General features: G+C 34.8%; 4 protein-coding genes and 1 non-coding gene across 5 annotated transcripts; 2 read left to right on the top strand and 3 right to left on the bottom strand.

Annotated features, from left to right (window-relative positions):
- The first annotated feature begins 13,472 nt into the window (after window positions 1-13,472).
- LOC145036464 (uncharacterized) lies at window positions 13,473-15,522 on the top strand. The gene is made up of 4 exons (XM_078984913.1): window positions 13,473-13,685; window positions 13,785-13,857; window positions 14,741-14,883; window positions 15,011-15,522. Exons 3-4 carry the CDS (start codon window positions 14,746-14,748, stop codon window positions 15,365-15,367), a joined length of 495 nt encoding a protein of 164 aa, XP_078841039.1. The 5' UTR covers window positions 13,473-13,685; window positions 13,785-13,857; window positions 14,741-14,745; the 3' UTR covers window positions 15,368-15,522.
- Window positions 15,523-42,666: 27,144 nt separating this feature from the next.
- LOC145036462 (putative protein S-acyltransferase 22) lies at window positions 42,667-46,165 on the top strand. The gene is made up of 9 exons (XM_078984911.1): window positions 42,667-43,025; window positions 43,787-43,900; window positions 43,991-44,296; window positions 44,533-44,601; window positions 44,668-44,739; window positions 44,845-44,973; window positions 45,063-45,143; window positions 45,282-45,464; window positions 45,536-46,165. Exons 1-9 carry the CDS (start codon window positions 42,984-42,986, stop codon window positions 46,106-46,108), a joined length of 1,569 nt encoding a protein of 522 aa, XP_078841037.1. The 5' UTR covers window positions 42,667-42,983; the 3' UTR covers window positions 46,109-46,165.
- Window positions 46,166-50,127: 3,962 nt separating this feature from the next.
- Window positions 50,128-51,464, bottom strand: LOC145036463 (uncharacterized). The gene has a single exon (XM_078984912.1). It carries the CDS (start codon window positions 51,375-51,377, stop codon window positions 50,397-50,399), a length of 981 nt encoding a protein of 326 aa, XP_078841038.1. The 5' UTR covers window positions 51,378-51,464; the 3' UTR covers window positions 50,128-50,396.
- A 10,366-nt stretch (window positions 51,465-61,830) lies between these two features.
- On the bottom strand, window positions 61,831-63,442 carry LOC145035468 (uncharacterized). The gene is made up of 4 exons (XM_078984009.1): window positions 62,953-63,442; window positions 62,698-62,872; window positions 62,431-62,592; window positions 61,831-62,008 (listed from the first exon to the last, which is right to left on the bottom strand). Exons 1-4 carry the CDS (start codon window positions 63,440-63,442, stop codon window positions 61,831-61,833), a joined length of 1,005 nt encoding a protein of 334 aa, XP_078840135.1.
- A 4,139-nt stretch (window positions 63,443-67,581) lies between these two features.
- On the bottom strand, window positions 67,582-67,653 carry TRNAD-GUC (transfer RNA aspartic acid (anticodon GUC)). The gene has a single exon. It is a non-coding gene; the product is annotated as a tRNA-Asp (tRNA).
- Window positions 67,654-72,089: the final 4,436 nt, after the last annotated feature.

Raw genomic sequence — 72,089 nt, 5'->3', positions numbered from 1 at the left:
TGAAAGGGGTCCTTTAACAAGTATAAGTGTCCCAAAGAACAAATTAATATACAGATTCATGAAATTTAAAAGTACATATAAGCTTTTCACCAAATTCATGAAGTATATTTCATTAACTTTTCAAATAACTATTTTGTTCAGATTTATTTTGAGCATATTTGTGTACAATTTCCCCATTCTCACCCAATTCCTTCACAATCTCATGCCTTTATATAGACAAAACATAATCCTAAACCTAATCAGTACTCCATCAACATAGTTTGTCTATTATATCACATTATGTACAAATAATAGCTTTTCAATATGAAAACAGTAACTAGCTAACTAAAAACCTCAATCAATGCAAACATATTCATAAAAAAGAAACAAAAATTATCAACGATCTAAGCATAGTAAGTTATTTAATGGAAGAATAACCTAAAAAAGAATACAAAACTGAGACAAAGATTGGGCAGATTGACCATGGTCGATCTGGTAACCACCAGCAAGGCGGTTCTAAGTTTGCTTCTCGATCGCGACCATAACAATTTAGTACCCACCATTTCTTCCATATTACAGGTTGCGGGAGGTTCATCATAGAGGGCATGAAGAATGGGAGAAGGGGTTGTGGTCGAAGGTGGGTGGTGTGAGGGTCTACTTAGCAGTGGATGGCCTTGCTCGGTCCACCAACAGTGTCTCAATCTCCGGTCGTCGAACAAGAACCGGACGTATAGAGAAAGCTGAGCAGAAGTTGGAGAGCAGGTGTGGAGAAGTTATAGGAACAGGCGACGGAGATGCGAAGCTATGGGAGGATCACAATGGAGATGTAAAGTTGGAGAGCAGATTTGGAGAAGTGAGGTGGTGGAGGTTTGAGAATCAAGAGAGAAGAAAGAAAGAAAGAAAGAAAGAAAGGGGGTATTCGGCGGGGATGAGCTAGGGTTTTCAGCCGGTGGAAACAAAGAGGGGTTTTTAATTTTTGGGATTTCATTTCCCCCCTTGGGATGGAACGCACGTTTGATTAAAATTTATAAAACGACATGGTTAGATGACACACATTTTATTTAAGGTGCCCTCCGTGTTTTTTTTATTAGACACTAACTTTAGGGCACACAAAAATGCGTGTCCTAAATCCTTTAAATTTTAGAAGAGATGACATTATTTTTATGTCACACACTTTGTGTATCGTAAATTCGTGCGTATCGTAAATTGTGTGTCGTTAAAGGCCTGTTTTCTAGTAGTGATCCTTCCATAACACCAATTTGCATAACCCACTTTTTGATTTTCAATCGAAATTCAAGATAGGTAAGATTTCAATCGAATCGTTTGTAGTACACTCTGCTCCTTTCTTCCGATCACAGGAGACTAGTAGTGTTATTTTTCAAACCTTTTGCAGAAATCTAAACAATCTATGATGATTTTGTTTAAATCTGTTTTACGTGTTCATATTAACTGTTATTCTTCCGAGCAGTAAAAAATCGTTAATATGGAGTGATATATGTCTTACTATGTCATCTGAATTTAGGGAAACTTAAACTAATTCCTTTTGGTTTATAAATCGATCAACCGACATCAACAAAGTTCAAATCCTGTATAGATGATCTTTCATCACCGAATAAATACACCATTTGGGAAGCTTACATGAGCACTTTTGTTCTTCCCTTTTCATCGTCAATTTCAACCCAAATTCATTAACAGGTGAAAATTCTTAATTGCTATGACCCAATTTGTTACACAAAATTTGCTCCAAGACTGAAAATCTCATGTTTTTTCTATGGTTTTTAATAAAAAGCAACATGATGAGTTTTATGTAAGTTTTTTTTTATTGAATCTTTCTTTCTTTATATTAGCGCTCTCTATCTCTCATTCAAAAAATCCCTAACATCTCATATCTTGGTCTTATTCTATTGATGCACATAAACACACTAACTACCTCATACATTCTTTGTCGCCACATTTTTCCATATCTTGTTCTCACTCACCACAGGTTTGATGAAATGTCATAGAAGATTCGAGAACAATTGCAACCAACTCATGACCTTGGAACGCATCTGGTAAGTTGTTTTTTTCTATCTAATTTTTTTCTTCTTTGATGTTGGAGTACCAAATCATGGTCATTGCTTTTTATATGCATCTCTCTATATAGACATCTTCTTCCCTTGAACTCATTGGAGGGTATTGTGAAAGAAATAAATTATGTTGCAAATAACAATAAAATTACCAAGAATATACAAGGTAAATTCCTTGGTATTTTGTATTCTTTCATATAACTTATAAATTATAATAGATCTACCTTATATCATTCTAATCCTTCCATTCCCTCATGTAACAGGTTTAGGGGAATCGATTCAAGAAAAACACATCTTTTAAAAAAGTACCAAAAAACAAATTGAACTCTTAATCATTCATTACCTTCTTGCTTCCTTTTTGGGTAATATAGGATGTTTATTATTTTAGAATCTCTCCTTTATAAATTAAACTCAACTATAATTCTTTCTTTCTCAACTTTTTGATGTGTATTCTTGCAAATGTGAAATTAATATGAATATTTATTTATGGTGGATTCTTTGTACCCATAAGAGTCGTGGAAAATTGTTTCTCCTATATGCTATGAATTTCTAATCATTCTATTTGATATAGTTAGCTCAGTTCGTATGTAAATAAAGTTTGGATAACTAAATTACCTAAATTACCTCCATTTTAGTATTATTCGCAGTAAAGGCCGAACCAAGAACAAATGACCAAGGTCCTTCATGAAGTTGAGTGGAAGTGTAGACACATTTATTGATGTGATTTTGATCGGTTTACATAAAATATTCCATGAATCCATTTAATTAACACATTAATTTCTAAATTTAAGAATTTTATTTTGTTTTTTGGGTTAAAATCAAGATTTAGTCTTTTCGAACAAATGTAGCATAAATATTCGATCATTTATGACCGTTTTACCGCACACAATCCCTCATTTAGAGGGTTAACGAAGTAGAACTTTTTTTTTTCTTTTCTAGAACATGTGATTGTTGAAAAAACATGTATTGTATATGAGAAGGCTGAAGCACCAAATTAAACAAAAAAAAAAAACTCTATGTTCATGTGAAAGAAGATGTAACAGAAAGTTCATAGAAGTTAGGGGAAGCCATTGGAGAAGATTCAGGTGTTGTCGTATGTGCTACTGGTTTTCAATATTCATGGGACTTATTCGGTCCATAGAAGGCCAGTTCTTTGTCAATGTTTTCTCTATTTGTTAGGGGGGTGGGGGGTGTTAGGTTATTTTTATTGCATTTTCATTTTCTCAATTAGTCATATGATGATATTGGTTTTCTATATATGTGGAGACATGGAGGCAAATCCAATACTTTTGGTATTCATTCTCTTAGCTTTCGTGTGTGTGTGGTTTGGTGGATTTTGATGGAAACCTACGGAATTGGAATTCAGGATTCCATCTCATCACACTTTTTGTTATTGGAATGAGTTGAATTAAATTCCGTTGAACTCCTTCACCTTCCATGTTTCATGGGTATTCACTTTTCACCATTTGTAGAGATTATGGAAGAAATTCGATCTAATTCTTTTATTCTTTTTTTTTTTTTTTCTTTTTTGATTTTGAAAATACCAAAATACCCCTTAGGGAAAATCACAACAATGACCTAGATGGTCAGGTTCATTAAAAGAATGACTCCAATTATTACCGTTAAACCAAATGACCACCAATGAACCCATTGACAACTGTGAATTGTGAAATTAATTTTTTGTTACTAAAATAGATTATGTGGATCGAAATTAAATCATATATTATATAACTTTTTTCCTAATTTTTTTCAGGCTTTTAGTGGGTAACATTTAGAAAGCACTTTCACAATTTGCAACGAAACCCATTTTATATAAAAGATCAATACTTGGTCAATTTCTTATATGGACCATATCCCTAAATTAAATGTCCAACTATATTCACTTGCAATAAACAAAAATATATAAGTGTACATAAAAATCAATAAGTATATAAACATTTTCATTAGCCACTGATGTAAGATATAGTAATAAAATTAAATTTAAATTGAGTTCTAATTCTTGCTTTAGTGTTGAAAAACATGCTTTCAAAGTTCACCATTTTTCTGGAGAATTATTGTTATTATTATTAGTTATTACTATAACAATAAATATATTTTTCATATATAATTCCATATGTTTTCTGTCATGTTCAGGTCAAATATGATGCTACACAAAACTGTTATCTATTCATATATATGATGCACATCATAACCATGATTGTAGAACTGCTACTCGGCACCTGTTCATCTGACTACCGAGTATCGAGTACTCGGGAGTACTCGAATTCGGTAATTCATGTAAAAATATTTTTAGGAAAATTATATATGTCAAAATCATAAGTTGATTGAAATATATAATAAAATTAGATACATGTGAATACACAAAAAATGAAAAACATACAATGGTCTTACTTCATGAATAATTACTGAAAATTTAAGATATATATGTAGTAATAATCACATGTGTGTGCGTGTTAAATAATAAATCATTAGGTATATTATACATATTAATCAACAAATTGGTCGAGTTTTAAGACACTGCCCGCTTCAACAAGGAGTCGATCAGGGAGTACTCGGATTTTGTAACTCGCCTCGGTAAGGGATCGACTAGGGAGTAATCGGATAAGTAATCAGCCTACTCGGCGAGTTTTACAACACTGATCGTAACACAAAAGAATATAAGGAAGTTGCAATAATTACACAAATTCGTATTAGTGAATGTGAATTTGGGTTTACTGCTTCATCAATCACTCATCATGTACACAATCTTTGATTTATATATAAAATACCGAAACTACTCTTATTCAATAAATGTCTAAGTGTTTTTTATATAGAGTGATTAAGTGGATCAGGAGCTATATACAATGTATGTTCCAACAAAGCATCTTTAATCTTTATTGCCAACTTACTTTACATGAGATCTGCTTTTGATGAAGTCATTTTCTCCAATTATGGTGAAAATTTGTTATATTTTCTAATTTACCCCTATGTATGTCTTTACTAACTGGACCTTTGTTTTTTATTTTCACATTATGTTTACTCATACCAGAATTTATTGGCTATTTTTTTGCTTATTGTAAATTTTTCTCTTGTGTTTTTCTCCTGTTGTCTGAATGTGATTTTTGGTTTTTTAAAAAAATGGCATTGATGGAGAAATTTCATATTTCCCAAAGCAATGGAAGGTGCAACTAGCCATTGAAGGTGAATGTTTATATTCAGCTTATCCATTTTTTTGGTGATTCGAACTCCACAAAGCAGGAATTTTTCCCTAGTTATATTAGTTTAAAATTAAAGTATATATATGTATAATATTATATTAGAATAATATTCTATGTTTTTTTATTATAATAATTAGATGTATAATATTCTAGTAGACAAATGTTATGGGTTGTCTGTATGAAGTTGGTAATTTAATAGAATAATGTTCATGGTTTTTCGTTAAATAAATTGATTTATTAATTGAAAATAATATGTACATGTAGAATTTATTAATAAAACAAAGCCTAATTAAAAATAGGTTTTTTAATAATCGTTGATGTGTTATTCTTCTAGTTATTCTAAATGTTCAATTGTAACATCCTCATTTTCACGACCAACTGAAAACTTTTTATTTATGCTTATTTAATTCAGAGTAGGGGTGAGCATTTGTACCGGACCGGACCGGACTGGACCGGACCGGCTCTTGGACCGGACCGGTTAGGGAGAAAATCGTGGACCATGGACCGGACCGGATGCATCGTGTCCGTGTCCATGTCCATGTCCGTGTCCGGGTCCGGGTTTTCCGGTTTTTGGACACGTTTGGACCGGTACCACTTTAGTTGCATAAAGTATAAGTAATCTACATTGATGTAAAATATTATAACTTGCAAACTTAATTTTCCAAATAAAAACAACTAACATATATTTCAATTTCACCAACAAAAGTTAACAATTTAAACACAAACATACAAAAATAATACCATAGCAACAAAAAACATAGTTTAAAGTTTAAACTTTAAAAGCAATCAAAACAACAAACTTCATAAACTCATAATCTAATCTTTCATTGGCTTCTTCCCCTTATCATTGTCATCAATATGTAATATATTTAAAGCTTGTGCAATCTCTACATAAACACAAATGAAAATGTTGTTAGTATTTAATAAAAAGTAATATTGTATAAAAAAAGAACAAAGCTTGTAATTTTTTTTTACCCAAAGCTATATCATCATCGTTCAAGATGTCATCAACGTTGTCAATTATCGGATTTGTAGACTTTCTCATCCAATCTTGGGTGCATAACAAAGCTTCAACTATCAACGTCGATAAACTAGTCCGATACTCACTTACAACTCTACCACATGTGCTAAACGCGGACTCGGACGCTACACTTGAGATTTGTATCGCCAATATATCTAACAACAAAGAATTAAATTGTAATAACATTAATTTATAAATAAATTATGAAAGTCTAAAAAAAAGTAATCACCTTTCACCATCCGAGCAATTATTGGGAACCTAATTGCGTTTACTCTCCACCACCCGAGAATTGAGAAATCTTTTTTATAATTAACTATATTCCCTTTCAAATAAGTTCGTAACTCGTTATCCGTTGGATCCGAGTTGCTACCTCCCGTACAAAGAAAATCACCGAAAAAATCATTATCATCATCAACATCAATGGCTATTTGACTCGCTTCTTGTTAAGATGATCCACCGTTGTCAAATCGTTCCAAGTAGGTCATAAATAAATTTTCCATCCTATTCTCAACCTCTCGGACCATTTGACGTGCTTTTATGTCCATGCTCGCGGGGGTCAATGATGGTTCCATGTACCCGATCATTTTTTAAAAGCATGTAACAAAAAAGGTGATTTGGTGGTAGGATCAAGTAAAACCGCAAAGTACATAAAATCATTCATCTTGTTGTATGCACCCCAATACTTTTCGTATTTCGTCCTCATATCTTTTACCATATCGAGAAACATTGGTTTGGTTGACCACTTTCTTAGATGTATGTCCACATCTAAGACTTCCCTGATAAAAAGATTTACCAAAGGTTTTGATGTAGCCGAAACAAGCTCTGTTTTTGTTTTGAATTTTTCAAAGAATTTCACCATTTCGGTTACAACTTCAAAGTCATAATTTTCCGGTACTCTACCGAGATCCCTTTCATATGATTTATCTGTCAAAGATACATAAACAAACAAAATTATAGTCTAAACAAAATCTTAATAATTTTGCTGAAAAGATGATATATAACTTAAAAATAAATATTACCTCTTATGCCAAATTCCGTAAATGCCTCTCGTAACTCATATGCGGACTTCAATAACTCGAAAGTCGAGTTCCATCGGGTAGGAGTGTCACCACATAGAAACTTCTTCGTTTGTAAGCCACAATCTTTCATCGCCTTCTTGAACTTGTTTATTCTTTGTGGTGACAATCTAATGTACCGTACCACCTTTTGGATACACTCAACATGATAGTTTTGGTATTTTAGTCCATCCTTTACGATAAGGTTTAAAATGTGAGCCAAACACCTAACTTGGAAATGCTTTCCACCCTCGTAAAGATTGGGCAACTTTTTAACCAAAAAGTCCATTGCCTTGTCGTTTGTAGCGGCGTTGTCCAAGGTAATGGTCATGACATTTTTCATTCCCCATCCACGAATACAATCGAGTAATTCTCGGCCCATATCCTCTCCCTTATGGCTATCTATCTCCCTAAAGTTTATAATTCTCTTGTGCATCATCCAATTCTCATCTATGAAGTGAGCCGTGACCACCATGTAAGTAGTCCTTTGACAAGAAGACGTCCAAGTGTCCGTTGTCAAATGTATAGCGGTCTTTGGGTTACTTAAAAATTGAAGCATTTTGGTTCTTTCTTCTATGTAAAATTTGGAAACATTTCGGGATATTGTATGTCTAGATGGCAACACAACCTTAGCATTAAGTGCATTGGTGTATTCCACAAAAGCCTCGTTTTCAACGAACTTGAAAGGTAATTCGCCTACCACAAAAAGGTTAAGTAATGCTTTTTTGATCCTTGCATCATCGTGTTTCCATGTTTTAACACTAGTGTCTCCATTTGACTCCTTTTTTAGATTCAATTTGGTTTGAGTTGGATCTTGTAGCTTATTCGGGTTTTTTTGACACCGATCTACGTGTTTGAGTAAACTAGAAGTCCCGTTCCTTTCCATATCCGCCTTTAGTATCCTTTCACACCATTGACATTTTCCATATCTTCTTTCCATACCATCATCCTCTTTTATCATAACTTTATCAAATGAGTCCCAACAAGAGGATGTTTCTTTGCCACTTGTTTGTTTTTTTTTTGTGACTTGTTTTCGTTTTGCTATTTGTTCTTTTTCGTTTGTTAACATTTGATTGATCATCTTTTGCCGAATCATCAACTAAATTGATTTGTGGTGTATCCTCAATAAATTCCTCTTCATCAACATTCGTATCCTACATTACATATAGTCGCAACAAAAATGTTTTCACAATTAATCAACAAAATATAACGACATACTTTATGACTTTCAACAAAAATTAACAAAAGTCAACAACAAAAACATAACCTTAGTTTACATACAATCACAATAATTTTTTTTTACCAACAAATAACCTAAATATAACAACATACTTTATGACATTCAATAAATTTTAACAAAAATCAACAAAAAATCATAACCCTAGTTTACATGCAATCAAAACACAAACTTTTTCACAATTAATCAACAAAATATAACAACATACTTTATGACTTTCAACAAAAATTAACAAAAGTCAACAACAAAAACATAACCTTAGTTTACATACAATCACAATAAATTTTTTTTACCAACAAATAACCTAAATATAACAACATACTTTATGACATTCAATAAAAATTAACAAAATTCAACAAAAAATCATAACCCTAGTTTACATGCAATCAAAACAAAAATGTTTTCACAATTAATCAACAAAATATAACGACATACTTTATAACTTTCAACAAATATTAACAAAATTCAACCAAAAAACATACCCTTACTTTACATACAATCACAATAAATTTTTTTTACCAACAAATAACCTAAATATAACAACATACTTTATGACATTCAATAAAAATTAACAAAATTCAACAAAAAATCATAACCCTAGTTTACATGCAATCAAAACAAAAATGTTTTCACAATTAATCAACAAAATATAACGACATACTTTATGACTTTCAACAAAAATTAACAAAAGTCAACAACAAAAACATAACCTTAGTTTACATACAATCACAATAATTTTTTTTTACCAACAAATAACCTAAATATAACAACATACTTTATGACATTCAATAAAATTTAACAAAAATCAACAAAAAATCATAACCCTAGTTTACATGCAATCAAAACACAAACTTTTTCACAATTAATCAACAAAATATAACGACATACTTTATGACTTTCAACAAAAATTAACAAAAGTCAACAACAAAAACATAACCTTAGTTTACATACAATCACAATAAATTTTTTTTACCAACAAATAACCTAAATATAACAACATACTTTATGACATTCAATAAAAATTAACAAAATTCAACAAAAAATCATAACCCTAGTTTACATGCAATCAAAACACAAACTTTTTCACAATTAATCAACAAAATATAGCAACATACTTTATAACTTTCAACAAATATTAACAAAATTCAACCAAAAAACATACCCTTACTTTACATACAATCACAATAAATTTTTTTTACCAACAAATAACCTAAATATAACAACATACTTTATGACATTCAATAAAAATTAACAAAAATTCATAACCCTAGTTTACATGCAATCAAAACACAAACTTTTTCACAATTAATCAACAAAATGTAGCAACATTCTTTATAATTTTCAACAAATATTAACAAAATTCAACCAAAAAACATAACCTTAGTTTACATATAATAACAATAATTTTGTTTTGACAAGTATTCAACTAAATATAACAATATTGTTTGTTATTTCAACAAAATTTAACAAAAAAAGAACCAAAAATCGTAACCCTTACTTGAATTTCATCGTCATCAAGTGCAATCCAATTAGCGATCCCGGTTTTTGATTCCATTAATTGTGAATCGAAACTTGAGTGAATCGAGACTTGAGAGAAACGACACTTGAGAGTTGAGACTTGAGAGAAACGAATTGGCGAATTGCTACTTGCGACTTGAGGATACAGAAATCAGAATCGACACTTGAGTTTCACAATCGGGCATCGACTACTGCTTGGCATTGACTAGACGACTAATGCTTGGCTGCTTGCGATGCAATTCAGAAATCAAAAAAGACAAGGGCCGATTTGGGATTTGAGATGATCGACATCGAAGGAGGGTTTTTTTTGGTTTGGAAATTATCGGCTATTACGTGTTATGGGAAAGGGAATGTCGCTTTTGCTATGGTATAATAAGGCCGATAATTTTTATTTTTTTTACCATGTCCAACCGGTCCCGGACCCGGTAAAAACCGGACCGAACCAGGAAAAAAACCGGACCGGACCGGATACAAAACTTAGAACCGAGAACCGGCCCGGAGGTCCAAAAAAACGGTCCGGTCCAGTTCACCGGTCCGGTCCGGGTCACCGTCCAAATGCTCACCCCTAATTCAGAGTATTCATTAAATTGCATAATTTATTCCTAAAACATAATTGTTGAAGTATTTCCGAAGAAATACATTTTATTGGTATATAAAAGTTTTGGTGTAACATCAAAAAAATCAATGTAAAATTTTTCATTTTTTGAAACCAATCCAAAACTATAAGCCTTTACAAATCATAGATTCCAAAAGTCATAAACATGAATCAGAGTATCCCATAATCATAATGTCATAAAAATCCAAAATGATGTGCACGATCAAGCCTTCTCCTTACCCCGATCATCTAAAATACCTAAAACCTACAACTGAAATTGTAAGCGAAAGCTTAGTGAGTTCCCCAAAGTACCACCACACAAAATATAACATATATAATCATGCATGTTGGGTCCAATCAATTATCGGACTGTAATACCCTTAAGCCCATAGCCATCAAGCTGGATTACCCCCGGCCCAATTAGTCATCGAACTGGAATGCCAATATACAACGGGTCTAATCGATCATTGGACTGGAATACCCTCAGGTCCACACCCATCGAGTTGGATTACCCTTGAGCCCACATCATGAGTCTGGCTTGCCTTTCTGGCCCACAACTCATGTCTAGATTTCTCCCTGGTTTGTTGGCCTCCACACAGAGTAGTATTGCCTCAACCCAACCTCACTATGTCGACATATGCAACAGATAAATGTATAACCAGCAAACATACAATCATACAGATCTAAAAGGTCACTACATCATAACAACATCTTATATACCAGGATACAAAACCGAATGGGTTAACATCGATGCCTTCGACCCATGAGTAGAGTGAGGAAACTCACCTCATAGTTTGAAAGATAGTAGAAATGAATGTTGCTCCAAATTTCAACTCTACAGGTCCCATACACAACAAACAGTGACCTAACCTCAAACTACTGCTTAAAATACCCAAAATGCCCCTAAGTCAAACTTGGTCAAATTCCTTGTCAAAGAGTCAAAAAATCAAAGGAGGTCAACACAGACTGAATATACCCAACATACTGAGTCACTACGCTTAGCGTAGTAGATCCCTTCATGGTTACGGGTCTCCGGCCTGGTACGCCCAACATACTCATCCAGTTCCATTTTCCTTCATTAAGTGCTTATTCCATTAAGATCTCACATCCAAAGCTCAAATATAGTCCCAAAGAATATTCTAAGTCACAAAGTTTCCAAATTTATGACTTTCCATGGCTAGAAGAAGTACATACACCAAAACCCTAACTTAATACACAAACCAAAGCATCATAACTGTTGTATGGAGGGAAGAAAGGGACCAATATCACATTTCTATGGTTCCTCATAGCTCCATAATAGATAAAGTTTCCAAATTTATCCATTAGGATTGTCCAATAACCAATATCTAATATTTAAGTCTCAAATGGGACTAAAAATGTATCTTTCTCAACTTAATCCATTAAGTCCAAGTCTCCAACCTTCATATCAGAATCAATATGATGTTTATATGGGTAAATTTTTCAACTTTATCCATAACAAGGTCACAAACTTTCAAGATCTAAAATTTACGCACTAAAGTAACTAAAATGTGACACATATGAAAATTAGCAAGATCTATGAAACTAATGAGCAAGTTTGAAGCTTTTTACCCACAAAGGTCCAAAAATGATGTAATCTTGTTGGATCTATGCTTGAATCCTTCTTCCATATACTTTGCCACCACCTTGTTCTTTAAGATCCCACTTTCTAATGGAGAAATAAGCTCATAAATGATGCAAAGGCTCAAAATAAGTGAGGGGATGCTAAGGTTTTGAGTTAGAGGCTAAATAGGGTGGAGGCTCATGATAGGAAGGACCCCCAAGGGGTTAGAGACCTTAAATATGGCTCTGAACCATGAAAATAGGGTTTTTACTCTACGGCGGTACGCCCAACATACCTAAAATTACTTTAACATCCATAAAAATTAGGGTAAATTTAAACTTTTTAAATACATTCCAAAAGCATAAAGTGTTTACAAATAGTTTTCAAAATATTTCTGACATTAGAGTTTTCCCAAAATCATAGAGCATAAATAGAGGATGTGTACGGTCACGCCTTCGCCTTCCCGTGGTCATTTGAAGTACCTGAAACATAACCCAAAACTGTAAGTCAATGCTTAGTGAGTTCCTTCAAAGTACCAAAACATAACCAAATAACACATATACAATAACAACATACAATGGGTCCACAACTAAAAGACTAGATTACCTCTAAGCCCACAACATAAGTTTGGCTTGCTCTTAAGGCCCACAACATATGTCTGGCTTGCTCCCCGACTAGATCAGTCATCGGACTGAATACCATCAAGTCCTCAATACGAGTCTGGCATACCTACCCGACCCTCAGCTCATATCTGAAATGCTTCAGGGTTTGTTGGCTACCGCACGGAGCAGTACCACCACAATATGTCGACATATAACAGATAACAACATATACAGATAATCATGCAGACAGAATCACAAGTAGTTCTATAGATCTACCACTATCATGTCACTAACTAGCATACTCACTTTTTATAATAATGTACTTTTTTTTATTTTTATATCGTTGTGTTGTATCCTTTTTGGTTAACCAGTAACCAAAATTATTAACCGAATAGAACCATTAACCATAACCAATACTAATCGTAACCAATGGATACAAAAACGTATTAACCGGTTGTAATGGTTATGGTTCGGTTTTGGTCCATAACCGAACCAAACCGCCCATACATACCCAAAAAATGGAAAATGAACAAAAAAAAAAAAAAAAAAAGGAAAAGAGTAAGGGTAATCCTGGTATTTCACTCTTATATGAATCAGGGGAAATACATTGTGCGTGTTATGGTTGGCGTGAGAATTGAGAAAAGAAACACATAAAGTGATTAAAGTATGTGCGAGTGTTCTGGTGTGTGAGTCGATGGCATATCAGAAGGATCGTGATTAACAGAGAGCCACAAGGAGATACCAAACATCGGGACAGTGATGGTTAATCGCTTGATTGATGCTTACAACAACCTGGAAACTCTCAGTGTTACCTAATTGAGAAGAAATTGAAGGTAATCTTTTAAACCCTAAGTAGACACTAAAGAAATTGTTTAGGATTTTGCGATGCATGATTGAAATTGGTGATGATTTATGGCTTTTGGTGGTAGCAGACTTTGTATGACCAGAAATCAACAGAAGCATCCCGAAACATCCTTATTTCAGATTTGACACAAGCATTGGAAGGTATTCAATCAACCTAAGTTGAAATTAATACTTGGAACACATGAAATTGCTTAGGATTATATTATAAATTTATATGGATTTATGAGTTTTGCTTGGTAATCAACTGAAAATTTGGAAGAACAAAGAATGCAGATTGATGCTTGAAGTTTTGAACAAGTTTGACTGTTTATGAGTCAAACAATTAGTTTGGAATTGAAATTTTAAGATTTATGGAGAAATTGATAATGTGATTGTATTCTTAAGAAATATTATGCAATAGATGAAGTAATTTGGTTAATTACTAGTTGATTCATAATGCAAATTTGGAATGGAAGATGAAATTAGTAAATAGATTAAAAAGATAAAAGCTTACTTATTTGAATGTAAGTATGAAAGTATTGGTTTCAAAATGCTTGGTAAATGGAACTTGTAAATTCCAACACTTAATGAAAAAAGAACGGAATTAAGTAATAAGTAATAACCTTATTGGTTTATACTTAATACCCATGTAAAAAATATTAGAACTTGGGCATTATCAAACTTTTTTTTAAAGCCACCAGAAAGTAACATTAAGGTTAAAATACAAATATGAAATATCTGGTCAAGTATTATGTAATGCATCATTGCAATGGAAAGAATCATCAAAAGGTACAATTCTTAATTATATTCTAAAATAGTCAAAATGGGTAAAGTAAGGATACTTAGTTATTTAGAATGATGTTAATAAATTTAAAAATAGTTGGTAAGAATACAAAAACATCAATACAACGATGTCTTATGACGAAAATATGCAAAAGATAAATAAATAACCAGCCACTCAATAACTTGAATACATTTTCAGATCATCAATATTGTTATCATGACTTAAACATTTTAACAAAAAAAAGTTTGTTGAAACGTGTAGCAAAAATGGATGACGAGATGGTTACGCTTCATAATGTAATGCCCGTGGATCTTGCTATAAAACGAGAAATGGAATATCGACATAAAATGGAGGCCTTAAAAAACCAGCCACTCAATAACTTAAATCCTTTGCTACCTTCCCAAGTGAGATCTTACGAGCCTATTTTTTTTTTTTTTTTTTTTGGATGGTTTCACATTTATATACAGAAGCAGATGAGACTGTGTCTAGCTGATGTGGGACATTAACATGTACAAATAAATATACATATAGGTTCATCCGACAAGTCGAACAACATTAAAGAGAAAAGAGCCATCTACAAGTGGCATAAAACTAAAGAAACAGGCAACGGGGCTTGTTTGCAAGATTTGTGAGATAACATTTTGTACGGTTGGTCAAATGAAGGATCATTCCAATAGTTTGAAGCACAAACACATTGTACAACAGTTGAAGAAAAGGGGACAAAATGTTAGCACACCATTTTTATGTGAGCTTTGTAACTCATCTTGCTCTAGTGGTATTGTAATGGCAGTTCATCTTAAGGGTACAAAGCATGCTGCTGTTCTTCAGGAGGTTGAGAAAGCTAAAAGGGCTAGAGCCAAAGAGGGATTTGGTCCAAGAAGGTATTGAATGTTTGGTGTATTGAACAAGAGTAGACTGTAATGCCATTGTGTTATTTATATATTCGTTATGATGTTTGGAAGAATGAGGGTGAATGGTATCGACTGTTTGTAACTTATTTATTTCGCAATTAAAGAATATGTGAGCCTGGTTGAGAAGTAAAATTATATACAGGAGTTAAATCCTGACACACTCAAAATATTATCAAAATATTATCAGTGTTTCACGATTGACTTCTTATGTGGACCTTGAGATGGGTTGATATGGGCTGTTCAGATGAGAGAGCCTAGTAACGTCATTTTTTACACTAAAAATATATATTTCGGCTATATTATTTTTATAGCTTATTTATATTTTCAAAAATACCCCTTCTATTTTTTTGTTTTCTATAGATTCGGTTACGTTATTTTCTTAAAATGACATTGGAAATTACATTTAAACAAATATAATCCAACAGATAGTTCATGTATGATAACTCTGAATTAATTTTTATATTATTAGAACAAGCATTTTATTAAATGACAAAATTACATTTATAACACATTTCAAAAATGTTCAAAACAATTTTTTACGTTTAAAGTATACATTTGATGATAAGATATAATTGTAATTATTTTTACTGTTGCTTGGGTTTTTTTATTTAACTTATAAATATAAATATAGGGTCAAAGTCAAATGAGGACATAAAAAAAATTAAGAACCTAAAAATATTTTTCCGAAGATTTTTTCCAATCAAAAGACCAAAATGGCATATGTTTCGGTTGAAATTGACAAATGTATCAAAAAAAAAAAAAAAAAAAACAAAATGTATGCATATATGGCATGTGTACATATGCATGTGCATAATGTATACATATACACTTGCACACTCCTAAAAGGTGAACGTATGCGTGTTCTCAAACAGCAAAAAATAAACATATGCACATATGACATATGTCTATTTCGATATGGTATATAGGATTATCTGATCCAATTTGGTTAACGACTAATTTTGACGGATCCGGATTTCAAATTGGATCAAATCTATACCGCAGATGTACTATTTACAACCGACTGAAAACCTATGACCCAAAATCATAGAAAAAACTCCTGACAAGATATTGTTAAATAAACTCCATGAAGAAACCCTCCTACAAGATATTGTTAAATAAACTCCATGAATAAACCCTGTAATTTCAATTTGGGTGCTGTTAATATGTCACCTTTAGACATCCTATCATCATTTTTATAAAAAGTCAATCTATAATCAACTATTTATAATCAGTTTTTGGAAAACAATAAAATTTCAACCAATAAAAATATTTCAAAAATTAATTAGGTTTGTCTAAATAGTAAAATGGGATGTCTTTTTTAGCCAACCCCTTTCAATTTTCGTGAACTTTTTAAGATTAGAAACTCCAAAAAAAAAAAAAAAAAAAAAAAAAACTCTTGTTGTGGACGCTCTCATTACAGGTATCCAATTTTTTGTATATTTAAATCTTACATAATAAATGAAGGTTTTCTGTCACGTGTCATCTCCTTGTTCAATACAACACATTACATTTTTATAATTTTTTCAATTAACTTTAATTCTACTTCAATAATTGAGGATTTTTTGGTTTTTTATCAAACTAAAAAAATATCAAATACCTTACTGCATCTTACACAAATAAAGGAAACCTGAACATCTTCTCCTGATTTTTGTCAATGAATAAATTAAATCCAAATATATCTTCCTAAATTACATACACAATTTTGGGAAATCACCACTCAAATTGACACTTATTTGCAGGAACTTATCAAATTTCAATTCAATCATAGTTATTCATCATATCCTTTCCAAATTCAAAATTGTAAAATATATACAGCTACAATCTCATTCATATGTGGCGTTTTATTGAGAGATTGAAGATTTACAGCATCACCACGTTCATCATCAAAGTTCATTATCGTCAATATCTACTACATCAGGTTAGCATATGTGATGTTCGACACAATTAGTTTACAACATCATGAAAATGATTTGATTCTTTTTTATTTGAACAGTTCATGTTTGCATCTTCTCCTTTCCATGATATGGTCAAATTGTATAGAGATATATATACTAATTATTTACTTATGTTTCACTGCATATAAGTTGTTCGATTAAATGTCTCAAAGAAGGGTTTTTTTTCTGTCACACACCCTGCTGCAACTGTGATATGGAATTATACCAAATACCAAATTTTGTTTTTTTGAAGTTGCCATCTTCTAATCACAAGTTTACAATTCTAAAACTTTGATTATACCAAATACTAGATTTTGTGCATGTAGGATTTCATTCCAATGATCTGTGAATCCCAGACTTATCCATTTTGTTTTGTATAATTATGAATGATTAGGTTTCCATTCCAGAGCATTCATATTCATACCTGTCATTGTAAGTCTCTCTGACGACCTGGAAAGATCCAGATCATCATCCAAGTATGATGATATATGGCCAGACTTAAACCATTTCCTTTTGTAAGCTTCTGAATGATAGTAATCATATTGAAAACCAGATTTTGTTATTGGTTGTTTATTTGTAAAAGCTTCTACTAAATAGGAGTATTGTTTTCTTTGTGTTTGGTCTAAAAAATATATGGTTTTGATCAATTTCTGTATATTGTTATGGTATAATCAAGGTTCTAAATAACATAAGGTGTGACTTGGCGGCAATAAGCCTCAAGTTTTTCCGAGCCTAGGCGAGTCACAACGTTTGTAAGGCGTGAGTTAAGGCGGTAATTTTCTATATAATTAATATTTTTATATGCATTTTCATCTATTATTCATTTTTATATACATATATGAGTTAAGGCGATATTTTGATAAAATTTAGCGGCAGATGCAAACCTTGGAGTCGTGGCACGCTATGACGAGTTTTTTAGAACATTAGGTATAATTATGGTCAATTGAAGGTTGACCAAAATTTTCAAAATAACAATTTGGCAGCAAAAACATTGTTTTGGTAAACAAATTGTCAAAACAAAAAGTTACCAAAAAAACGTCTCAATTGCCCCTAAATAACAAACCGAAGTCTGTGACAATTAACAAAACCACAAAAAAAATCCCCGCAACATAACTAAATTGCCCTCTATTGTCTCTTTTTTAACCTCCGCAAAATAAATTTTTGTAGCCAATTAATAATTTATTTTGATGATTAGTTATTTTATTTTTATTATTTTTATTATTATTTTATGTTTTATTATATTTTCGTGTTTGGATAAAAATAAAAATATGTTACTTTTTTTTTTGGTTTAAAAATGTTTAGTTTTATTAACAATTAGTGGAGAATATTGTTTATCCCTAATCATTGTCTATGTTGATCTAACAAGCACATATTTACTTTCACGTATAAGAAGATTATAAGAAAATTTTCCATGGTTTCTTCAAAACAGTTATTTTTCTTTATAATATATAGATTTATTTTCTTTTAATAGCAGTTGGTGTCTTTCATGAAGCGGGATATTTAAATATTATCATAGTAATTGTACAAATATGATATGATATAAGTGGTACCCCGTCTTACACTCTTACTTGTGGAAGTAATTGTAAGTATTTATATGTGACGAACTGATTTTCTTACTTTTTCGGTGTTTGAATCGATAAGAAAATGAATGAGACAAAATTGATTTATGAAAATTAACCAACATTTTTTTCCTGTCACACACCATGCTGCAACTGTGATACGGAATTATACCAAATACCAGATTTTGTTTTTTTGAAGTTGCCATCTTCTAATCACAAAAACTCTGATTATGCCAAATACTAGATTTTGTGCCTGTAGGATTCCATTCCAATAATCTGGGAATCCCAGATTTTATCCATTTTGTTTTGTATAATTGCGAATGATTAGGATTCCATTCCAGAGCATCCATATTCGTACTTGTCACTGTGAGTCTCTCTGATAATCAGGAAAGATCCAGATGATCATCCAAGTATGATGATATATGGCCAAACTCAAACCATTTTCTTTTGTAAGCTTTTGAATAGTGATCATACTGAAAACAACATCACAGACCGTATACCGATGCTTCATCATCATGCTTTTCAAAATTATTTTTATCATTTGTTTATCATACTTTTCTATTATATAACAATTGATCTTCGTTACTATATTTGGTTTACAGCTTAATGGAAAACACCAACGTTACCATGATCAGTGACTTAACACTTGCACAAGATGACTACACGATCAAGGTTCGAATCATTCGTCTGTGGAAATAGATTTGTATGATTGTGTGACAACCCGAAATTTCTTCCGTTCAAAAACCGTTAAAAATAAATCAAAATCGGAATTTATTTATGTTCTTATCAACATTATCTCAGGTCTAATCAAATACTCTAAACTCAGAACAATCGAAGTTTGGGTCCAAGAACGTGATTTTTCCAAGTCAAAGCATAACATTCGGGCCAAACACCCTTTCGAGAGGAGTGTGCGACCGCAAACTTGAGTTTACGGCTGTACACCCCCACATCACCCATTGGCCGTAAACTCACCCCTATATAAGGTTTGAGTGGCCTTCATTCCACACTTTACACACTTTAAGGACCTTCTCTCCACTCTCTCTCTCTCTCTCTACAATTTTCGAAATTACTCAAGAATCCTCAAAAATGTAAGTGATTCTTCACTTTTATTGTGTTTTAATCTCTTTTCTAGTGATGAATCCATGTTTCATCTCGTGAATTTCATCTTGTTCTAGATTTTCTCTCTCAGCAAGAACACCAAGAACGCACACTAGTTTTTGGTGGCTAAAAACCTCATTCCAAGCCTCTTACAGTAAGTAACTATCATCTATGTTTGATATCTACTAGAAACCATTGTTTTTTCACCTAAACATCGACCTAAATCATGAACACGAAATGGGTTTACAGCCGTAAAACCATGTGTATGGCCGTACATCCCTTCAATGGTCGTAAACTCCATTTTTGGTCGATTATTGGCCTTAAAACCCTTCCTTGAGCTGTGCACAAGGCTTAGAACACTTCCAAGAGGCTATAAAGGACCTTGAAACACCAAAAATCGCACCTTTTATGTAACACCATAAAATTTAAAACAAACTTTTTCATTTTTAAACACATTTTTCCAAACACATTTATTAACAAAATCCCATTGTATCATAACTTTGTTTCACAAAATATTTCCCAAGATCAAAATACATAACTCCCATGCGTGTGTATGAATCATGTCGGCGCCTTCCCGTAATCATCACTAGTACCTGGAACACATAACACATAACACTGTAAGCATAAAGCTTAGTGAGTTCCCCAAAATACCATACATAACACATACTAGCCACTCGAGGCTATAACTTTGTGGGCCTGTGGGCCCTAACTCTGTGGACCCTCTGGTCCTAGCTTTGTGAACCTTCCAGTTCTAACTTTGATATACTCTGATATACACATGGCATAAATCACATAGAAATAATGCAATGCAACACATCACATAATAGCATACAATAACTCTGTCACAAGACTCTAATTACCACTCAAGGTAAAGTATAGTGAGAAGACTCACCTCAGATGTCTTGGTAAATCTCTGACTCGGTAGAAATACGATCTAGCCTCCACCTAATCACATAAAGTAATACTCTCATAAATATAACTCTCAGTACTAGACTCAACCCTCTCTAGGCACCCTCAGAAGGGTAAAAGACCATTTTACCCCTCATTTAGCTCAAAGACCCTCATTGTTCACCAAACCCTAAAAGTCAACCAAAGTCAACGGTCAAACTTTGACCCGACTCGTCGAGTGCACTTGGGCAACTCGGCGAGTCTACACGTGTCCACTAACTCCCTAGTCTCGCTTTGCATGTCGAGTCCCTCCCCTTGCTCGACGAGTCACACCTGGCATGAATAGCGGGGCTACCCTGACTCAGCTCGCCGAGTCTCAAGATCAACTTGGCGAGTTCCGTCTTGAACTCTAGTCCTCTAATCCCTCTCTGACTCACTGAGTTATTCCCCCAACTCGGTGAGTCTACTCGCTGAGTGATTTACGGGAAACCCTAACCCTACTCGCCGAGTCTGATCTTTGGACTCGGCGAGTTCATGCCATGCAAAAACTCCATTGACCTCCTGAGGTCAGATCTGTTCCTTAAATCCATAGATCTGACCTTCCCAAGCATGATAATCACGTAAAGTGCAGACCTTGACACTCATATAACATCTAGATGGTCTTACTTGGTGATTTAGCCCCAAAAATAAACTCCTAAGTCATAGCTCCCAAAATAACCCATAAAGCTCCAAGGGTTAAGGTCTTTGGACCTCTTTGAGTCCAGATCCAAAGCATAAACTCGAGAAGGGACCAATTGCTCCACATATCTATTCTCTAAAGGGGGTTAGAAAACCCTAACTCTAAGAATCAACACCAAAATTGAAGAAGGTATGAATAAATACCTCAAGATGAAGTCTCTAAACTCTGAAATCACCAGATCCGCTCCTCTTTCAGCCTCCTCTTGCCTTGGTCACCTCCTTTTTGCAATCACACCAACAAAATGATCAAAACTGGCCTCTCCTCCCTCACAAACGCTCTAGATCTCTTAGAGTCTTTCTCTGGGGTTTGGTAGCCACAAATGACGGACCTAAGGGCCTTTAAATAGGTCCCAAACCCGGGAAATTAGGGTTTCATTAAACACCGTGGACTCGCCGAGTCCACTCATGGACTCGCCGAGTCCGGTCATGAACCCGGATGAGAATATGCGACCCTACTCGGCGAGTCTAAGCACCAACTCGCCGAGTGCCTCTACAAACTCCAAAATAAATGAATAAAATAATATACCTGGGAATCCGGATGTTACATTTTACCAAGTGTTTACGGCCGTAAACTCATGGGCTGTAAACCCATGGGCCACAAACACGTGGGTCGTAAACCCTTGGGCCGTAAACCCTGTTGGGTCGCAAACCCATGACTGTAAACTCCTGATTACGGTCGCAAACTCCCCATCTTCAATCATGTGTGATTCTAACACTTAGTTTCAAGTATTTTCTAGTCCCTAAGGTGGTTTCCTTCTATAACAAATAGTGTTATGTCCTCATCTAATACATATATGTGCCTTTATATGTTAAATAGGATCCGTTTTGTATCCAAGACATTGTCTGACACCCAGCAACTCCTATTGATTGACACTCGAATCCCACGTCAAACAGTGAGTTCATACCCCTACGCTTTTATGCTTTTTAAACTTTTTTAGGGGGGATACAAGACAAACATAAATGTTTTCCACAAGCTAAAAATTGATGCAATTACAACAAGTTTTACCTCAAACGTTTAGATACTTCATCCCTTTTGTAATATGCGGAGCATAAGGGACATTGTTTTTCTAAACATAATTGCATAGTTTTCAGAACAGTACATGATCTTAACATACCAGTCAAACTATAATAGGTATAGTTTAGGAAACTCATTACAGGTTTTACAGAATCAAACTATGTACAAAGTCAAACTTACAAACTATGACAAATTTAGTTTATCCATTATTAGAGTATCTTATTTAATAATTATTTTGTGAATAATTATTTATACTATGCACATATACAATGATTTCGAACACGAGAACAACATAACAACACGTAAACTAGTTAATACAGGATTGTGAGACCTATCTTTGTTATGCCCTTCGAGGTACCAGTAAATCCTCACCTTTAGTATAACCAGAGTCTCCTGGAGGGAGAGCATGAAATTTGTGAATAGATTTATTCAGGACTGCCAATCCCACACCTGAACTGTTAGCTACAGTTAGGCGGGCACGCCTGGGGTGACAAATTTTGTAATCATACGATGCCTGAAGAAACGGCAAGGAGGTCATCGGTCATATTAGCATGGTTATACGAACTCACAATAAGTATAAGCTAACCTTTGTTTACGTGATTTCTTTCTTCAATAGTTTTATTTAATTAATAAAACTACATATCTACTTACTGGAGGGTATTCCAGGGATCCAACTATTGGTTTTATTTGAGTGATAAAACTACTATACATACTGGTGGTAGCTAGGGTTTTCAAACATATCATATACTACATACTGGTGGGAGTAAGGATTTCCAAACAGAACATACACTACATACTGGTGGTAGTTAGGGTTTTCAAACGGAACATACTTTTCATATAGTAATCAACAAACATGTTAGAAAATATTGAATTTTCTTGAAAAGCATGCATACAAATTTCAGAACTCGATAACAATGGTTTTTGCTACAAGCGACATTTTACTTACAATGAAAAGAAATCATTTGTACAAATTCAGTGACTAGTTTTCAATACAAAAACATGCTTATGAACTCACCAGCTTTATGCTGATATGTTTTCAAAACCACATGTATTCTCAAGGCAACGATAGACAGGTACCTTCGCCAGCTTTTGGAGAAGACGGAGTATTTTGGAGTCTCATCTTTATCTTTTGTTACTTTTGATGTATACAAACTATGTTTTCAAACAGATGTAAATATTCATATTGTAATGTAATGGTTGTGTTTACTTTGATTGCTATGATACTACGCATGACGTCGCCTGCCCCCGGACGTTTCCGCCGTTATTTCTGACGATTCGGGGGTGTGACAAATTGGAATAATATTGATGGACGAAAGGGTATTTTGGATTTTTTTTGTTTTTATTTTTAATACTATTAATTTATACATGTTAAGATATAAGTATTTTTATGTGTATTATAACTTATTATTATGTTTTTTCATCTATTTATAGGGCGCTAAATTGAATGTAATGTGGATAAACCATTTGCATACCTATAAGGAAAAACTTTGGAAAAATATGGTGATTACTACATTCAAAAACCCACAATAGGGTCAAATAATGGTGCTATAAAGTTTGTTGATGGTCCACACATTCTATTTCGAGTAGATTACTAAGGTTATTAAATGCAAAGACTTTTGTGGGCCCCAAAATTCCTTTTCTTTTATTGACTTCCAACAACTTCATTCTAATTCGATCCAAACCAACATGTCATTTGGTTAGTGTATTCACTTTATCCCTTTGCTAATGGATTAAATTATCTAAATTTAATTTTTTACACCATAACAAATACATACTGACACTTTTTATTGTCTATAATATAAATATTATAGGAAATATTTTCCAATATTTTCCATTGGAACCTCTAAAAGACAAATATGAGCAGAAAATCACATAGAAAATGGAGGATTTAGAGTGTGTTTCATTTTTTATAACTATTTTTATTATTCTAATGATGCTTTGTTTTTTATTTTTATAGATGATATGAAGTTTTTGTTACTCTATAGGGACGTTGTGCTGATGAAATTGTTGTATATGTTTTAAAGCATCGTGACTATTTTGTAATGATTATTCAACTTGCTCAGTTCAAAAATGATTAAAAATATTAATTTTAGATAAAGATGGTAAACTTATAAATACGATATCTAATGTTGTATTCAAAGAAGTCTTTGGAAATTTGTAATTCATAAAAATAAGTCTCAATATTTCAATGACTGTTTTTATTATTATTATACATTATCTTACCTACTTATTCATCATTTTGTTTTTATATGTTTAGCCATTTTTATTTAATTAATGTTTAATGTTTATAACATTATTGTCATCATCATTTTCTAAATATGTACGTTTTTATTTTATTTCTTTATATTTCGAAATAGTTAATTTATTCTTTATATATTTTTGTCTTTATGTAAAATTAATACCAAAAAACATGTAATGTTTAATAAAATATATTAATTTGTTTTTTAAAAAAAACCCATGTATTACACCTAGTTTTAAATATATTAAGACAAAATAGATAAACCAATCATTTCTTTTTATTGTTTTTATTTGTTTCTATCAACTAAAAACATCCATCTTTTTTAATTAGCTGAAAACTACAAAATAAATAACATTTTTTAGTCAAATTTATAGAGCATCTCATCATACGCTTAGTCTTAAGATAAAAAAAAGTATTGGTATTTAATGAAAGTACAAAAAAAACTCCACAAATGGTTCTATGTTTAGTTGAAAATTATCACTTTGATCAAAAAAGTTTTGGAATAACACCATTAGTCCAGATTTTTCATTTTGTTGCGAGTTTGATCAAAAGTATTTTGAAAATATCTAAAATGATAGATTTGCTCTTGGTAGGGATGAGCATCATAATCGTCGGTTCTACCGATTCTTGCCCTATCATCAATGTTGGAACCGATCATCGAGAAATAGCAACGTACGGTCCGGTTTTTTCCGTTCTACCGATTCCCGGTTCCAAAAATCCACAAGAATATCGTCCCGATCCTGGCCCTACCGGATCCATCAGGTACCGGTCCCAGCCGATTCCCCAATCCAAATGCTCATCCCTTGCCCTTGGTGTTTTATTTTTTCAATTATAAAGTTTATTTATTAAAATAAACAAAAAAGAAAATGTAAACCCATTCCTCCTTCGTTATCTACCTTTTTGTTTTTGTAAACACCCACTTCAAGTTGTCGCCGGTCAAAGCACAACCACCACCACCAGAAGCTGCTTGCGGTAGCACAACCACCACCAGCTGAAGTCGGGAGAAGGGAGATATAGATCAGAGCTAGAAAATCGAGAAGACGAAGAGCTCCCCTTCTCTCTCTCCATCTGTAGTTCGAAGCTTGGTGAACAGAACTGGGCAACAGAGAAGACAAAGAGTGGCGGCTTCGTAAGGAGGTCTCGAGTGGGGAAAAGTGACATCATCTACGTCGTTTTAGAGGGAGGACGACACCATTGTTTTCGCCGGATGAACAAATTCGGATACCACCTTCCTAAAACCTCGAAGAAGACAAAGACAAGGGCAGTGACGAATGATTCCATAACTTGAAGCCATAACAAGAACGAGAAGGGCAGGGAACTAGGGTTTCGACTGAAAGATTTTCAGACCGAAGAGTTCATCATCATTGCGGTTGAAGATCTGCAAGCGTAAAGCCACCTATGTCGTTGGAGATCTATTCATCTTTACTGCTCATCTTCACCAGGTTGGACCATCGCCGATGCTGCCAGTGATTAGGTTTTCAGTAGATCCTCGGGGACACTAGGTTTGTTGTGACGAAGATGACATCGCTAGGGGTTTTATGAAGAGGTGCAACTCCGCTGAAAAAGGGTTTCTTGGAGGAAGAAGATCACAGAGAGAGAGAGAGAGAGAGAGAAAGAGAGAGAGAGAGAGAGAGAGAGAGAGAGAGAGAGAGATGGGAAAAAGATCATGTGTTCTATTTTTCAAATATGGTTGTTCTTGTGGGTTTAAAACTTTGGTTGTTCTTGATTTTGAGGTTGCAAATCAGGAAAAATGTATTGTTTTTTTTTTTCAAATCTGGAAAAAAAATATGTTTGAATTCATCCAATTGTAATGGTAATTCTTGAGTTTCAATTTATGTTGTTATGGTGTTGGTGGTGACCGACAGTGACAGTTGTTAGTGACCAACGATGATGGTAGCAATGTCAATAGTGCCTGACGGTGGTGGGTATGGTAGTGATAGCATAATCGGTAGTGGTATCAGAGAGAGGGGGAGTGTAGGGTAAGGATAAGGGTAGTATTTTTTTGTTTTACTTTTAATTATGAAAATTGTAAAATATATTTATATGATGAAAAAAAAAACAAAAAGTAAAAACAAGTTTAATCAAACTCACAACAAAATGAAACGTTTTGATTTCTGATGTTAGTTCAAACTTTTTTGAACCAAAGTGTTAATTTTTAACTAACTTTAGGAACCATTTGTGTTTGTTATGAAAGTCAGATAACCAAAATACTCATATGAATTAACCATATTTTTGTAGGGATTGTAAGTTAAGCTTGGGGAGGGATATTGAAATGGTACATCTTGATTCACGCTTAACAATGGTAACGTGAGAGTAATAATTGGTTTAAAAGGATTGTGACTTGGAATGTTAATGTTGAAGTGTAACAGATGAAAGTTTTATAAGATGTTGGTTGGGCTATGGAAAGTATTTGGGTTAAGTCTAAGACAAATTAAATATCTTTTTTTTTTCTCTGTATTTTTCTATCAATTTAAAATAACAATAAATATATTAAAATATCATTAATCTTATTCAAATATGATATATATCACTATTTTATAATAGATAAAAAATAACTAGGAAAAAAATATAAAAAAATAATTAATTTGTCAAGAAAAAACATTGTTTTTCATATTTACTTTAGATAATCCTTATAACTATATTTTTTTATATACAAATATATATTATTCCATAATTCATTATCAAGAAAATCGGGACATTAGGTTGAATCACATGCGTATATGCTTCACCAATAGCATACCAACAACACTAAAGTTAAAAGTTTATTGTCACGAGGATGCTTCATATTTGAGCATTCAACTTTCTTTTCCTTTCTCTCTTTTTATTCTCAAATATATACTAATAAGTGCTTAAAACTTTAAATCATATTAAATTAGAACGGATATATAATTTAGCGATTATCTTAATCTCCAAAAGAAATAACAAAAATAAAGTAAAACTATTTAAAAAATATATCGAACGATCTCAATTTCATGTAGCTATTTTTGAAATTAATATTACAATTATTGCTAGCCGGTTAAAACCGAAATATATAAAATAACATAAAAAAACATTTAAGATAATATGATTTTAAAAAACTATTTTTAGTAATGTTTTAAAAACCGACTGTTGAACTAGTATGGTGACCGGTTTCTGGTTCGACCAGTTTAACCGGTTCGACTGTCGGTTCAATCGATTTCTATAATTTTCATCATTTTCTTATTTTCCTAAACACACATAGATATCAACAAGTTTAATCATTAAAAATACACATAAAATACAAGTTGAAGGTCAATTCAAATACATTAAAAACACATAATCTTAAGTTTTATATCAATTCTCATACATCAAAAATAAAATAAAGTATAATACGAAAACAAAATATAATTTAGATAAATACAAACGCATTAAAAAACTTTATAATATATATTATGTCTTTTTATTTAAAGAAATCTAAATAAATGTGGAAAAAAAAAACCAAAATTTGTTATGAAAATGATTCATTTCAATGTGTTTTTATTTAATTTAATTGGTTCAACTGAATTTTTGTAAAAATCGATCAGTTCATTTCGGTTCAGAAAAAAAACATAAAACTAATACTAGTTAAATCGTTTCCTTTTTCAATTTCCGGTCCAACCATTCGGTTCAAACCGATTTTCATAACGTTGTTTTCAACTTGTCAAATATAAAAACATAAAAAAAAAACTCAAAAATATATTATTAAATTATAGCTGTGTTTCATCAATGTATAGCCCTGCACTGTTCCACTTTGTGGTACGCATGCATTATAATCTTGTACTCTCCGCAACAAATTTTGTACAAGGCTAGAAAAAAGGTTTAACACAATATCCAAATTACTCGTACCCATAAATACACCTCAATCCAAGCGATACGAGCCAAAACTGAATATAAAAAGGCATAATGTACTTGGTTAGAACTTAGAAATAATGTCTAAGCTAAATTACCAAATTGACCTTACGTTAGCAATCTCATCAGCCCCAATATATTCTGACAAGAAGGTGCCAAAATCACAAATTCAGAGGCTTTTCAAGAATATGATTACTTTAATCACCAAGTCTTAATTATTATATTCCTTATTATACTGAAAAAATCTTAATTATTGTATTCATTGTTATACTGAATAAAAGATTTCAAGGTATATGGGTATTTAACAAACGTATGTCCATATAAAATCACAACGTATAACACGGTTTAAAACTTTTACATATAATTTATGGTTTTCAAAAATTTCAATAGTATAATTTATGGTGAAAAACAATTTTTTTATACTCCTTAAAATATATTTTTTTATATAATTTGTGGTTTTAAAATTTTTATATAATTTATGGGGAAAAACAATTAAAAACGAAAAATTCGTTGAAAATTTTCACACATCCACTAATTAAAGATTTTTTTATACTCCTTAAAATATTTTTTTTATCATTAATAAATAGTATATTTGAAAGAATTATAATAAAATTTTATAAAACCAGTTATAACATATAGCTTCTAAAAACTTAGTTTATAAGAACTTTTTTAATTTGTAAACATATAAAAAATAAGCTAAACGTGGCAGGACAACCTAAAGAAAAAAGAAAGATAACCAAAGTAATGATGAAGAGAATTATCATTCTTTTTATACAAAATAGAAATAATTGTAACAGAAGTATTGTTGTTGAAGGTTAACAGGAAAAGGAGTTATCCCAATTAGAGTGAATCCAAAAGCATAGCAAGATGAACAGCTGCTGCATATTCCAGTGACCTGTGTTTCACATGATTTGCCCATGACAAAAGAGTATTATAATTTCCAACAAAAAGTCAAAAAGGAAACAAGGTATTACGATAAAGAAAGAGTAACATTTAATTTGATAAACAATCGAATAAAAATAGTAATTTTTAAATAAATATCAAAATATTATGTAATGAAAAAAAAATAAAGAAGAGCCATTCCCTAAAATGACCACTTTTGGAGCCAACGTATCACATAAAACCCGTCATTTTACTGTTTATTAAAAAAAATACTCTCTTAACTCGTTAAAAGGTCATCGGTCATGATTCATGCATGGGTCTAGGCCAACCGCATTCTTTCCAAACAAACTGATTATCATTTTTTGACTCATTTTTCAATTCTACAAGCAAATTGATTCTATCATTTACGACTATTGAAACAAATATAGTCAAATAGGTAGAATTGGAAATTTAGAGTTGTTCTATATGAAAATCGATCAAAGATGGTCATCTTCGGTTCTCATCTGCTACCACCGTGGTCACGCCTCCAACAACGTCGGTGGCGGGCATTATTTATGCCTTTTCACGGTCCACCCTACTCTTTATCTCTCTTTTCAGGCCTTGTAGTCCCTTGACTTCTCAATCCCTTAATTGACTTTCATATCTTTCTTGGTTTTCCTAATTTTCCATTACTTTTCAATATCTGAAATAAGAACACTCTCTATCTTTCACAACCTCCCTCTCTTTCTTGGTTTTATCATTCTTTTCCCATTTTACAAATATCAGACACAAGACATAAGAACAAGAACAAATACATATCAAGCTTTCGCTAAAAATTTTCATTTCATTTTTATTGGCCATTCAGTTGAAAATAAGCTTGGTTTATAGAACAATTGCAAAAAATATCTTGTAACATCATGAGTTCAGATGTAGTTAAGATTTTTTTTTTTAAATTAACAAGTTTTGTTTTTGCCAAAAGGTAAACTCATGAATTGACAAGGTCCTATTTTCATGATTTTAATGTTTAGTTTGTGTTAAAATAATAAACAAAGGGTCATTTGTGTGTTAATACCAAAAGTGCTCATTTTAATGATTAACTTAATAAAGACTTAGGCAATCCGGAGTAGAACCAATTTCACGCATGAAAAATCCTAGGTGGCACCCCAGGAGATGCGTGAACACCGCCCTTAGGGTCGGTGGGTTGGGTGTGGCATGAGTGGTAGGACGGAGGAAGACACTGCATCTGATTGGTGGTGAGTTTGGCCCTTACAATTTCCCTCTTTCTCTCTTTTTCTTTTTGTCCCCTTCACCACCAACCCACCGGTGAACACCATTTCCACACCATGGTGGTTTGGTTGTGGAATGGTAAAATGCTTACGTGTTCTCATCTTCACTCCCAAATCACCCGTGACCACTCTGTTTGGCCTTACAACTCATATTGAAGTCTTTATACATCTTTTTATATGTTGTGAACCAGCTTGCCAGGTCGGGCAAGGATTGGTCGTTAGGCGGACCTTTTCATGACTTTGACTAGGTTAGCAACACTTTTATGAGTGGAATCGTAAATGATGTTGCAGGTGAAAACTTAAGGCTGTGTTTAGTTGCGGAAAAATTGGTTGTTTTCCGGAAAAAATTTCCAAGAAAAATAAATAAAATTTGAAAACGCGTTTCGTTCGTCTATTTTTCTAAATTTTTCACGGAAAATGAAAATTTTAAGGAAGTTTGAAATTTTTGAAAAACCGATAATCATTGTTTTCCACATTTTTCTAATTATATATTTTTTTCTAAAATATAAACACTCACTCCCCCCCCCCCCCAATCCACATCTACCTACCCTCATCTTAATATTGTTGGGTTTTGGTCATAAGACATCCTATGTGCTCATACAAACCCTAATGCTTGGATCTAGGTTTCTCTATTGTACATGCTTTGAATCCAAGACTATAAACCCTAATTCTAGCATGCAAGTAATCATATTAACATGTAATTAGGTTTAAGATCATACCTTGATTGTTATGTAGCAATAACAATCCCAATTCCCCTTGTATTGACTTTGGAATGCTTAGAGTCACAAGTGTCACTCCTCTAATGGTTCACAAACACCATAAGCAAGAGGATGAAGAGGAGAGAGGATGGAGGCTGCCAAAAACGTGTGTAAACCCTTACAAGATCATTAGCCACGTTTTTGAGCCATAAGGGGTCTTTATATAGTTGGGCTATTAGGGTTATCTAACAAGGAAACCTAATTTGAATGCTTAAGCCCTAAGCAACCCATAGACTCCTTTAATTAAGCCCATGGACGATTTCCTTATGGGTTTCCCATTAGAAGTCGTCCATCCCTTAATATAAGGCAATCCATGGCCCAAATTGCAATTATCCTATAATTACAATTCCAGTCCCTTAAGTTTAATTAATCTCTTTTAGTCACAAAACTAATTACCAATTAATTATTGACTAATATTAATTAAACAATATGATTTCTCCTTTAATATATTATTCCCATAATATATTAATAAATCATATTTAATCCTTACTCTCCATAAATCATCCTATCAAGTTGCTTTGGTGAAGGCAACCCAAAAGGACCATGCACCATCGGGTCAAGTACATACCAAAATAGTTATGGACTTAGACACTAATCCAACAGTCTCCCACTTGGATAAGTCTAACAACTATTCTGCGTATGACTTCAGATCCTGATCTGCAATCGTAGCTTTCCAAAGCCGCTGTCAACTCTGATCATATCGGATACGCGTGTCCTTAGATAAGGGATCATATATTCCTCCATTCTAGATATCGTATGAGATATGATTTTTAATCATTGTCTTTGTACTACTTCTCGATTTCCGATTTATGACGACAGACTAATTGAACAAATCAAATTAGCCCTAGCCCGGCCGAGCATTTACGTATGTCATCACTAAACCATCGAGGGGCCCAAAGATATCGCTTTTATTCTTTGAATAAAAGGAACGGATAAACTTTGATACAATGCTTGCTTGCACTCACTCACCGAATCACACACAACAATATGTTTTATAACACCAAGTTACTAGTGCGTTTACATATTATCAATGTGCAACCGATTCGCAAGATACAACTCACACATCTCGGTTTGAAGAATATAAGATGTTATCGTCTCACTAATCACTCGAGATAGTGATACAAGTGAGCGTAGGTTTAATCCAATGCTCAAATCATATTCATAAGCACTCATGAACGTTGCAGCAAACATTTGCTTATGTCTAATACTCTTTTAGACAATCCACACACCAATTCACGACAATCTTCATTCATACCTACTTCCAACATATGAACGACTGTGGCCCGTTTGAATAATTCGATTATTCTTAATAAACTCAATTATTCTGGAAGTCAATACATGCAAAGTGAAACACAAGAATAATACTAATCCCATATGGCCTCAAACCTTTGAGTATAAACAAAACACGTTTTATTTATCACCATATCGATTACTCATTATTTGTCGTTTCGGGTAATCAACTTTTTACTTGAATCATTACACTTGTCCCATGCTCCTAGCATGCACACAATGTTTACCTATGGTTCTTACTTTTGTGAAATAGACAAATTGAACACATTTCCAATCATTCTCATTTTACAACTCCAAATCCATTTTCTTAAGTGTAAGAATATCAAATTCTTGTTACTTATAGAATATACTAGATTCTAACACTTTATGCAACGATCCTTTTGTATAAAAGTTTCTAATCTAGACATAGATTTTCAATATTTACTTCCCAATATGGACACGCTTCCATATTTTCCATACGACAACTAATTTCTTAATAGAATCTTATCTATTCGTAATTATGTCGATATTGTCCATCCAATATGGAAACATTTCCATAATTTCCAATACTATACTTCCAACTACTTCACAAGCGACCAATCCTCGTCGAACTTTGGATTGTCCTTTGATAGTTGTTTAATTATTTTAGTCAAAACCAATTCTAGTCCCTTTTCCCTCTAAATGCACTAGACATTTGGAAAATTTTAGAATGGTCAAACATTAAATCATTTGCAATCGATCCTATACTCGAAGCGTATGGGACACGACGCAAAATGTTTTATTTGCTATGTTCTCAAAATTCGAATTGTGAAGAGGAATGCCGTAATCATAATCGAAACTTTAAGAACACACTATGTACCCTTGACTAAATTTATTAACATTCCACAACCTAATCCTTTAGATTTGAAATGAAGCATAATATTCTCTCCCTTAATTATAGCAAAACAACCTTTCAACTCTTACAACTTTGCAAAGTATGACTCTTGTTTTCTATAATTAATATTGCCAACTATGCAATACGTGCCTTAATAATCATACAATCATAACATTTATGCTCCTACTATCATGATGATTATTATAAAACATAACACTTATGCTCCCACTAGCTTCGACATGTATTTATAAACATCTTAACTTTCAGAAAAACAATACTTATTGAATTTCTTAAGTTCATGTTTCTAATACTTAGTGCTTTGATAATCTTTTATCAAGACTTCTTGAACTTATACACTTTTGCCTTGGATAGTTCATATGTGTGTCTTAACAATTAAGACAAATTGCCAAACCTCACAATTCAAATTATGGAAAGGGATGTCGTAACCATGATCGAATTCGAGAATGCAATTTTACAATCACTATCTTTTAAAATCTTTCTTAGTGAAAGCATTTTCTCACAATCATTTTCATGAAGGAGGAAATCTTATGACACTTAGATTTAAACGGTGTATGTGTTCCTATCCATGTGAATTTGTTAAAAACCAAAGTTTACGACAAATTCAAACTCATATGGATCGAACTTTCTTAATCTTGATTTCTTGCCTTATGGTAGCACAGCTGCCCACCACGTCTTCCAAGTAGTTAAGTAGCTCACCTTTTCCTATCAATGTACTTTCCATTGATCAAGGTCCTTGCCTTTTATGCATTCAAATAAGAACTCATAGGACTCACATGCATAATTAACTCGATTGGATTGGCACAAAAACAAAATAATGTCTTCACGATAGGTTGTAAACCTCAACTCGTGTGCTAGTGATGATCAATAAGGTTTATTTGATTTGTTCTTGAACCCTTTCAAGACCATTAAGACTCCCACTGACTCCTTGACATATAAGATAAACATTTCTTGACAAACAAATATTCAAGAGTTAGTGTAGTTTTTATCAAAACTCTTCACAAATTGGTCCTAGTTGGTCTTTTGTCTTATCCAAGACATCACAACTTTCCACATTTGACGAATGTTATAAACCTTTAATACTTTTCACTCACATGTCACAATCTTAACTTTAAGACTTGTTATTGAAACGAAGTATGATTGACTTCTTGATTTGACCATTTCTTCAATCTTTGATTCCTCTTCTTAGACATACAATTGTACTAAGATTCACTTAGAGGATCAATAGAGATATGGTTCTTAATCATTAAGATACATTATAAAGCATAAAAGCTACTCTCCCTTCTTCTTAGAATGGAGAAACTTTTATCTTTCTGCCTACGTGATTCTTCTTATTCGTTCTACTATTGATCTAAACTCTTTAATCAATTCAGAATTACACTTAATCTTGTAAGTGTAATCATATTTACTAAGCCTTTAGTAAATCATGACGAATATCTTTGTTACTCTTATGGTGAACTTGATCAATACACAACTTTGTGTACTCGATCTCCTAGTCCTTCACTTGACACTTTGTCAATGAATTAGTCTAATTTCCAAATACGTAATTTCTCATTCATCGTGCATCCACGTTGCATGATTCCAAGTTTCTATCCAATTGAAACTAGGGCGATGAGAAACTCTCCCTATTTGGTAAATTCTTGACATTTCCATAAATAACATAACTAAGAATCATATCCATTCGTTGTAGAAATATGCAAACATCAATTTTCATAACGATTTCATTGCAAGGAAGTAAACAAATAAATAAATAAGTCAAACAAAATTAATTTTATTTATAAAAGCAGCGGAAAAACATTTGTCCTTACAATCCAAAATCTATTGAAAACTATGTAAAAGAAAATTTCTAACAACTTTATCATAACTATCTAAGCTCAAAATCCAATCATCAAGTCCATGCGATCAAGATCCATCTCTTGTGATTAGATTCATCTTGCTCTCTTATCAAGCTTCCTTTCTTTTCACCGATCCTTCAAAACATTCAAATGCAATCTTATCACATCATGTATTAAGAATCAATGAATAGGAACTTAATGGAGTTAGATAGTGGATTCTTACCTAAAGCGTAGTCATACTTTTGACTCTCCCATCTCTTAGATCTCTTAGGTAAATAGGGAAACTTTGTCTCCAATGCCCCTTCTCTTGGCAATAAAAGCAAATTGACTCCTTTGGAATAACACATGGAACTACTTCAGACATCGCCTTTCTCTTATGATCAAACTTTTCGATCATTGCATGTCTTTCATTGCCATTGTCTATATCCATAGAGGTCTTGAAGGCAGATTCACCAATCAACTTTGCTTTTCTATTGCGCCAAACCATTGCTGATTCAGCAGCAATAAGCATGTAGGTAAGATCTATAAGGTTCACGTCGCGGTTCATCATATAGTACTCTCTTACGAACTCACTATATGAGTTAGGAAGTGACCGAAGAACCCAATCAACAGCCATCGCTTCACCGACAACGGATCCCATCATTCTTAATCTATCAATGTGTGACTTCATCCCTAAGACGTGTGCACACACCGACTTGCCCTCTTTATGTTTACTTTCCAAAAGGGCTTGAGTGATATTGAACTTTTCAATTTTACAATCTTGTGGGTTAGGGAGAATAATTGGAGGAGGAGGAGGAAGTGAAGCATGATTTCTTGTTCCTCGATCGAATCGTGGAATATCATCTTCATGTGGAATGCTTGTTCCATGGGATTGAGAAGACCATAGTTGTCGAACTTTGACATCGGGAGAAAAACGAATTCAAGTTAGTTGATTGATTGAGTCCTTGGTAAATCACCCAAATGAAATTCCAAGGCTAGGACCCAACACAATATCCTACAACTCGGGAGAGGGATGCCGTAACCCAAATGCAGAACATTTGAAGGTAAGTGAATGACGATTCACTAATTTCCACCATGAAAAACGAAAAAGAAATTTAAGTTTTAAATCTATGAAAACTCCTAGATCCTTTGAGATTCATTGAACATTTCAATGGCATGTTTAAATCTCGATATGCCCCATCTAGTTTGTGACTGGGATGCCGAGGATCACAAAGCGGGTGTGAATAACCATGCAAACTACATGGTGCCCTCACATGTTACAATCACCTATTCGATGTACCTGTAAACCACACACGCTCCAGCGAACTATGACAAACACTGAGTCACCCTTTGCTACCTTTGCTTAGAACCATTTAGTGTGCCGGTAAACCACACACGCTCCACTAACGTCTTCGCAAGGGCACAAAGTGTAATTTCATGGAATTGCATCAATTCACTTTGCCTAAGTAACTAAGATTGGGAATTTAAAAAACAATTAGTTACTTGGTATTTCATTATACTTATAATGGAAGGTTTCATCCTATCCTACCCGTTCGGCTAACGACCCTCCACTAGTCAAGAGTGCGGTGGGTAAGAGTGGATACCCATTCAATCGCCATTTTATAGGCAATTTCCTTAAACACCCCTTATAGACCAGCTTCGTGAATGAGGCCTACTAACGGTAAGACTGACTTTTACTCATACATACATATATATAATGTTAGACTTTTAATGTTATATATAGTATAGAGTGTATTTTATACTTTTAAAATACTATATGGTTAACTTTAACAATTACACTTTTAATTCAATTAAAAGGTTAACCTAAACTTTTATGGATTTATTAAATCTCTTTTAATTATACACCTTAATTAATTAATAAAACCAAAAGGGTGTGATTTGAACCTTTTCAAAACAATACAAGAGTTTTAGAATTTAACATTTCTAATTAACCTTTTAATCAACCTTTAAATTCCATAACTTGAGGGCAAGTTTTGAAACATTTCAAACCATAAGGGTTTAGAATTTAAATATGCATCAAAATTAAACTATTCAATCAAAATTTAAATTCCAAAACTTGAGGGCAAGTTTTGAAACCTTTTTCAAAAATTTAGGGTTTTAACTATTTAAATTTCAAAACAACAAAACTTTTGGGGTTCAAATTTAAACTATAAAACCTAAAGGGATTAATTTGAAACTATTCCAAACTTTGTCAAGAATATTCTAGATCACATAATTCAAATAAGACAATTAACTATAATTGGTGGTTATCTAATTAGATCTAGTTCAAATTATTGCAAGATAATGATCAAATAATTTCCATAACTTCACATATATCAAATAAGGTAACAATTATCTAAATAGATGACCAAAATCTTTTATTTTGACAAGGATAATCATAAGGGATTAATAAAATTCGAATTTTATTAAGTTTAAACAATTATGGTAATTATCCTAAGTCATAATAGGTAAAAATCCCGAAAATCCGCCTGTCTGACGAGTTGACTCGTCGAGTCAGCCTTGGACTCGTCGAGTTCAGCCATGGACTCGGCGAGTCCAGCCTCCAGAATCCAAAAAATCGAATTTTCCAGTTATATCAAGCATCAATACAATAGAAACCAATCTAGGCTCTGATACCACTATTGGGTTTTGGTCATAAGACATCCTATGTGCTCATACAAACCCTAATGCTTGGATCTAGGTTTCTCTATTGTACATGCTTTGAATCCAAGACTATAAACCCTAATTCTAGCATGCAAGTAATCATATTAACATGTAATTAGGTTTAAGATCATACTTTGATTGTTATGTAGCAATAACAATCCCAATTCCCCTTGTATTGACTTTGGAATGCTTAGAGTCACAAGTGTCACTCCTTTAATGGTTCACAAACACCATAAGCAAGAGGATGAAGAGGAGAGAGGATGGAGGCTGCCAAAAACGTGTGTAAACCCTTACAAGATCATTAGCCACGTTTTTGAGCCATAAGGGGTCTTTATATAGTTGGGCTATTAGGGTTATCTAACAAGGAAACCTAATTTGGATGCTTAAGCCCTAAGCAACCCATAGACTCCTTTAATTAAGCCCATGGACGATTTCCTTATGGGTTTCCCATTAGAAGTCGTCCATCCCTTAATATAAGGCAATCCATGGCCCAAATTGCAATTATCCTATAATTACAATTCCAGTCCCTTAAGTTTAATTAATCTCTTTTAGTCACAAAACTAATTACCAATTAATTATTGACTAATATTAATTAAACAATATGATTTCTCCTTTAATATATTATTCCCATAATATATTAATAAATCATATTTAATCCTTACTCTCCATAAATCATCCTATCAAGTTGCTTTGGTGAAGGCAACCCAAAAGGACCATGCACCATCGGGTCAAGTACATACCAAAATAGTTATGGACTTAGACACTAATCCAACAAATATCCCCAACCTACCACACCCCTACCTACCTACACTCACTCCCAAGCCCCCCACCCACACACACACACACCAACCCTCAAAAACACACATACACACCCCCACACACCCACCCCACCTACACCCCCACACACACCCACCCATCCACCCACCCACCCCCCCCCCCCACACACACACCAACCCCCTACAAAAAACATACCCACACCTACACCCACAAATATACACACTAACCCCTACAAACACACATACCCCACCCTATTTGTAACACTGTAAATTTCAAAACAATTTTTCATTTAAAATAATCGTTTAATTATTAGAAACACTTGTTTAAAATTTCATTCATAATCGAATTACAAAACATAACTCCATTTTCACTTGCATATTAAACCAGGATCCTCAAAACATGACTCTTTCTCTGGTGTGTACAATCAATTCGGTGCCGTCCCGTGATCCTGAAAGAAACCTGAAACATAACACAAAACACTGTAAGCACGAAGCTTAGTGAGTTCCTCAAAATACCACACATAACACATATTAGCCACTCGAGGCTATAACTCTATGGGTCCGTGCACCCAAACTCTGTGAACCCTCAGGTTCTAACTATAGGAACCTTCCGGTTCCAACTGTATAAACATGCACAACATAAATCACATAGAAATAATGCAGTACAACACATCACGTACATATAGCATACAAATACTCTGATCACATAACTCTGGTTACCTACTCAAGGTAAAGTATAGTGAGAAGACTCACCTGGAAAACAGAAAGCAGATATCCCCACACTTGAATCTCGAACTCGCCACCGCCTAACACGTAAGGCAAATACTCTCATGAATATAACTCTCGAGACTAGAATCAACCCTCTCATGGCACCCTCTTAAGGGTAAAAGACTATTTTACCCCTCTCTTGGCCCAAAGGCCACATCGCTGACCAAGCCCTAAAAGTCAACGGTCCACTCTTGGTCCAAGTCAAAGTCCTCCGTCAAAGTCAACCCTCCTGGTTGACCCTGCTCGCCGAGTCAACCCGTCGACTCGTCGAGTCCCTATGCTCAGAACTTCCCTAATCCGCGACTCAACTCACCAAGTCACCCCGAGACTCGCCGAGTCCCACAACTCTGAGTCCACTCGTACACAACTCACCGAGTCATCCCTTGACTCGTCGATTCTCGACTCAACCAGAAAATATTTGGGACTCTTCGACAAGACTCGTCGAGTCCAAGAACAGACTCGCCGAGTCTACGGCTATCTTCAACCTACTCACCGAGTTCCAGGCCATTTTCATCCAACTCGTCGAGTCCACCCATGTGACTCGCCGAGTACCACCGGTCTGAATCCATTCAGAAGCACTCCAGGCCATGCAATTGATCCAAAACATAGATCTAGCCTCCTACAACCCATCCATTACGTAAAGTGGCAAACTTTACGTGAATCCAAAGAGATCTATGCGTTTTCACTCTAGGGTTTGGGTTTGGGACAAGATGGTTCCATCAACCACTCACAAACAGGGACTTTCATGCACTCTAGACCTTCTCCCTTCCAGATCTGAGGTAGCAACCTCAGATCTAACCTCTAAACTCCTATACATCCAAAGATATGATCTCTAACACCCCCAAAATGATGCATCTAAGAAATAGCAGCTCAAAAACGAGATATTACCTCAAAGGAATGCCCCAACTGAAATGAAACTCGAATCCAAGCAAAGCCCTTGCTCCAAGCCTCTTACCCTTCAAGATTTCCTCAACAATTGCTTCTCCAAGCTTCCAAATGCACTTGATCCACTCACACACGAGGGTTAGGGTTTCTGGTCTTGAAGATGAGTAAGGCGGCTGAGGAAATAGATGTTATGTTCTTTATATAGGGCTCAACCCCGAGAATTAGGGTTTTCTCCACTCAGCGCCTACTCGCCGAGTCCATTACACTGACTCGCCGAGTCGGCCACTTAATCACGCGACCAAGTCGCGACTCTACTCGCCGAGTCCGCACATGGACTCGCCGAGTCACTCTTTCCCAATTTACTCTTTTAGCCCTTCAACTCTACTCTTGATATTTTGGGATGTTACACTATCCCTACAAACACACCCACACACACACACACACCTACCCAACACCATTACCACAATCACCGACCTACCATCACCATCACGACTACCCCATCACCAGCACCACCACCGCTGCCATCACCACCACTGCCATAATTGACGCCACAACCACCACCGCCTGTCATCATCGCCACCGCCGCCACCGCCACCACCACCACCATCGTCGCAATCATCGACACTACCACTACCCCTCGCCGCTGCCCCCACCATCGCCACCGTCCCCACGCCTCCCCTACCATCGCTACCGTTTTTTAAAAATGAAAACCGATAGAAAAATATACATCTAAACACGTTTTCTAATTTTCTAAAACTGAAAATGAAAAATGAATAACTTTTAACTAAACGCGTTTTCTAAATTTTCCAATGAAAACCGAAAACGGAAAACAAAAACTGAAAAGGAAAAACGAAAAACAGAAAATAAAAACTATTTTTCCGTAACTAAACGCAACCTAAGGATCTTTGGATGATGCGGTTTATATGACAACTATTTGGGTTCATTGAAACTTATATAATTTCGCATTCGATTCTGAAAAATATTTTAAAGATAGTGTTTTTTTAGAGCATTGTTACTTTCTCATTCAATTGGTTTAGTTATAGAAACTTTATGATTAAAGTAAGTGGGTTTCATAGTTACAAAATTTTATCATAGCTATAAATTTGTAATTGTTTTATTGGTTTCCTAGCTTCTCATTAGAGAGTGTTTGATTAAGCTTATTAAAAATCATAAGTACTTTTTAGCTTATAGAGTGGGAGACCGGTAATAAGTTAAAAATCTTCATTTTTAATTTTTGCAAAACACCCCTAGTTTTGTTTATATATAAAAATTCAACTATTAAAAAAGAAACAAGCTTATAACAAAATATATTTTATAAAATTCCGTTTATTAATTATTGATTTTCGATGAATATTATGTATTTTATAAACAATCATAGAAAGAAAAATCTAGCATCATTGTTTAACAGATACTACGAGCATCCATAACCATTAACCAAATTTAACTTTTTATTTATTTGTCATATCGTTTTTCCGTTACGTTTATAAAACAAAAAACCTATTTAATTAAAATCGTTTCCAATAATTCATAAATTCTTTCTTAAAAATTAATTAATCGACCATCATCTTTGTGAAATATTTAATAAAGCCTCGTTATCTAATTTATTATTATTCAATCCCGTGTAATATTTACAAAGAAAAAAAAAATACTTAACACTAATATACAGTTTCCTTACTTTTCCATATATTTATTTCTTTTCACGTTTTGATTCCTTTTTTTTTTTTTACCAAAACTTGGAAACTATGTGTAAGCTTTTCTGCTTTATATATAGTTTTTTTTAATAAAAAAATATATGGCTATCATAATTAAATATATAAAATATCATTTAAAAACAAAATAAAAAAAACTCATGAACAATTATTAAAGTTATTAATTTTTAGTAATTAAACCATAGAATACAATACAATAAAGGTAATAAATTACAATTTTACCTTTTACTTTTCTTTGTCTGGAGGATTTTTCCTTTTTTGGTCGGAATGAAGTGTAATTGTGTAAAAGGTTGACAGTCCTTACTACTGTTCCTTGAACCCCTCCCTCCCCTCTTCCCCAAAACTCAAGAAAACCTCCATCTACTCTCTCACTACAATTGGGCCAAAATAGACAAAGATTTGCAGCGGAATTTCCATCTTTCCAAGAATACCCCGCTTCTCAAAATCCAATATTTCTTGATTTTTTTTTTCCTTCATATTTTTGAGGTCATGAGATTCAAAAACCCCATTTTGAGTAATGGAATGAGGGGAAGTGATTTTTAGCAGATTTCTCGTTCACCCCATCAACAGTTCAAAACCCTTCTTGCTACAAAGATGAGGAAACATGGTTGGCAACTTCCGTATCATCCTCTTCAGGTGCGTTTCATCTTATCCAGATGCCATTGTTGAAGTTTTTTGTAATAAGGTTAATGAAAATTTCGATTTTTGTTGCTTGATTTCGCAGCAATGTTTTACATCTCTTATATCTGCCATTATTTTAGGGTTTATGAAGATTTAGCTTCTGAGTGCTTTGTTTCACAGCAATATTTTAACATCCTAGCTATGGCATTGCTGAAATTCTTACGTTTTTTTAGCTCCTGGGTGTTTGGTTTTGACAGCAGTTATTGCATATAGTGCACATCATTGTTGAAATTTTCTGGGGTTTTCGAAATTTGGTATTTGGATTTTTTTTATTTCACAAGAATGTGTTCATCTGCTACCATTTCATATTTAAATTTGTCACAAGGTTTTTAAAAACTTTTTAGCTTCAGGGTGTTTGATTTTCACCACAGTTTTCTTATATAATTGTTAAAATTTCTCTGTTTTTTTTTTTTCTTCCAAAATTAACAACAATGTTTTAACTTTTCATCTACTACCTGTGTCGTTATCGAATTTCCTGAAGATTTTGAATTATTACCTTTCGGGAGCTTAATTTCACAAAAAGTTTCTCCTCTAGCATCCACATCCACATCGAAATGGAATTTTTTTTAGGGTTTCTGAAAACAACAACTTCTGGGTGTTTGACCTGTCAACAATTTCTTCACCTTTTGAGAAAATTAAACTTACGGGAGTTGAATTCGTTCGTTGTTTTTGAAAATTTTGCTAAAAGGTGTTTAATTTTGCATCGATTTGTGCAGGTGGCTGCTGTTTCTGTGTTTATAGCATTGGGATTCGCTTTCTATGTGTTCTTCGCCCCTTTTGTGGGAAAAAAGATGTATCAATATATTGTAATGGGAATCTACAGTCCTCTAGTAAGCTCTTTTTATCTCCATTTCTCAATTTTTTCATATATTTATTTCCATAACCATTTTCAAGAATTTTCCAATTCTTAATCTTACCAGATTATATCTGCATTTGGCCTGTATATTTGGTGCGCTGGTGCTGATCCAGCAGATACAGGAGTTTTCAAATCAAGAAAATATTGTAAAACAACAAACAACAAAACAGGTGTTAAAAAAGAAGGATCGATAATAGAAGATAGAAAAGATTATAAATCTGAAACTGAAAAAGCCACGTCATCACCTTCTTGTTTTATGCCTCTTTTGGCTCTCATTCCTTGTGCTGCCATGTGTCATCAACACCAAGAGTCTTCTGAACATCAAACAAGTGACGATGGCATGTTCTACTGCAGTCTCTGTGAAGTTGAGGTGCGTTGACTTTAAAAGTCAAACTAACAAGTTTTCAAAGTTCAAATTCAATATGATTTTTCCAAAATTTGACATAGATCGAACAAGTACACTGTACTTCATGATATGTAGTTTACTCCATGAACAGGATGATGAAATTTCGTAACAAAATTCCTAAGAATTTTGGATTTCAGAATAAATAATTTGACCAAGAAAGTCAAAGTCAGCAATTCTGAAATGGTTTATTTTTCTTGCAGGTTTTCAAGTATAGCAAGCACTGTAGAGTGTGTGATAAATGTGTTGACCGATTTGACCACCATTGCAGGGTATATACAAAGATTTGAACACATTCCCTTTTGTTTAAAAACAAAATCTAACGACTTTTTTTTTAGTGGCTTAATAACTGTATTGGCAAAAAGAACTACGCAAGATTCTTTGCTCTTATGGTCTCTGCTCTTCTTCTGGTAAAGTCAAACCTTCATTTTTTGACATTGTTGACTTTCAAGTCATATTTTAGTTTTACCACATCTATCTAACACAGGTTTTTAATTGGGCTTTGAGAATTGAAGCTTATACTTCAATGGTCAACTGGAATCGTTGTTTTGATAAATTGTATCCTCGATCACAAAAGATTTGATGGAGAAATAGCATCCAAATTAGGAAGCAGTTTCACTTTAGCCCCTTATGTTTCAGTTGTGGTCAGTTTTCTAATTCTTCCCAATTTTTATAAAAGTTGGCTTCATGTTTTATAGTTTGACTAAAAAATTTCTAGTCTAATTCTTGACAGGTGATATGTACTATTTTGGCAATGATCGCAACATTGCCACTCATTCAGCTTTTCTTCTTTCACATTCTTCTCATAAAGAAGGTGAGGTTATTCTTCTTTCACATTCATCTCAAAATATATAAGCTTTTTTTTAATTGTAATTTGGGTATTTTATAAATGTAAAAAAGTTTAGACCTTTTAGATGTGATTTGTGGATTAAGGATATGTTTGTGATGATAGGGAATTAGCACATACGATTATATCATAGCATTAAGGGAACAAGAGAATCAAGGATATGGGGGCCCACAAAGCCCACAAATGTCACCGGCTACCTCAATCACCGGATTAAGCAGCGTCAGCTCCTTCAACACTTTCCGGCAAGGAGCGTGGTGTACGCCTCCACGACTCTTTGTTGAAGATCAGGTATGTGTTAATTAATCAAATATCATAATTAATTGAGAAAATATTTATGGGATTTTGTTTTGATTTTGTAGTACGATGTAGTTCCACCAGAAACCAGTTCAGTGAGCTCGTTAGGTAAAAAAACGATAGAAGATCGAGATCCGATCAAGAAAAAGAACCCGACAAGCGTGAAAATCAGCCCATGGACCTTGGCCCGTTTGAATGGTGATGACGTGTCAAAAGCGGCTGCAGAGGCACGAAAAAAGTCAAAGATTTTGCAGCCGGTGTCAAAGTCAAACAGAATCGAAAGAGAAAGGGACAGAAGCTTCGGAAGAAGCAATAGGGAAGGTTCTAGAAAATTTGGGATCGATAGAGTGAGAGAGGAGAGTAGTTCGGGAAATTTGGTGCCTTTGCAGCTTGAAGCTCGTAGTGTGTACAGAGCCATGTCAATGTCATCTCCTGATAATAGTAGTTTGGATATGGAGTCGCCTGATATTCAGTCGTTTATGGGAAGAGGAGGAGATAATGATGTAGGAGTAGGGTTGTCTGGTGTGGTTGAAAACCAGGGGATTCTGGCACTCATGAGATCCATGAGTGATGGGTATGATGCATCTGGTGGGGAAGATAGTGATAGGGTTCCATCCAAATTTGAAAGAAAGATTTGAATTTTGAAAATTTTCTTTTTTGAATCGTGGAAAAAGTTAAACTATCGCAAGGAAAAATCAGATTCTTGAACGCATGGCCATGTTTGTGTAAGCGGGTAAAGAATCAGAACTGTTGGGCCGAAAAAAAAAAATGAAAATGTGGAGCTTCTAGTTTTAGTATAACAAAAAATTCATAATTCAAAAGCTAGTTCAACTCGTTCAATAATTTGTTTTTATAATTAATTACCTTTTATAGAAATCAATGCCATGTCTACCAGACTACCAGGTGCTCTACCAAGTAGTTACATGTTTTATAAGCTTTCATCTAATTTTTGCTAAAAAAATATAAAATGACAAAAATACCCATGAGACTCGCTTCTCCACTGTCCCGAATCACCTTCCTTGACGGTACTCTGGTGAGCCCCACCCTTCTCCGATGTGCACTTGGTAGAGCTTCCTTTTTTTTTTTTTTTTTTTTTTTTTTCCTTTGGGTTTAAATTTCATATATCAAGAAGAAAATAGTGAAAATCCAGGATTATATCTGACAGTTTTTTATTTATTTATTTTTTATATATATGCATATGAACATGAAGAAAGTACCAACATAATAAAGTGGCAAATGAATCCATCAAATCCACTGTGTATTTGGGTTCTTTATAATTATTATATATATTAATATATTACGGATGATATGATTTATGATTAGTATATGCTTAAAAAAGGTGTACATATTTTAATAATACGGAGGGCAATTTGGTAATTGTACCATCTTGTTATTTCATTGTCCTTGTCGTACCAAACGTTTTATAAATAATTTTGTTCTGTCCCAGTTTAGTATAGTCCAATTTTATCTAGTTCTATCTTGTTCCAGTGCCAAACGCTGTCTAATAGGTGCACTTACTTTTTCTTACTGGTAAATAGTGAAATATATTCTTGAACTTACAAAATACTTACAAGTTTTATGTTGTATGATGCTGTTATTGGTAAAAAAGACACATTTGCTATGATTGGCAAGTTATTGCAAGTATGTTGTTATTGTGGATAAGAATTACAAGTATGTTGCTATTAAAATATTACGAATAAGATAATACATAAACGAAAAACAACATACATTTTACAAGTTTTAGGTCACATGTTATTATTCATAAAAAATACAGAGTTCCTTACCATTATAGATAAAAAAAATAAGCATATTGTTAGTGTATAATACAACATATAGGATTATTGTGCCGGTTGCCCAACAAACTATAAATTTTAGAGGTTGTTTAGCATGATGTGAATTTTTAAATTGTTCTGAATTTTTAAGAGGTCGGAAAGACAATGAGGGAAAAATGAAGAGTTCGTTTGAAATAGAAAGAGAAGAAGGAAAATTATTTGCTGAAAAATTAAGATATTCTTAGAGTACGTCATCTTATCTTATTCAAATACTACTCATTCTCTTAAACGTTAAAAGTCTGCTGAACAATTAAAACTGAAGAGAGACAAAACTTAAGAGGCTTTTAAACATTATGAATCTGCCTCTTAATTAAAAAATTAAAAGGCTACCAAACAACCTTTTCAGTCTTATTTGGTATTAGTTTCTTTTTCTGTTTAAATCCCTAAACTAGCAAATGGCATGTTAAAGAGTGTATACCCATTATTTATGGGTTTCACCTGAGATGTTGGGAGTGGGTAGGTCCAAATTGATACAACATGGATATATTTCTTATTTTTAATTTTCTTAAATTGAAATAAATAAATAAATAATGAACTATATTCGACTTTATATTTAGAGTTGATGACCGTGTCAACTGAGTGTGGTGGTGGTTGCAGGAGATGGATGATAAATCAAAGTCAAGTTGACGAACATGGTGCTTCAATCTTCATTTTCATTGTCCTTTTGCTTCATTATGCTTCAAGAACACAGAGACAAAAACTTTTAAATTTGTTGGGGTGAGATATCGAGATTGTGGGATAAAACCCGCAAAATAGAATAAACCATTTGGAGGCCATGTCAGCGACACTCGGACAAGTTTGCCAACAAAATGCCACGTCACGTGCCACAACATCTTTAGGCCAAACGATATACCTTCGACAAGGAGCTTCGTGGTCGAGCTGGCCACGAACAACGGGCGTGCACACCACCCCGTTGTCTCGTGGTGGCTCGTTTTCGTGGTGGGTTGTGATCGGGACAACGAACTCGCACGGCCAATGGGATTCAAGATGCATAAATTGACCGTTATCTAGCCGTTGGACGGCTAGTTTTGTAAAAAATATATAAATAAATAAACAATTTATTTACCTATAAATACCACATTTTTACTCCTTATTTTTTACACTATTCTTTTCTTTTTCTATACACAAACTACACACTACATCTTCACAACCAAAAATCATGGATCAACCAAAATACCCCTCCAAACTACAGAAATCGCAAACCCGATAACGCTTTTGCGTTAGATACAACACCTCGACAATTCCCAACTATGGAGTCACCTCAAGGCGGTTTTCTCAATCTACTTCAAACCGGTTCCCCTATCCAACAAACACCACTTTTCCAACATCACTATCAACCTTTTCCATCTTTCCAACAACAAATGTCACAACAATACCAACAATTTCAACAATTTCAACAACTACAACAACTCCAACAACAATCGTCACAACAACAACCACCAATTTCACAACCACCAAACTCACAACCACCACTTTCGCCGGATTTTGTTGCGGAAACACAACCTTCGCCACCACCTCAACCAAAAAAATGGTTAAAAACCGACCCGACCCACTATCGCCCAAGAAAGGGTTCCATGGTCAATAGAAGAAGAAGAAAAGTTAGCGGAGGCATGGGTGGCGGCTTCCCAAGATCCAATTGTAGGCGATAGTCAGCCTTAAGGATGTTTTTGGGAAAAAGTCCGAGCTATTTTCTACGAGTTAATGGAAAGTGAAACTCGAAACGCCGATCAAATTACTTCGAAATGGCGAGATATTCGACTAAAATGCACCGAGTTTGGAGGAATCTACAACAATCTCCTAAACATATGCAAAAGTGGTTCAAACGATTTTGATGTTTTCAAGGCGGTCATGGAATAATTTGAAAAAACAACGCCAACACGCAAAGCTTTTCCGTATATGAAACCGTGGCTAAAATTGAAAGGCGCCCCAAAATGGAAAGAGCAAACGGAAGGCACTTCACAATCTTCCGGTTCAAAGCGTTCGAGAAACCCCGATGCAACTTCCCAACAATCGAACGGCCGAACACACATCGATATCAACGACGATCCGCTAGATCTTGAAAACAATCAACCTCTTCGTCTGCCCGTTGGAAGAAATAAAGCAAAAAAAACGGCTTCAACATCTTCAAATTCTAGTGTGATGGATATGTTTGGCGATAAATTTGATCTATATATGCAACTTCAAGAAACGAAGGCCGAGGTGATGACTCGGATGGAACAAAAAATGATCGAAGCACAATCATCATTTTAAGAGGCACAAGAGACGCTCTAAACAAAAACCAATATGAAAATTTTGAAAATGAAAGCGGACGGCCTCGAGGGCGAAGATTTGAAACTTTTCCAAGCGAAGAAAGAGTTGATTCGAGCCCGACGTAGGCATAGGGGGTAGTTTATTTATTTATGGTTGGAATTTTTAGTTTTTTTTTTTTAATTTTTTTTTTATTTTAACTAATGTAATTTTTATTTTTATTTATTTTTATTTCAATTAATGTAGTTTTTATTTAATGTAATTTGATATTTTAAATTAATGGAAAAACTAGTATTAAAAAAATGATTGTAATGTATTTTTGAATTAAATTTAAATAAAAAAATAAGATGGAGTTGTGTGTTAGTGGTAAGTATCTCATACTAGAAGAATGTGATGCTGATGTGGTACCCACCACATATATGGTACTGTATGTGGTGGGAATAACGGATTTGGTGGGAATGTCTTATAAACGAGTTACCTTTTTATTCTTTACACAATCAATGGTTTAAATGACATAAATTTCTTGATTTTAATGGTCCGAACCTCGTAACAATCACAAAAAAATGCAAGTAACAACAAGAACAGCAAATTATAGTCATATTATATACAACACATAAAGCTACAAAAGCTACGATACAATGCATACATCCATCAAGGGACAACACATTTCAACACAGTTGTTATCCCAAAGTTGTATATTCATTTCAGACATTAGAAGGTACTTAGAGAACCGATATTCTAGATATATATTACTAATACAAGGTTAACAACAGTTAACCACAGGTAAGTTGATAAAAGCAAGAACCTAATTTGTGGAGTAGAATCCACTAACCTCGATCATCATTCATCAAGCTGGGACAACGGCAACAACATGAGGGACCTTTTCATCATCAAAAGGCAAGCTGACATACTCACGAGCAAACTCTTCAACAATTTCAATGGCCAATTCACCATGTAAAGCCTTACAGTACATATACAGCACAGTAGTGGCTGCTGTATTCTGAAGCAATAACACAGTCAAGAGACTAGTACCAATAACCACCTGCAATCCAAAAGGCCAGCTCTTCCATCCATCAACAGCATCGAAATGCATCACATCATTCGAATTCATCCACACCCAAAACCCAATCAGAATCCCGAACAACAACAGCAAAGATAACGAAACAGATCTCATCCCTTTCACTAAGTAAGAACTCCGCCACAGTGGTTCAAACCCCCATTTTGATTCCGCCACAACCACCACACAAGCTAGTGACCAGTTCACTTGGAAATAGATTAGGAAAAAAGCTAGCGCTGCACTCATCAACGCGAATGACGCGATAAAGTAATTCGAGTCGTATTCAATTACAAACCCTAGGTTTTCCCCAATCTTGATGATTACCAAAAATAACAGGAGGAACGTAAGCGAGATGAGGGATAGGATGAGCTGAGCAGCGATTGCGGTCGACACGAGTGGGAAGAAGGAGAAGATTAGGGATTTCATGGCGGGGAAAAACTTGACTGGTCTTCCATAGAAGCCATGGTAGGTGCTGTAGGTAATTGTGGCTATGGCACCGAGGAAGAAGATGTAGACAAAAACTGAATAGAGGAGATGAATTGTCAGGTTTTGACGAAGATCCGGCGGATCCACTACGAAAAACTTTGTAGAAACGACGTAGGATCGAGTGAGTGAGAGCTGGAGAGTAGGGAAAATGATGAGTGAGAAAGAGAGGGGGAGGAGGAAGATGACGGATAAGGCGAGAAAGTGACGGGAGTGTGCATTAACGATTCTCTTTGCCTCCGATAGAACGCCGCAAAGGTTCAGTGTATGCGCAGGTGCAGTGGACATGGTGGTAGTACGACGGCGATACGGTGGTATTGCTTTGCACAATGGGGAAGAGTGAAGACAGATTTTTGATTGAAGAATCAAGGAACCCCAGGGGAATGGGGGGTTTGAGTCGATTTGGCATTAATATAGTCAGGGTGTCAGTATGGGATGCCCACGTGGAAGGATAAAGGCCACGTCATACTTTGTTCGTATGAGTGTCACTGTCCATACTCCATACTCCATAGAGAAAGTTTTCGACTAAAACCTTGGATAGTCTTTTAATTTTATTATATCACCTTTGTAAATGTAATATCAGTTTTAAAAATATATCAATGATTAGTTTAAATATTTTAACCAATTAATAATTTCTGGATAATAGATTAATATTAATATATTTTAATCGGTTAAAATACTTTTTTGGAATTGAAATTCTCGGAAATTTTAGAGAATTAGAGCTTTTATATTATTTTGGAATTTTTGGGTGCAACCTACAAATGTAGAGATTGTTGATTTTGAGAATATACTATTACATCTTCTGTGAAAGCTATTTATAAGCGAAGTACAACAAGGTAATGGAGAGATTACATGAGGAATTGACATAGTGATTAAGGAACTATAACAGGTAAAGATATTGTGTACAATATAAGTCTATATATATTTTCTTTATGTAGTGACTGCGTGGAGCTGGTGATATATGTGTCCCTTATACGTCCCCGCAAGATGGTGGATACACCAATCTTGGATCGATTCCGAATAAATGGAGATTTCGACAATGGGTTAGTGAGCATATCAACAAGTTGGTCATGAGAGTTGATATGACAAACACGAAGAAGCCCACCTAAGATTTGTTCTCATACAAAATAATAGTCCAGGGCAACGTGCTTCATACGTGAGTGGTAAACTGGATCATCACACAAATATGTAGTGCCAGTCTTATCATATAATAAGGATGGAACCTGATTATTAGAAACATCCAATTCTTTAAGTGAGCTTTTATCCACATGAGCTTAGTAGAGGCATTGCCCAAGGCCTTATATTCAACTTCGATAAAGGAAAGAGAGACCGAGTTTTGTCGTGTGGATTTTCTGGAGACAATATTGGTGCCAAAGAGTAAGAGAAAGGCTAGAAAGTGAGAGTTGAGTTTCGGTTGAGAAAGAGATTGTGGTGGATAATGCCTTTTAAGTATCGTAGGACCTGTTTCAAGGCTTGCCAATGAGTTTGCCTAAGAGCATGCATGAATTAAGAGAGTTTTTGATGGCAAAGGATATATCAGGCGATTTAAGGCAAGGTATTAGAGATACCGAATACGTTTGTGGTAAGGGGTGGTGTCAACCGAGGGAGATGGATCATTAAGGATCAATGGTTCTGTGGCACTAAGAGGAATGATAACATCTTTAGCACCATCCATATGAAATTGATGGAGAATGTATTGGATGTGATGATGTTGAAACATGAAGAGACTTGTAGGAGTAGAGATTACTTTAACACCTAGAAAGTGATGGAGCATCCCTAGATCTTTGACAAAGAACTTGTTTGTAACGACCCGTTCCCGGTACGTTGAATTATTGGTAATTATAGTGAGTTTTCTAGAGGGACTCGGCGAGTTCTAGCCTGACTCGCCGAGTCGGGTCGCGTCTGAGGGCACGCGTGAGTCGGGGACTCGACGAGTCCATATCCCCGACTCGGCGAGTCCATCTGTCTGGGTGAAACCCTAAAATCCCCGGGTTGCCCACTATTTATACCACCTTATAGCCCCCATTCTCGCCTCCCTCACCCTGAGAACACAGTGTTAGAGCCCCAAACCTCCATTGAAGAGCTTATATGTGTTTTGGTGCCAGTTTGTGAAGGTGTGAAGAAGGAGAAGAAGGAAGAAGCAAGGAGAAGTGTTGTAGTGCAAAGATCCAAGGCCAAATCAGAGCTAATAGAGGTATTTTCGGAGTCCCATCTTGTTATATGCTTTAAACTTCCATTAGAGCTCTCCTAAGAGCTAGTTGATGCTTGTTCCAAGCCTTGCACTTGCATGAACGTCTTATCAAGTCGATATATCTACAGATCTGAATGTTGGGGTGTTGTAGAGCCCAGATCTACTGTCTTTTTGGAGTTATATCGCATGATAACCATAGATCTACCCATTTTATGCATCTTTTAGCCTTATTTCCCTTATTCATGAGGTTGTGCACGTAAAGTTGGAAACTTTACGTGGTAAAACAACTTATTGGACTCAGATCTATCAATTGTATGCATTGGATTCAAACAAAATCAAGTAGAAATCAGTTGCATGGCGGCGACTCGGCGAGTCGGAAGAATGACTCGACGAGTCGGGTCGCGAGTCCCGAGTCCTTCAGTTTTATCAGTGTCGAGTGTACGAGGTGAGTTAGAGAGTGGACTCAACGAGTTGAGAGTGGACTCAGTGATGGAGGGACTCGACGAGTTTGTTCATGCAACTCGGCGAGTCCAATGCAATCTTCTTGGGATCAAGAACAACTCGTCGAGTCTGTTCATACGACTCGGCGAGTCGGATGAAGATTGTCTGAGTTCTTGGATCAAGAGGGTACTCGTCGAGTCGATGCCAGACTCGACAAGTAGCAGTGAGTAGAAGTGAAAAGTGAGAGTAGGACTCGGCGAGTTGGGTGGCCAACTCGGCGAGTCAGCCCAAAAGAGAGTTGACTTTGACCAAGGGTAAAAGAGTCATTTTACCCCAAGCGCAGTGTTTAGTATTTGATTGAGTGTGTTTATGGACTTGTAGCCGAGGAGATTCAGGAGCAGCCGCCGTTAGCTTTCCGAGCCACACGCTCAGCAGCCAGCTTACGAGGTGAGTTTCCTTCCAGTAGGAACGGGTCTAAGGCCACAATGCCGGCCCGGTCAGTTAGCAGTAGTTTCCGGATTTAGGTCCGATGCAGTAGTTGGTATGTTCGATGCCTCCGTGGTTCGAACAGGATTTGTGTGTGCTATGTTTTATGTGTTAAGTACTATGTGTTCCGGGCCACGGCCCGATGTAGCATGTCGTATATGTGTTATGCTAGTTGATGTGTTATGCCATGCCATGTTCAGTCAGACAGTTCCGGACTTCGGTCTGATGCAGTTAGTTCTGGACTTCGGTTCGATGCAGGGGACAAGGACCCAGTCAGTTCCGGACTTCGGTCCGATGCAGTTAAGTTCCGGACTTCGGTCCGATGCAGGGGACAAGGTCCCAGTTAGTTCCGGACTTCGGTCCGATGCAGTAGTTCCGGACTTCGGTCCGATGCAGGGGACAAGGTCCCAGTCAGTTCCGGACTTCGGTCCGATGCAGTTTCCGGGCTTCGGCCCGATGCAGTGGGCAAGGCCCAATATGTGTTTATATGTTATTGTATGGTGTGTGGTAGTTTGGGGGAGCTCACTAAGCTTCGTGCTTACAGTTTCAGTTTTGGTTTCAGGTACTTCCGCAAGCAAAGGGAAGAGTTCGGGGTGACAGCATCGCACACACCGCAGCATAACTTTTATCCTGGGGATGTCTCTTGATGTTTTGGGTTGATGTAGTATGATACAGTTTTCCGCACAATATTTTATATGTTTTGGGGATACATCGCATGTGTTTATGTTATGATACTTATATTATGGTTTTGATTATATGGAAAAACGAAAATTTTTGGGTCGTGTTTTTGGGTTGTTTCATTGTTCTCAAGGACTGAGTGAAGTGATAAAGGAAATTGGAATCATTGCTTGTGAGAACAATATCATCGATATAAACCATAAAATAATAGGTTGTAAGTTGTTACTGATATATGAAGAGAGATACATCAGCTAAGGATTTTCGAAATCCAAATTGAAGAAGGAAAGTGGAGAGTTCAATGTACCAAGCTCTTGGAGCTTGTTTTGGTCCATATAGAGCATTTTTAATTTTGGAGATATGATGAGGAAATTGAGGATTCACATATCCAAGTGGCTAGACCATGAAAACATCCTCATGAAGGAAGACATTGTTAACATCAAGTTGACATAATGGCCAATTGTTGGAGAGAGCAATGAAAAGTACGGTGTGAATGGTCACAAGTTTTGTAACTAGATTGAAAGTAATCAAAATAGTATTTTCCTATATTTTTGTAGAATACCCTTGGCGACAAGACGAGCTTTGTATTTTAGAATGGAGCCATTAGGATTACGTTTGATTTGAAAGACCCATTTACAACCAATTGGTGTGTGAGAGTTAGGAGGTACAAGTTCCCAAGTTTGATTTTAGAGAAGGGCATTAAACTAGGAGTACATGGCGATGCACCATTAAGGATCTTTAAGAGCTTGAGTTGGAGTTATGGGTTCAAGTGTAGGTGGTAGAGGATGAAGGGTGGTGGTGTTGATAAAATTTGGATTAAAATATATATGGTTTCTTTGCTTGTTCTTTGGGGTCGTGTGTTGGATGGGGAAGGAGACTGTTGAGAATTAGTAGTCGAGGGTGCATTTATTGGTGATGGGGAAGTGGGTGAGGATGGAGTAGATGGTGTGGTTGGTAACGGACTGGAGATGTTTCTAGAAGGTCAACGGATTGTTCTAAGGTTCATAAGGAGGATGGAGTAGTAGGTTGATTTATGAGAGATGTGTAGGTGTATTTTTTGAAAATGGAGAGCTATGAGTAGTGATAGTTAGAGGCCGATAGGGTTGCGGTGTGGGCGAAATGGTGGACATGAATGATTCAGTTGATGATAATGTAGAGATGGATTCAAATTTTGATGTGTATAGGAAGACATGTTCATCGAATTCGACATGACATGAATGGTAGAGGCATTGAGAGGTGGGATAATAGCACTTATATGCGGATTTGGAAGAAGAGTATCCAAGAAAGATACATTTGGTTGAACGAGGATGTAGTTTGGAAGAGACATATGGGCCCAAACTTGGAAATCACAAACACCTACATGGTTTTAGTTTTGTGTAAGTTAGGGAAGTGTTGTATAATTTGGTGTATGGTGATTTGAAGTTTAGGATTTTTTTAGGGTGTCGGTTTATAGGTGAACTGCAGTTTTAAATTCGTGGGACCAAAAGGAGATTAGTAATTTTGTGTGGTGTAGGAGATAGAGTCTAGTTTCAGCAATATGACGATGGTGTCGACACCATGTGTCAACAAAATATAAGCCAAATATTTAAGCACATTTACTAATATGTTACAAATTCACTAGTTAGGGTCATACATGTCATAAAGTATCAAAAAACAACTAGTGATTTAGTAACAAAGCAAATGACAAAAAGACTTGGTGTGTTTAAATCATAAAACTAAACCTCAGGGATAAAGTGGTCATCATCATCTTCATCTTCAACCACCGTTGTCTCATGGAAACCAGTATCATCTCCCTCCTCCTCATCCTCATCATCTAAGTCAACAAGTTGGCTTTTACCTTTGTCTTTAACATTAGGCAGTTTGTTTAGGTTCCTTGGTCCTACAAATTAGTAAAGCTTGAATTTATTAAACTTGATACTTATTAATATTATAATATGTAATCATCCCTTTGTAGAATTTACCTCTCTTCCTTTTATTAGTACTCGTTCCTTCATCCTCTTTAAAACATTCATGAACATCCATCCATGAGATATCTTCGGGGAGACATACATCCTCCTTTTCAGTAATCCATTCATCATCCGACTCCATGTTTGACAAACATATTGGATCATATGTCTCCCCTCTTTATTTTCTCTTTTGAAGTCGTGTATCAAGGTTGATGTTATATTTCACAAACACCAATGCATTCAACCTTTGTTGCTCCAAACGGTTCCCCTTCTTGGAGTGTATATGGTCAAAAGTGTTCCAGTTTCTCTCACATCCGGTGACAATACATGTGAGGCTCAAGACACGAATAGCAAGATGTTGAAGTTTCGGGCACTCATCTCCATAACTTGACCACCATTTAGCTACAATTTAATAGAAAAAATGAGTAATAAATAATAATGTAATTATTATATATTTTACTAGGTTATATTTTTCCTAAAAGTTACCAAGTTGCATTTTCTTCCTCATTATAGAATATTGATAAATTAACCACACATCTATCGTGTGATATGATATTGTATTTATATTAAAGATTACAATAAAGAGATCCTATAAAGTAGGATATATAATATACAAATATACATTAAATAAATGACATAATTATCTAATACCCCCCTCAAGTGAATGGGTGGTGGACCAAGACAAAGCATTGCTCGAAAATGTTCAAATTGAGCACGCGGAAGACTTTTGGTGAAGATATCTACCACCTGAAGCTTGGTTGAAACGAACTTGGTATAGAGCTTGCCAGAAGTAACAAGTTCTCTAATAAAGTGGTAGTCAAGATCAATGTGTTTGGCACGCTTGTGAGTAACTGGGTTCCGTGTCATAAACAATTCACTTTTGTTGTCACAAAGAAGAGTGGGTCGATCAGAAGGTAACGCATGAAGCTCACGAAGTAGATGGGTGATCCAAACAATTTCAGCTGCCGTATTTGCCATTGCCTGATACTTCGATTCACAACTTGATCGAGAAACAGTTGGTTGTTTCTTGGCACTCCATGAAACTAAGTTACCACCCAAGAAGATTGAATAACCATATGTAGACCAACGGGTTTCAAGACAACGTGCCCAATCAACATTAGAGTAACCAAGAATGTTGTTTATTTGAGGTTTACGAAAAATAAGCCCATACGAGATCGTGCCTTTAACATATCGGAGTATCCGCTTGACGGATTGAAAATGAGCATCGGTAGGGGCATGAAGGTATTGACTTGCTTGATTGACAACATATGAGAGATCAGGTCTAGTAATGGTTAAGTACTGAAGAGCACTTACAAGAGAGCGATATAGTGTTGGATCAGAAAACGATGACCCATCAGGTGTAAAGGTTTCATGGGTAGTCAAAGGAGGTGAGACTGGTTTACACTCAAGTAAGTTTGCACGAGTGAGGACGTCTTTGGCATATTTAGATTGACTGAGAAAAAGTCCATCGTCAGTATAGCTTACTTCTAAGCCAAGGAAGTAACTAAGATCACCAAGATCTTTGATAGCAAATTCATTATGTAACCGGGTACTAAAGGAAGTAATGACTGACTCCTTATTACCAGTAAGAATGAGATCGTCCACATACACCAGGAGATACATGATGCATGAATCTTGAACAAATACAAATAAGGATGTGTTTGCACGACTGCAAGTAAAACCATTTGCTAGTAAAAAGGAACTAAGGCGTTGAAACCAAGCACATGGTGCTTGTTTCAAACCATAAAGAGCCTTAGAGAGCTTGCAAACGTGGCCGGGAAAGTTAGAATCAGCGAAGCCGGGTGGTTGTTCCATGTAGAGTGTTTCTGTAAGATGTCCATGGAGAAACGCATTTTTTACATCTAATTGATGCAGCTTCCATCGATGCAAGACAACAAGAGAAAGAACTATGCAGACGGTTGAAGCTTTAACAATAGGGCTGAACGTATGCGAGTAATCAAGGCCATGTATTTGACTGAAACCTTGAGCAACAAGGTGAGCCTTGAAACGATCAATAGAGCCATCCGAGTTGAATTTGGTGCGATAAACCCATTTAGATCCAATAACATTGGAGTTAGTTGGATGAGGAACGAGAACCCAAGTGTTGTTTGTGCGTAACGCCTCCATTTCTTCATGCATAGCAGCCATCCAACGAGGATCTTTTGCAGCAGATTTATAACCTTTTGGTTGAGTGGAGGATAGGAGAGCTGCATGTAAGGCATGATGTTCAAGAGAGGAAAAATCTGCTATATGGCATGGTTTAAAAATTCCGTCCTTGGAGCAAGTTTGCATCTGATGAGTAGAAGTTAAGGGGACGGGTGGATCGTTAGGATGATCGTTGGTAGGGGAAGGGTGGGGGTTGTTCACTGGATCCCCAGCTGAAGATTCATGCATATCATTGTTGGAATGAACATGATGATCATGATTATCATGAGTAGTACCGGTAGGTATAAATGGCTGTTGTGGTAAAGATGGATCAGGTACACATAGTCGACAAGAAGTTGGACTACTGGTAGTGGGCTTGAAAATCCCAGTGGACTCCGTAGGTTGTGAAATTGAAAAAGGGTGATCGGACTTATCCGATGATGAAGTAGAAGTACCAGGTCCATCTTCTAGAAACGAAGATAATTCCAACTTTGACAAATCTTGATTTGTGATAGAAGTGCTAAAAGGGTAAACAAGCTCGTTAAAGCGTGCATGTTGAGTAATGTAGATACGAGAGGTGGCTGGATCGAGACACTTGTAACCCTTATATTGGGAGTGATAACCAATAAAAATGCACGGAATACTTTGAGGAGCAAGTTTGTGCTTCGAATAATCTCGAATATATGGATAAACAAGGCAGCCAAAAGTGCGAAAATTACCATAATTTGCAGATCTTGAGTGAAGTAACTCAAAAGGAGACCGATTGTCAAGGACTTTGGTAGGCATACGATTAAAAATAAATGTCGCTAAACTGAAAGCATCAACCCAGTAAGAAGCTGGTACACGAGCATGGAAAAGCATAGCAAGACCGGTTTTAACAATGTGGCGGTGCTTACGTTCCGCGCATCCATTTTGCTGGGGAGTGTAAGGACAAGATAACTGATGGAAAGTACCATTTTCTTCAATTATTTGACGAACTGTAGTATTAAAAAATTCAGTACCGCCATCACTCTGAAATACTTTAATTTTTCTGGAGAACTGAGTTTGCACAAGCTTGATGCATGTAGTTAAAACAACATAGAAATCGGATTTTGCCTTCAAAGGATAGAACCATGTGAACCGTGAATGGTCATCTACAAAAATGACATAATATCGATAGCTATTGGATAAAGCGGGAGCTGGTCCCCATAAGTTACAATGTATTAAATCTAAAGGATGCAATGAACGTTTAGGATTTAATTCAAATGATAATCTTTGACTTTTAGAAAGAAGTAACATGTAAAAAACCCCGTTTATGCAAACTAGAAATAATGTCAAAAGAAAGATGTCCTAAACGACTATGCCATAGTTCAAAAGAAGCTTTATTAGAAACACCGGAAACCGCCACCAATGCTATGGGACCATCTCTAAGAACGTATAATCCATCTTCACATCGTCCTTGAGCTATCACCTGCTTGCTTTTCCTGTCCTGAATATGAAAGTAAGGTTGAGAAAAAAGGACATCAACTGGGTGATCTATGGTAAGTTTACTAATGGATAACAGGTTCTTGGTTAAACTAGGAATAATCAAGACATCATGTAATGACAAATTTTTAGCAACCATAGAAGTACCCATATGAGAAACAGGAAGTTTATTTCCATTACCAAAAACAACGTGCATGTTACCCGAATATGGAGCCGATGGAGTGACATTATTTTTGGAAGGAGTCATATGTGCAGTTGCTCCCGAATCAACATACCAATCCGGATGACCTTGGTTCACATGACACTGGGAATGAAAAGCCTGGGCCAGGTTCGCATCTGATGGGATGGTAGAGTTGGTTGCATAAGTGTGAAGACTTGGACAAGAGGAGGCATAATGCCCATTTTTACGACACAGTTGACAATGAGGAGGACGCCTGCCCCCACGTCCTCTTCCTCCACCACGAGATCCACCACGAGAATAGTTGGAGGACCTTCCCTTATTATTATTAGAACGAGACTTAAGATAAACGCAACAGTAGGAGCAGCCAAACCATGCATAGCTTGGAGGAAAATCTCGTGATTTTCTATCTGGGACAATAAATCTCAAAAAGATGGAGATGGTCGGGAAGTTTGAATGGCTATAGAGAAGGTCTCAAAAGAAGAGCCAAGGCCACAAAGAAACCAGTGGATCTTGTCCATATCATCAACAGGTTGGCCGATTGCAGCCAATTGATCACATACAGTTTTAAACTTTCGTCCATAATCAGATACTGAAGTGGTACCTTTTTGCATCTGTCGAAGATTGTCACGAAGAGAGTGGATTCTGTCAACAGAAGAGTTGTTGTAGGCATCCTCCAAAGCGAGCCAGATAGATCGAGAATCAGGAAGACCAAGAACTTCAGCGACTGCTTCTTCAGTTAGAGAGGAGTTGAGGAGAATAACTGTCTTTTGATCAAGATCGGCCCAAGGAGCATACGCTGGATTTGGGACAAATTTACTGTCAACTTCAATGGTCGCTGGAGGTTGAAGAGAGGTGTCGTCAATATGGGGCATGAGCTTCTGATAAGAGAGTAAAGGAAGCATTTGATTTCTCCACAGTAGGTAATTAGTAGAGCTTAATTTGATGGGAATCATATGAAGTATGGTATTCATTGGAAAAGTATTATCGGCGGAGGTAGACATTATCAGGTTGCAGGAGAATAATAGGGTTTAGAGAAGAAAAGAACGAGAGGAGGGTAGCGTGATTGTTAGGCTGATACCATGTAGAATATTGCTAAATTAACCACACATCTATCATGTGATATGATATTGTATTTATATTAAAGATTACAATAAAGAGATCCTATAAAGTAGGATTTGTAATATACAAATATACATTAAATAAATGACATAATTATCTAATACTCATTAACACGGCTACGGATATCCCAAACATCCCCATGCTCTCATTGAACTTTACAAGTTGTTCATGAATTGTCACCATTGTTGGCCTATCATACATCCTTTCAATGAGATCATACAGTCCACAGTGGACTTCTTTATCAGCATTAAAGTTCTCCTCGAAATGAAGACTAGTTTATAAAATAAAAGAAAGTATGTGTTTAGTCATATATAATAAATGTTAGTGAAATAATAAAAATATATACCTAGGATTAAGAAAATATCCTGCGGCATGAAGTGGCCTATGAAGTTGCATATTCCACCTAAGATCAATCTTGTGCTAAATAGGTTTATATCTTGACTCGACACCATGGAAGTTCACTTTTATTTGTTCTTTTGCCCGATCCATAGCTTCATATATATATATATATATATATATATATATATATATATATATATATATATATATATATATATATATATATATCCTATTGCTGGTTTCACATCACCATCCATAAGTCTCAATACCTTAAAAATAGGAACTACACAACTCAAACAATATTTTATAGCCTTCCAAAAGTTGACATCAGCCAAAATAATTCTTTCAACTAACTTCCCTTCATCTTTAGAAGCAAAGGTGGATTCGGCCCATTCATTAGAAGCAAACAACTGTCGAATTGGATGTTTTAACTCTTGAAATCTTTTCAATGTAAGAAAAGAAGTAGCAAATCGTGTTACCCCAGCTCGTGTTAATTCTTGACCACCGATGAACCTTCTAAATATGGATAACAAAACACAATGTCTATAAATATAAACGGTTACTTTTCGTGCTTTATCTAAGGTGTCTTTGAATGTTTTTCAACCTATGATGTCTTGCAACATCAAGTCAATCAAATGGGCAGAACACGGTGACCAATATAAACGAGGTATCTCTTGCTCCAACTTTGAACCGACTAACACATAAGCCAAAGCACTATCGGTGACGACTTGGACCACATTCTCCTCCCCAATTTCTTCAACAAATGAATTAAGCATTTCAAATAACTTATTTGCATCTTTAGCAAACGAAGATGTGTCAATTGATTTCACAAATACCGTGCCACTTGGAGTATTCACAAGAAAATTTGTGATAGACCTTTGTTTCCATCCGTCCAACCGTCAGACATAAGAGTGCACCCCGTTTTCTTCCACTTTTCCTTGTACTTATTCAACCCTTTTTCAACACATTCTACCTCTTTCTTTAGGTATGTTACTCTCGCCTCATGATATGAAGGAAGTTTCAATCCTTTCCCATACTCCCATACAAGTCTCAATGCTTCTTTCCACAATGGAGACTTCACCAAGTTAAATGGCAACACTTCACCGTATATAAGTTGACATAAAGCTCGAGTTATAGGCTCTCTATCCTTCAATGTTTGATTCATTGTTTTTTGTTTTCCTTTATTGAAAACAGATTTCACAGCCCCGTTCCCGTCACTCTTAACTTCAAAACATTCATCATCCATTGCCTTAGACTTGTTTTCCTCAAAATCCCTCAATAATTTTTTGAAAAGTTCTTTTGTAGCTTCATCAACCACCGTGCAAACAGAAGCATCAATTTTTGTTCCAACAAGATGATTCTTCATTCTAAATACTCCTCCAGAAAAAGATTTATTGCAATAACTGCATTGCAATCTAACTCTATTTTTTTGGTCTACTTTAGTACAATGTCCCGAAGTGATATCTGGTTTTGCCTTTCCTTTTGGCATAATTAAACTCTACAAACAAAAGAACCTGATCAAAGATAATCACATTACTAAAAAGAACCTGATCAAAAATATAAAATTGCACACAGGGAAGAAAGAAAACGAGAAGACATAATATTTGAACATATAAAGAAGATACACAACAACAGGGAAGAGAGAAAACGAGAACAGGTTAAGAAAAAGTTTCTGGGAAAGAGTTAGCTTCCTGAACTAACTCACATTAGTTTAAAAAACAATATATTCCGAAAATACCCCTCGGGACTCTTTTTGTCCCAGAAAATTCAAATCTTTGAGATAAAAAAAACTGATTCAACAAATTTATTCACATTCAATATCATAATCTTATACAAAAAAAAAATGAAAAAGAGGAAAAAACCTTACCTGTTAACTGATGAAGGATTCTGAAGTGTTGAAGGAGTGAAGGAGAATTGCAGGAAAAGTTAAGAAGAAGAATCCTAAGAAAAGTTAAGAAGAAGTATCGCAGGTAAAGAAAAAGAAAAAACAGAAGACTTAGGAAATAAAGAAGTCTAGGAAAAAAGAAAGAAAAGACAAGAAGTTCACTTTATGAAAAGATGGAGAACAAATGTGAAGTTCATTTTAAGAAAAAAAGGACATACCTTTTTCCACTTTGACTTTTCTCTCCATAAAACCTATTATACAGCTGGATAATAGTTTTACCAACCAGATAATAACTTTAACCATTGGATAAACGAAAATAAGCAAATGTATCATGACTCGTCCGATTTACGAGCCAAATCGACTCGGTCCGAGTCGGTACTTGAACCGGAATTTTTTTACGAGTCAGAAAAAAACGAGTTACGTTATGAGTTGAACCGTTTTAGGTATCAAATGGCTCGACTCGTACAAGTCAACTTATGATTCGTACGAGTTTAACAACTATGTATGTGTATATACATATATATACATATATATATATATATATATATACATACATACATACATATATATATATATATATATATATATATATATATATATATATATATGTGACTTTGATATGCACGTCGCACATAGCCTGGAGGCACGCTGCACACCAGGGTTGTGCTGGCTCCTGTGCATGCATGCCATATGTCACGATCATGGTTGTAAAACTCGTTACTCGGTACTTGTTCGACCGACTACCAAGTAGCGAGTACTCGAGGGTAATAATCACATCTATGAATAGTTACTGAAAATTTAATATATATATATATACATATAATAATAATAATAATAATAATAATAATAATAATAATAATAATAATAATAATAATAATAATAATCACATGTGTGTGTTAAATAATAAATCCTTAGGTATATTATACATATTGATCACAGAGTTGACCAAGTTTTACAACACTGCTCGTTTCAGTAAGGGGCCGATCAGGGAGTACTCGTATTCTGTTACTCACCTCGGTAAGGGGCCGACTAGGGAGTATTCGGCCAAGTAATCGACCAACTCGGTGAATTTTACAACACTAGTCAGATTGGAATGGGCCACCCATGCCCCTTTTAGAACATGCCATGTGTCATAATTTTGTGGTACCATGTGTCCAAATCTCGTGGTGCCACGTCACCCTTGCTCTTGTAGGAGGGAGTGTCAAACTTGCCATGTGGTGCCCTTGGTGGTGCCACGTCATCAACGCATGTGGCGCACTTCACGTGCATGATTTTCCAGATTTTCAAAATATCGTAACTTTGTCATACGAGTTCTATTTACGACTTTCTTTATGTTTTCTGAAAGCTCTTGATGATATCTACAACTTTCATTTAGACTCTAACAATTAATTCTCATTCTATCAAAAATTTATATTTTTGATAGGCTTAGGCTAGTTAGAAATCGCTACATAAAACATAACTCCTCCATACGAACTCCGTTATCGTTGTTCCTTATATTGATGGACTCCTATTAATGAGGCCTTCAACTCTCGTTTATATTTTTTAGGATAACAATCAACCGATCTAAAAGACGATATCAGTGCGTACATTGTTGCGTTGAATCTTAGAAAAATCAAAACTTCGTCTAATGAAGTCAGATTTAGACGTTCTCGATATGCACGGTCTCGATTTATCGACTAATATGATATCCTTTTAGACCCCTTAGTCTAAAAAGGTAATTTATCAAAAATTTAGTTTTTACAATACGTAAAGTCGTATTGGTTTAATCGTGAAATTTGAAGAAGCATAACTTCTTCATACGAAGTAAGATTTTAATATTTTTATATGTACGAAATCCTTGTGATGTATTCTTTAGTTGGGGGTATAATAACATGAAACATGTTTACCAATATATATATATATATATATATATATATATATATTAGGGGTACTGTAATACCTCCAACGACCATCTAGTTCTGCCACCGATGTGAAGCTATTTATAAGCGAAGTATATCAAGGTAATAGAGAGATTACATGAATTGAAAGAGTGATTACAGAAACTATAACAGGTAATACAAATCTATATATTTTCCTAATGTAGTGATTGTGTGGACACGTGATATCTGTGTCCCTTATACAAGCCTATAGTTACTTCAATGCATACGTTGTTGTCAAATAATACTGAATTTCAACAGCTTGTTGGTAAGTTGATTTACGAAAAAAATACATGATGTATCTTTTTCTATACAAAAATTAAGCTAATTCATACATAGTCCTCGGAGTTCTCATTTAAATTTGGCTCTTCGGATGTTGAGATATCTTAAAGGAAATCTAGAAAAAGGGATTTGTATTTCAAAAGTGGGTGACGTGCGTCTTAAAGCATCTGTTGATGGTGACTCGTACAAATATCTTAGCTTTAGAAAGTTAGTTTATGAATATTGTGGTTTTCTCTGAATTAAATAGGTTCTTTGAAAAGTAAAAAAAAAAAAAACAAAGTATTGATTTAGGGTTTAGGAGTTGTTACTTGTGAGATATGTTGGGTCATCAAATTATTTGGTGATTTAAACTTTAAAAATGTTAAACATGCTGAAATATTTTGTGATAATAGCGTTGCTATTAAATTGATACATTTAGAAATTGATCTTCATTTTGTTACATGTGAAGATACTTTGTGTCATCAAGTTACTTGGTGATATAAAGTTTAAACACCTACTGAAATATTTTGAGACAATAACTCATGCTATTAAATGGGTATTAAATCCTCTTTTTCATGAGCAAACAAAAATATTTGGAAATTGATCTACGTTCAAGAAAAAGTTGTAAAATGATCAGGTAAACTTCTTAATATTGAAAGTTTGGAGCAACGAGTTGTATATTTTTACTAAACCTTTGTTACAAAAGCATCACAATTAATTGATCCGTTCCAAAGTTAGGATTACGAAACGTGTTAAAATTGTTAAATATATTTTAATAATTCCATCCTAACTTTGAAAGGTATGAAATTTAATTACATCGGTATTTAACTTGGTTTGTTTGCATGAAGGGGTAATCTGCAACTTTGGATATCTTTAGATCAAAGAGGTTACACTGATCTAAAGTGGAAAGATGTAGGAGGGTAGAAGCTCACATGTTGGTGAAGTTGAAGGTTCAATGTGGAAATGTCCCAGGTATAAAAAACAATGTTCTAAATAGCATGCTTATTGTTTCAAAAGAGTTTTACAAGCTTAAATAACACATCTCAAAAGCATATCATTTACTTGATTTTATAGTAGAAATCAATGTTTGGTATGGATCGGTCATTTCAAGCGCTCAACGACTAATATTGTTTCGTGTTGCTAGTTGTATTAAAAAATATCATGACAATGTCAAAACTGTAATAATCTGTATTCTGTCAAAACGTGAGTTATATCTGGAAAAAGTGAAAAATGAATTTGAATTATTTAGTATATACAAGAAAAAAAGTTAAAGCTATCACCAATCACTTTTGTAAATGGAAAAATAAATAGAACCGGAGAAGCTCATAATAGCAATTAGCAGCAAAGCAAAAGCCTGCTTTTATAAGCACAAAAATACAAAAAATAAATAAATAATGTTTAAACGTTAAAGACGATTTTGTAAAAAATGTAATGTTAAAAAATCGCCGTTGCCGGGGATCGAACCCGGGTCACCCGCGTGACAGGCGGGAATACTTACCACTATACTACAACGACATTTTGTTTATGATTTTGTAATTATGTTATAAAAACATATATTAATATTAAGTTATGAACTGCAAAGGAAACAGAACTGTTCAGAAATTTGTGATATTATCATTTATATATAGTGTACTGTTTTGCATCAATTGATAATATTAGCTTTCCAGTTAATATGATATGTTTTTAGGTAAATACTAATGGTTCGTTCTTGATTCCACAATTAAGTGGGTGTTTAGGTTACTAATTTAAACAACTTTTTTTTTTCATTGCAAGAATCAAGAGTGTTTTTAAGGTTATGTTGAATAAAAACAAAATGTAGAAAAGGATTGTTTTAATTAGTTTTAATTAGTTTATATGGTATACAAATGCAAAAACTACTAACTTGATTTAATGTTTAATAAATTCTGATTATACATATAAAATGACAAAATATACAAAATACAACACTAGTCAAAAGGTAAATTAATATGTATGTCGCCGGTTATGAAAAAGAAAACGGGATTAGATCCATATGGTTTCTTAGGGTTAAAACGATTGTAAAAATATAATCTAGTTTCTATGTGCAATAAACATGTTCAATTGAGTTAATAAGAAACAACTTATCAAAAAAATATTTATCAAGTCAATATACAATTTATTTCATTTTCATTAAAATATTCATTATATTATCAAACCAGAGTATGTTAATAAACACCTTAACTCATATTGTCGAATCACATTATTTTTATATATACTAGACGTATCCCACGCCTTACACATGAAAGCAACTATATGCTTAAATTTTGTTATAATTTACAATTTTATATATCTAGTTGTTGGCCATTTTGCATATATAAGCTTAGTGAAACTGGAACCAACGGTTCCTAGAATGTTAGAACCGATCCTGAAACATGTTACAAGTTTAATAATTCAAAACCATTTTTGAAATCGGGCTCATAACAGTCTTCAGAATCTCGGGTGTGATTGGTTTCAGAACCGGACCAAACCGGAACTAAAATAACCAAAAACCAAAAATGAAGATTTCCGGTTTAGTTCTCTGTATGGAACTGGTTATATTGAGTTTGGAAACGGTTAAGACCACAAAAAAATTGTTATCAAACGAAAACGGAAATGCTCGAAAATCGGGTTTGGAACCAAAAATAACCAAAAACAAGTGTTTTTTGCTACAAAAATTATGTAAAGGGGGGCGTTTGATACTTTTTATTTTTTAAATTGTAGGGATTATTTATGTAAAATCTGAATGCAGAGCAAGTAAACTGCAATGCGTTATTAGTCAATACTCTATACCCATTTTCCTTAAAACAAATGTGTAACATCCCGACTCCCATGTATAAATTTAAATTGTTTTATATTCATTTTGTCAGGGCAACTCAACGAGTTGGAGGCCCCAACTCGTCGAGTAGAGATTGAGATGGCCGCGTGGACTTTAGAACCAACTCGATGAGTTGGAGCTAAGTGTGAAAACCCTAATTTGCAAGGTTTACACCATGTTTAAAGGACCTTAAGTCCTTTATCCCGCCTCCCTCATCACCTTATCACCCTGAGACAAACCCTAATCGAGCTATCTTCCATTTTGAGAGTGTATAAGGCTAAAAGTGTGTGTTTTGGTGCATTCCTTGAAAAAACTTGAAGAGTAAAGGGCTTGGAACAAGAAGGAGTCTTTGGATCCGGCATCCATTCAGTTTTAGAAGTTATTTGAAGGTAAAAAGCCATTACATTGATCACTTGTGTGTTAGATCTCTCCATTAGAGAGTTTATGGCTATTTGTAGCTTCTTCTTGAGTCATTATTGGTTTTGAGCATGCATTGAAGCTAAGACTTTAGATCTGGAAACTATTAGGCCCTTTAGGCCTAAAGACCCAAGCTTTATCAAGCTTTGACCAATCTTCATGTCTTAAACCCCTTGTTGAGCTTTGTTTTGGCAAAGTTAGCCATAAATGCCATGCATGGACATAAAACTTGCAACTTTACGTGGTATCTAAGCCTTAGAAAGCTAGATCTAGAGTTTGGGGCCTTAGTCTTACTTAAAAGCATATGAATGAGAGAAAGGGTTGAAAGAACTCGACGAGTTGGTTAGCCAGCTCAATGAATTGGTTAGGGTTTTCCTCGATATTCTGGACACTGTGCAAACTCAACGAGTTGGTGAGACAACTTGGTGAGTTGACTCGAATTTTTCTAATTTTCGGAGAACAGAAGGAACTCGACGAGTCGCATAGATGCACTCGACGAGTTGAGTCAACATAGACTATTGACTTGAGTGTTGAATTCCGTTGACTTTTAGGGTTTGGTCAATTTGTGAACTTTGAGATCATGTAGGGGTAAAATGGTCTTTCACCCTTTCTGGGATTTAGTAGAGGAGTTAGCTTAACATCTTTGGAGTTGTTAATATAAAGTGTTGATTAGAGGTAATTGTGATATATGTAGGCGGAGTCTAGACCGACAGTTGAGTGCGAGACATTCTTGCTTTACTTACGAGGTGAGTCTTCTCACTATACTTACCTGAGTGGTAATTACTGTGCGACCATAGGGTCATATCTGAGTTATTGACCGGAGAGTCTTATGTGCTTATACTGAGTTATGTGATATTATGCATTCTGTCTTGTGATTTATGTTGTATATTATTTTGTGCCTTATCGAGTTAGGACCAGAGAGTTCAAACTGAGTTGTGAGACCGGAGGGTCTTCACAGAGATACAGGACTGGAGGGTCCAACTCGAACTGTGAGACCGAAGGGTCTTCATTGAGACACATGATCGAAGGGTCTTTATCGAGATATAACCAAGAGAGGATAATTATTTGTGTGTGGTATTTTGGGGAACTCACTAAGCTTTGTGCTTATAGTGTTGTGTGAAATGTGTTTCAAGTACATCTCAGGATCGTGGGAAGGCGCCAACATACACACCATCTACTTGATTTGTGTTTTGAGGATTCTGGGATATTGACAAACAGTTTTATGTCTTGCGTTTGAAACAAATTATAATTTGGGTTTGAGAAATGTTAAAATGTGTTTTGTGTGGATTTAAAAACGAAAAAAATTATTTGAAAATTTTGAGCGTTACAAAATGGCTTCAAATGTAAAAGAAGTTAATTGTAGTTATTAGCCAATACTCGATACCTATTTTCCTTGAAACAAATGACTTCAAATGCAGACGAAGTAAATTGTACTACTTTATTGGTTATTGATGATCATATCATCATCCTTAGGGTAAATAGAAAATGATACATCTACAAAATGAGAACTTATTTACTCAATACATGCATGCATATTTTTATTTTGAACATCAAAATGCCACCTAAAAAAGAAACCACCTGAAAAGGAATGGTTATAAGTAACAAATACATATTGCCAACAAAATCTTAGAGAATTTATTTCAAAATATAATACACACAAAAAAAAAATCCAAAATATTGGCCAGGTTATGCTTTGTAAGTTTTCTAACTTACCAATGCCTATGTTAAAAATAGGAAACCGTTCATTGTACAATAGTTTTATGAGTCTTCAGTAATAGAGTGTTGTAAGCTTGCTAACTTTTGAACTTATGGTTCCAATTCTTGAAAAGGGTATACATGACACCTGGTAAGACCGAAACCGATAACGAAATAGAGGGATATTTAGAATTGATAATTGGACCGTTTAAGCCTATTTTATACCAACCCATTCTGGTTTGTTTTTTAGTCAAAATTCTCATCTCTACACCATATTGTCACTCCCTAAAGAGTTAAATATTAAAAAAATAACAAATTAACAATTGATGTGTAACATCCTGTTTTGAGAAGTTTTTTAATTTGGGATTTGCATGCTATAAATGGATTGAGTAAAGGCCTTGGGCTTCAATGTAATGGGCTTTAGACCTTGATGGATGATGATAATGTTGGTTAAGTGATTAAAGCCTTCGATTTATGCTTGGAAGAAAAAGAGTAAAATAGGAAAAGTTAATTGTTAGGCATTTTGCATGGATTATGGTTTTTAGATCGACATATTTGAAGCCAAAAGTAACTATATATAAGTGTCAGGATCATCAATACATTTCCGTGGATATAAATATCTTCGAAAACGGAGTTGAAACGAAGAAGTTATGGTTGTTTAAAGTTGAGGTGGGTTTGGGTGAAGAGTCGTGGTCACGACGTGGGGATCAGTTAATGCCAAGCTCATGATTTTTAGGGTTTTCAACATATTTAAGCTTAATGTTTCACATTTTTGGCATTTTGTCAACCTCTATCACCTTTAGAACCTCTTGGGAGAAACCCTAGCCTCCACCTTCAAGATTTGAGCTTCTCTCCTATCATCTTTCCTTTTTCGGATGCTTTTTATGCTATTTTGATGGAACTTAAAGATCAAGAAGGTTATTTTGGTTGCAAGGATTGATGCATCAAGTTTAGATCCATCAAATGCATTACATTTTTGGGCTATTATAGTTATAAAGTTCCAATCTTGCTATCTATTTCATTTAAA

The sequence above is a fragment of the Lactuca saligna genome, chromosome 3 (assembly GCF_052625555.1).
Source record: "Lactuca saligna cultivar CGN05327 chromosome 3, ASM5262555v1, whole genome shotgun sequence".
NCBI lineage: Eukaryota > Viridiplantae > Streptophyta > Magnoliopsida > Asterales > Asteraceae > Lactuca > Lactuca saligna.
This window is presented reverse-complemented; position numbering and strand designations above follow the sequence as displayed.

Excerpts from the sequence above, each read along its gene's own strand:
- LOC145036464 (XM_078984913.1), top strand. The coding sequence starts at position 14,746 with ATGGATGACGAGATGGTTACGCTTCATAATGTAATGCCCGTGGATCTT. Across the intron at positions 14,884-15,010 it reads ATCCTTTGCTACCTTCCCAA|GTTCATCCGACAAGTCGAAC; the intron begins GTGAGATCTTAC and ends ATATACATATAG.
- LOC145036462 (XM_078984911.1), top strand. The coding sequence starts at position 42,984 with ATGAGGAAACATGGTTGGCAACTTCCGTATCATCCTCTTCAG. Across the intron at positions 43,901-43,990 it reads TGGGAATCTACAGTCCTCTA|ATTATATCTGCATTTGGCCT; the intron begins GTAAGCTCTTTT and ends TAATCTTACCAG. Across the intron at positions 44,602-44,667 it reads GATTTGACCACCATTGCAGG|TGGCTTAATAACTGTATTGG; the intron begins GTATATACAAAG and ends CTTTTTTTTTAG.
- LOC145036463 (XM_078984912.1), bottom strand. The coding sequence starts at position 51,377 with ATGTCCACTGCACCTGCGCATACACTGAACCTTTGCGGCGTTCTATCG.
- LOC145035468 (XM_078984009.1), bottom strand. The coding sequence starts at position 63,442 with ATGAAGAATCATCTTGTTGGAACAAAAATTGATGCTTCTGTTTGCACG. Across the intron at positions 62,873-62,952 it reads TTGGACGGATGGAAACAAAG|ATGCAAATAAGTTATTTGAA; the intron begins GTCTATCACAAA and ends CGTTTGCTAAAG. Across the intron at positions 62,593-62,697 it reads GCCCATTTGATTGACTTGAT|AAGGTTCATCGGTGGTCAAG; the intron begins GTTGCAAGACAT and ends ATCCATATTTAG.